The sequence below is a fragment of the Megascapheus bottae genome, chromosome 6, assembly GCF_031878675.1.
Source record: "Megascapheus bottae isolate mThoBot1 chromosome 6, mThoBot2.hap1, whole genome shotgun sequence".
NCBI classification, from domain to species: domain Eukaryota; kingdom Metazoa; phylum Chordata; class Mammalia; order Rodentia; family Geomyidae; genus Megascapheus; species Megascapheus bottae.
In genome coordinates, this window is record NC_143514.1 from 53,809,254 (window position 1) to 53,867,924 (window position 58,671).

The window sequence follows — 58,671 nt, forward strand, 5'->3', positions numbered from 1 at the left end:
ATTAATTATTTAAGTATGCCTAATCTAAGAGATGCTACTGATTAAAAAATAAAATTGGACTGGGAATGTGTAGTGGTAGGGTGCCTGCCTAGCATGCACAAAGCCCCAAGTTCAATTCCTGGGTACCCCAGAAAAAAGCTGGAAGTGGTGCTATGGCTCAGGTGACAAAGAGCTAGCCTTGAGAAAAATCCAACGACAGTGCCCAGGCCTTGAGTTCAAGCCCCAGGACTGGCAAAAATAAATAAATGAAATTACATTTAATGTCACTAAAATTTGGTTCTTCAGGCACAATGGCCACTTTTTAAAGGTCCAACAGTCACATGTGTCTAGTAATGCACAAGCACAACTTGTCCATCACAAGTTCTGTTAAAGGAGTATTATACAAATGCTTGTATTTAAGCTACTGTGATTTGACAGAAAAAAACATGGCTTTCAAAGCATTTGTGGGTAGCACTGGGTGATGTACAAGGTCTTAAGGGAAAAAGTTGATTTGTAATAGGGTACTGTTTTATGTCCTTTTCATTTGGGGATTGATAGGCCCTCAGCATGTATCTCTAGCCCCAGCTGCATCAGTGGAATACCCTCTACTCAGACCTGAACTACATCCTACCCTTCACAAAGAAGAAAGCACTCTTCCCAGCCTACCTGCTGTTTTCATTGACCAGCTGCATATGCAGAGTCCTGCTCCTAGCCCCTGGGAAACAGACAGGTGCCATTTCTCCCTCTCCCTTGGGAGAGGTGGCCTTGTCAGCCTCAGCTGGCAATAAACTCCTTTTCTTGTGCATAACTGTGTCCCTGTGGTCTTCTGGGATGAGTGGTTTTCATTGGTGTGGTGACTCGGATCTAGGCTCCCTGGTGGATTTTGCTCTACCCTTTGGGGAATCTGAGCTGTCCCAGGACCTAGCCCCAGGCCCTTAAGACTGCAAAATTGACTTCTTTCTGACCACCTTTTTCCCATCCAACAGACCAATTCACCCTTCTTCCCTGGTGAGTGACCATTTACAGTAAGCCAGGGGCTCAGAGTCCATTTTCTGTAAGTCCACTGGGCCAGAACAGAGAGAAGAATCTTGGTGCCAAGTTCCAATCCTTAACCCAGGGCCTGGGCCACTGGGCCAGAATAGGCCAAGGCACTAGCATTTGTGGATGACAACCCCTCTTGCTGCCTGTCCCCTCCATGTTAGCTGGCCAGAGTCCTTCTGGGATCGCCCATGGTATCTCTAGCGTCAGCTCCATTAGTCACTCACCTTGGGTGGTGCACAATCTAAAATTCCTTTGGACACAACCTAAAACTGCTCAAATTTGAGCCGGATTTTAAGCCTCATAAACTTACATGCTATGCAATCAAATTTGGCCCCCCCATAGTCACTGGACAGTAACTCCATGTGTCCCCTTCATGGGACCTCTGATATATTACAGGACTTACATAATTTCTATGAGTTCTCAGCATACGGAAAAACTTGTCTTTAGTCATTTTTTTGGTCATTTAATAAAAAAGTTTAGGAGTACAATATATCTTGATCAGCCATCACCCCTTTCAACAATCACTCATCCTTTACCCCCTTCCCTCATTCTTAATTTCTTTTTTCTTTCCTTTTTTTTTTTTTTTTTTTTTTTTTGTGGGTCATAAGGCTTGAACTTGGCCTGGGCGCTGTCCCTGAGCTCTTCAGCTCAAGGCTATAGCCCTAACCCTGGGCCTGGGCATTGTCCCTGAGCTCTTTAGCACAAGGCTACCACCATACCCTGGAACCAAGCCCCACTTCCCATTTTCTGGAGGTTAATTGGAGATAAGAGTTTCAGGTCCTTTTGTGCCTGGGCTGGCTTTGAATGTTGATCCTCAAATCTCAGCCTTCTGAGTAGCTAGGATTATAAGTGTGAGCCACCATGCCCAGCTTCATTCTTCTTAATTTCATAGAATATATATTGGATTCTTTTTTTTTTTTTTTTTTTTTTTTTGCCAGTCCTGGGCTTGAGCTCAGTGCCTGAGCACTGTCCTTGGACTTTCTCAAGGCTAGAGCTCTATCACTTGAGCCTCAGCACCACTTCCGGCTTTTTTCTATGTATGTGGTACCGAGGAATCGAACCCGGGTCTTCATGCATGATAGGCAAGCACTTTAACCAGTAGGCCAAACTCCCCGGCCCTATATTGGATTCTTATCTGCATTTTCCTCTTGTCTTCATTTACCTACCCCTTCCCCTTGACCCCACTCCACCCCTTCAAATACCTACTTCCTAAAGCACACAGGCTGCATGCTTTGTATTCAGGCCTTTGTAACTACCTAGTACATTGTAATCTATTTCCTGAAGGGACCCTTAACCCATTGTACAACTTGATACCTAATGGAGTTACTAAAATTAAGGTTTCTACTACTCACATTTGCCTCATTATTACTGAAAGGCTGTAATGATTCTGAGAGCATTAGTTAAGGGAAACATAGTCTTTGAAAATCTGGGGTGCCAAGTCTTTCAAGAGAAGACAGGCTTACCTTCCTGGGAGTCATTTCCATACTGTAGAAACCAGCCAGATCAGTGAAAAGACAGTGTTTTAAATTAATCTTAAGCCTTTTCTTGTCAGGATAATGGTGTATGAACTCAAATTAGCAAATAGTTTTGAAGGTACCAGTGTGTGATAAATATCTAGAAAGAGTTTTCCATAAGTTGACATATTTGCAATCCTTCTTAAGTAAATATTCCTTTAAAGCAAAGCTGTGATTATTTGTTTTTTTTTTTTAAAGTAGTAGTATAATACAACTCAGAAGTATAATTGAAAGGGGGAAAGTTGGGTGTTTGGAGAAACCTAGTACAGTAAATAAGGAAGAGAGTAGGTAAAAAGAGAAATAACTGATTCCAACTTCCTTGTTCCTGGTGGTAACAATAGATCTTTAATCTTTATAGGCCATCTGTCAGTACACATGATCAGGGTTTATAACACTGAACATTTACCTGATATATGCATGAAAAACCTGTTAGGTTCTGGACAGTTCAGTATCTACACAGGTACTGAAAGAAGGGTAAGAAAAAAAATAACAATTGGCATATATTGTCTTTATTTGGGCTACCGCCACAGAATATCATAAACTGAGTAACTTTTAAACAAGAGAAACTTATTTCTCACAGTTCTGGAAATAGTGAAATTGAAGATCAGTGTGCTAACAGACTTAGTATCCAGTTTGGGCCTGCTTCCCACCTCACAAACAGCTATCTTCTTATGACTTCATATGGTTAAAGGGCAAAGAGGAAGTGGGGCTGTGGCTCAAGTGGTAGAGTGCTAGCCTTGGGCTGAAATGCTCAAGGACAGCACCCAGGCCCAGAGTTCAAGCCCCATGACAGACAAAAACAAAACAAAACAAAGGGCAAAGAGCCGTGTGTGTGTGTGTGTGTGTGTGTGTGTGTGTGTGTGTGTGTGTGTGTGTGTGTGTGTGTGTGTGTCTTTTATAAGGGCACTGTCCCATACTCGTGTGTGTGTGTGTGTGTGTGTGTGTGTGTGTGTGTGTGTGTGTGTGTGTGTCTTTTATAAGGGCACTGTCCCATACTCTACCCTCACAGTCTAATCAGTTCCCAAAAGCTCTACCTCCTATCATCACTTTGGGGGTAAAGACATCAACATAAGAATTTGAGCAGGACCGTCTATAGCAGATGAAATATAAACTTAAAGATAAATTTATAACTTTGTGCAGCAAATTAATGAAATAAAACTATGCTTTGCATTTTATTTACTTTTTATTTTTATGAAGTTCTAGGGATGGAACCCAGGGCTTCACTCATGTTAGACATGAGCTGTACACTGAGTTAAAATCCCAGTTCAAATTCATACATTTTAAAAATATGACATATTCAAAATGGTTTTCTAGGAAACAAATTAACCATAGCAATTCTACAGTATCTTGAAATGATGTGCAAATATATGTACACACAGATCAAAGAATAGCATGGTATATATTCACTCTGTATAAGCTGGCCTGCAGTCTAACAGTAAAGTCATATTTGCTTTGGATAATTACCTTAGTTCCTACCCTATAAAATTGTACCTTCCTTGTTCTGTTCTTGTTATGTCCTTTCAATTTCCCGTACTGTCTAAACCAAAACTATATATAATGGATTCTTTATATAGCATCTGTAAATTTCACTAAACATATGCTTTTTCTAAACATTTACCAAATCAGTTTTCTTAATTTCTTGGAATGTAAGGCATTCAATGCTCCTTTGTTAATAATGTCAATTGTCAGTACACCTAGAATAGTAATAGTGTTGGGGCACACTCTAATCAACTCTAATAATCATACATTAACTTTTATGATAATGTACAATATGCAATGAGGAAAATCAATTTTAGACAGAGTAAATGGCATAATTAGGGAAAGTCCTAAAATACTTGTTGTATTTGAAGAAAATAAATATATGGATCCATATTTTTTTTCAGTTGCCTCTTAGCTCTCCAAAATATAAAATCAAGTTGGTCTAATCTGAAAATGAAACCAATAATCATGATTTTATTCTGGTCAAAGGGTTTATGCATAGAATTAGAGGCATATCCTGATTGGAGTCAAGTGTTAATGAAATGCTTAATTGAAGGATGCTGGGGTTTGAACTGTCCTTAGCGTCTTTTTGCTCAAGGATAGAGATCTACCACTTGAGCCAAAGCTCCATTTCTTGCTTTTTTCTTATTGGAGATAAGATTCTCACAGACTTTCCTGCCCAGGCTAGATTTGAAACTGATCCTCAGATCTCAGCCTCCTGAATAACCAGGATCACAGGTGTGAGTCACCAGTGTCTGGCTAGATTTCTTTACTACTTACTTATTTATGGTGGAGATGAATACCATTGACATATATTTCTAGCCTTCCAGAATAGCTTCAGATTTACTGGAAAGTTAAAATTAGACAGGAAACTGAAGCAAAAGAACTGCAAATTTCAGGCCACCATGGGTTTTGTAGTGAGATCCTGTCTCAAACAGCCAATAAAAACAAAAATTGAGAACTTAATATAGAGCCTATACAATGTCCTCTATTTTAAAAAAACATTAATATGTCTACTTTTTACAGTTAATAACCCAATTTTAGTTAATGAACTAGTTGTACAGTATTAACTTGAGTCTTTTGTTAAATAGGAATAATAACTACTTGTATATTTGCCTGTTGAGTATGAGTTATAAAAGGTGGTCCTGAGTCCTCAGTCCTACATTCACCAGGTAGTAGGTGCATTACTTCTCATACATTGATACCTTTTCTCATGTTTTTTCCCTATATCCTTCCCCCAACCCCCTCCCAATCATCTTGTTTCCCCCCTTCCCTTTCCTATTTTAAATAAACAAATAAATGTATGTACAATATACAGGTAACAAAGTCAGATACAGTAACAATATGAAATTAACTAAAGGGCAACAAAAGAGAAGAGAAATAACATAGTACATTAAGAACAACAATCACACAAGATAAAGTTCTTGTTTCTGTATCCTAGAGTTCCTTTCATTATCTACAATTAACCACTAGAAAACAGGAAGTGGTGCTGTGCCTCAAGGGGTAGGGCAGTAGCCTTGAGCTGAAGAGCTCAGGGACAATGCCCAGGCCCAGAGTTCAAGTCCCACCACTGACAAAAAAAAGGCAAAAACAAAATCAATGTTAGCTATGATCATACCAATATTAATACAAATGTTATGCACACAAAATACCAATAAGTACACTGTAAGTATAAGATACTCAAGTATAGAGCTGGGTGCTGGTGGTTCATGCCTGAAATCCTAGCTACTTAGGAGGTTAATATCTGAAAATCAGGGTTTTAAGCCAGCCTGGGTATGAAAGTCTGGGAGACTTTTTAACCAATTAACTTGGTTGAGTGCTAACCTTGAGCACAAAAAAGCTCAAGGACAGGGCCCAAGTTCTGAGTTCAAGCCCCAAAACCAACACATACACATACACATACACATACACACACACACACACACACACACACACACACACACACACACACACACAAAGTATATATAAGTGCAGTTTATAAATGTAAGTCACATTTCTTTCCTTAGAACATAGTCTCACTCAGAAATGAAAATAATCATTTCATTTTATATTTACTTTTGGTGCCAGCTTTGGGGCTTGCACTCAGGACCTCATGCTCTCATTTGCCTTTTTCCACTCAAGTTGTGCTAACCACATGAGCACAACTCTACCTCCAGCAAGATAAGAGTCTTGTATTTATCTTCTTGGGTTGGCTTAAAACATGGATCCTCAGATCTCAGCCTCCTGAGTAGCTAGGGTTACAGATGTAAGACACCAGCAACACTCCCCTATCCCCTGCAAGCGGGAGAGAATTTTTCTTTTTTGAGAGAAGAGATTTTTGTGCTTTTTCTTTTATTTTCTTTTTGTTATGGAAACTTCCAACTTGGTAAGTAGGCACATTGCCACTTGGGCCGAAAGTTTGGCCTAGTGGTAGAGTGCTTGCCTAGCATGCATGAAGGCCTTGGTTTGATTCCTCGGTACCACACACATAGAAAAAAGCCAGAAATGGTGCTGAGGCTCAAGTGGTAGAGCTCTACACTTGAGAAAGTCCAAGGACAAGCCCAGGACTAGCAAAAGAAAAATCCTGGATATCCACAGAAACACACTGGAAAATGTTCAGCATCTAATGTTCTTGCTGGAAAGGTTAACTGAACAACTACAAAAAACCCTCTGCTACCCTCCCAGAGGTATTTTTTTATTGTTGTTCTTAATGTACTATGTTATTTCTCATCTCTTTTGTTGTCTCTTGATTATTTCATATTGTTACACTCTCTTACCTTGTTATCTGATATACTGCATATATGTTTATTTGAAATAGGATAGGGAAGAGGAAAACAAGTTGAGGGGAGAGGGTGGGAGCAGGGAAATGGGGACAAAAACATGAGAAGGGGTAGTAATGTTTGTTAAGTAATGCATCTTCTGTCTGGCGAATATAATGTAGACCTTCTATTAATTACAATAAAAATGCTAGGCAGGCACTCTACCAGTAGGCCAGGGCCTGCACTGTTAATTTTTTGTTTACTTGTTTATTTTGTACCAGTCCAGGGGCTGCATCTCCGGGCCTGAGCGCTGTGCAGCTTTTTGGTGCTTCATGGGAGATAATGATCTTACCAAGTCTCCTGCTCAGACTGTCATCGGCCCACAATCCTGTGAGATCCCAGCTTCTTGAGTGGCCCACTGGCGCCCTGGCGGAACTGCTAATGGTATTTGATTCAGTATAACCGGGCAGAGTCGAGGGAAAGAAAGAGCGAGAGGCACCACTGACTTGATGAGCAGGCGTGGGGGGGGGAAACGGCTGCGAAGCGTGGTCCAAACGCCAGCTCTGGTGTCCGGGAAGCGCCAGTGCAGCCCGCACTTCCGCCTTCCACTCCCAATCTCGCCTACCTGCCTTTGTAGGGCGCGGGCGCGCGCGCGCGCAAAGCCCGCCCTACCCCGGAACTTAACCGTCGACGCCAGGAAGGTTTTAAATCCTCGGAACACGGATTGAGGAACGCCTCGCCTCTCCTAAGAACCTTGGGATTGGTCGAGGGCGGAACCTATGCGGATCTCTGATTGGCTGTCATGCTAGCACGCCGTGGCGACTCGACGAGACGTCTTTAGCCCCGCCCTTGCATCCTGACTGGCGGGGATTCCAACCACTCGGGAGAGGCGGCGCGTCCTTCGGTTTCACGAGCCCGTGTTTGCCGCCTTGGTTCCCGCGACCCCAACGTCTCAAGAGGTGGGGCCCGGAGCCCCCGAGGTGCTCCTTGGAGCCGTCCTCTGTTTTGATCCAACAAACACACCCGATATGGGCGAGGTAATGGTGAGTAGGACTTGTGTGGGACCGGAGGAAGGACGGCGGGTAAGATGTTGAGGGCCCTGTAGAGGTCTGGCGGAGGACCAGAAGGAGGGCCAGTGGCAGGCATTAAGCGGACCCCACATTGCTTGGGCATTATATGCATCGAGTTATATGAAAGAGGTCAGCCGTCGGTCCCGTTCGGTGGAAATCCGGGGACGACATCCTGAATCGCCTCTCGGGGCCTGGCGTCGGGTTTTGAGGTTGGGGGAGGGGGCGTCTTCTGAGAGGCGGATCGCTGTCCTCGAGTCTGGGTTGAAGGTGGCACGGAGGAACGGGAAACCTTGGGGTTGGGCGGGGAAGGAGGCTGGCCACCGAAGGGGCCAGCCTGTGCTACCTGGAACTCGGGAGGACTGCAAGTAGTCCCCTTTGGCGTGAGAAGACAGGGGAGATGGGGCATGCTAAGGTGGGATCCCATCGTACAGGTCTCTCGACTCTGGATGTCGAGAGTAACCCGACCCGATTTGTGCAGCGCCCCTGGGGAACCTTTCAGTGACTCCTGTGAGGGCTTTGCTGAAGGCAGCTGAGGTGGGGAAGAGAATTGCGAACTCTTGTGTGTCTTCCTGAGTTCTGTGCGTGCTGATTTCTTGTGTTTTAACTTCACAGGACTGCGTCTTTAACTGTTTAATAGTATTTCTACTTTGATTTACAACTGTGTTAGATTTCTTGGGGGTGGGGTGAATTCAGATACATTTGTAATTATCCAGTTTGCTCAATTTGGATACCTCGTCTTTTGTATAACTGTATTTTAACATGCGTGTGTGTGTGTGTGTGTGTGTGTGTGTGTGTGTGTGTGTGTGTGTAGAGAGAGAGAGAGGGAGAGGAAGAGTGTTGTTTCAGCCTTGCCTGGGGATATATTTCAACACACTGATGTTAAGGTAAAATCATAAGGTATGTACTCCAATTTGCTGAACATCAAACATTAGCCTACCATTAAAAAAAATCTGTGCATTTCTTAACTAATAGAGATATATTGAAAATTTTCACTGCCTGAAACAACTATTAACATTAGTTTTTAGGAAGAATAACTCTAAAGTGTGAAAATGATCAGCACTACAAGCATTTAATTTTATTAACTGCAACCTCTTGTCACATCTCGGATATAACTTAATTTTGCCTGTAATTTTGTTAATATGTGGTTAAATCTTGTTTTGTCATTAGTAATATTTTCTTATTTTTCTAGGATATTCAGGATCTAAATTGAATACATCATTCACCAAATATCATGCAACCTGTATATCCTCTTGGGAGAGCCCAGATGAAAACCAGGTATAGAATTATTTTTCCTCCAGTACTAGTTTTCCTGTGTCACCCAAGTTGGACTCAAACTTGTAGATTCAAGTGATCCTCTCACCTCAGCCCCAAATGGTTAGGACTGGCACATAACATCATAAGCAGCATAGAAATATTTTTTTTATAAGGTTGGGAGTGTAGCCTAGCAGTAGAGTGCTTGCCTAGCATGCATGAAGCCCTGGGTTCAATTCCTAGGTATCACATACACAGAAAAAACTGGAAGTGGTGCTGTGGCTCAAGTGGTAGAGCACTAGCCTTGAAAAAACCCAAGGATAGTACCCAGGCCCTGAGTTCAAGCCCCCGGACTGGCAAAAAAAAATAAAAAAACATATACATATATATACACTTAACGTAAATATAAATTTTATATGTGTATAAAATTTTGTTAAACACCTCTTGTTTTAACTTTGCAAAGGTAGTTTGGAAGAGAGGAAAGAATATAGTCTTCAGAATCAGGAAAATATTGCTCAATATACCAGTTCTTCCATATATAAGGTGTGGGGCCCTAATCAACTTAATAACTAAGCTTCGGTTCCTCTTGTAAAACAGAAATGGAAATCTCAATTTTACAGGTTATTGTGAAGGGTTAAATAAGATTATTAAGCCAAAGAATCTTCTTACACTAGTAAGTACTTGGTAAATATTAGTTCCATTTCTTCACTTATTTTAATTGCATAGATATTTTTTTTTAATCAGTGGGTAATAGTGCCTGTAGTCCTGAGACTAAAAGCAACATAAATGTTTATTTGCATCCAAAAAGATTGCAAAAGTAACTGGATCCCTTCTTTCGAAGCATTGATTCATTAGTGGTAATCAGTTCACTCCAAGTATACCAAAAGTCCCTATTATGTAGAATAAGAAGGAGGAGTTTGCCACCTGTCTCCTGATTTACTCAGTCTGTTATTACTTTGGGGATCAAGCAGACTGGCTTGTGTTATTCGATTCTTTGGATCATGTATTTCCCTTAGGGAAAGATAGTTAACCCTGATATGTGAGTTTTGTTGTTTTTTTTTTTAAACTAGAATTACACTCAGGGGTCTTAGTATTTTCTCTATATTATCTGTCTTCTTTTGCACCAGATGTTCTTGAAGACAATGAGAAACATGACCCAACAAGGCTATCATGTTTCTGTTGCTTTAATTTTGTTCCTTCTGTTGTACTCCACTGCCACCTCTTCTTAAAATTTATTTATATATATTTTTTTGGTAGTAGAAATTAAGCCTAGAGCCTCTTGCATGTTAGGCAAGTGCTCTACCACTCGAGGTATGCTCCCAACTTTGTTTTGATTTTTAAAGACAGGATCTTGATATATAGCTCAAGCTGGTTTGGAACTGGAGATCTTCCTAGCTCTACCTCCTGAATGCTGAGATTACAGGTGTGCCTCATCTCACCTGTGCTACCTGTTATTTGAAAATTTGTCATCTTCTGTCCTTTGGGAAGTATAGTTGTGTAACAAAATCAGCATATTCTCTTTGAAGTGTATTGTCAGATTGATTAGTTAGGATTAGAGCCATAAACTACTGCAGTTAGGTTTTGATTAATGTGTACATATGCAACAATCAAATCCCAGTGTTTAGTATATCTACTTCCTCAAAACAAATACTATTTATTTTCAGCAAGAACATTCAGAATCCTCCCCTCACTACTACTATACTGCTGTTGACTAGCCACTCTACTGTGCTATATAACACCAATATTTATTCTAACGATTTTGTACTCATTGATTAGTCTCCATCATCCTTCTCGCTCTACCCTGCCTTGCCTCTGATAACCATTGGTCATTGTACTTCTTTGAGATCAGCTTTTCAGATTTCACAGACAAGTAAGATATTTGGCTCTTTGTCTGGCTTATTTTACTTAAAATAATGTACTATATATCCTCCATATTGTAACAAATGACAGCACTTTATTCTGTGAAATTTTCTTTACAGCTCTATTGTGTATAAATTTTCTTTCTCTAAGGATTATACATAGGTTAATTGCATATCTAGGCTGTTGTGCATAGTACTGCAGTGAGAATGGAATGCAGCGTTTTCTGATATTTTATTTTCATTTCAGAATAATGTGATACTTCAAGGAACTCCATGCTGTTTCCTATACCTCCATGCTGTTTCCATATCTATGGCAACATTTGTTCATCTTTATCTGGTTCAAGTCTTTTACCTTAAAAAAAAAAAAAAAACTCCTGGGCTCAAGCATCCACTTACCTCACCTTTCTAAGTAAATGAGACTACAGGTGCATACCACCTGGCCTGACAAAGATAATTATGTCATACAAAATTTCCACCAAGTTTTCTTTTCCGTGTGCTTTAATTTTAAACTTGCTTTTAAAGGTTTCCTTCAAGCAAGATGGTACCTTTCCACTTTCCTCCATCGAAGTTAGCCCTTTGGAACCCAATGCCAACTGGAGATTTTGTCTACTTACATCTTAATCACTACAGGTAGAAAAACTTTTGTTTACAAATTATACGAGTATAAACATCATTCATAAAGGGTTGGTTAAGGCAAAGTTGAGTACTAGGGACCAATTAATCTGATCTGTAATCTTCAAATCTGAAATCTGATATGTTCTAAAATTCAAATATGCTTGATGCCAACATTATGGCACCAGTGAGAATGAAGATGTACAACACAGTTGTATAAGATTACCCTCAGGCTGTATGTATGAAACATAAATTTGTTTCATATTTAGATTTGGATCGCATAATATCACAAAATCTGAAACACTTTTGGTCTCAAGTATTTCAGATAAGAGATACTCAATCTATGTTCATATTTGTTTACTTTTCCTCTTAAAGCTCCCTTAGACAAAACAAGAAATCTCAATTTCATGAGAAAATTCTGAATCTCTAAAATTCTGATCATTGCTACATTCAAAAGAGTAAATTGTAATAAAAAATTTCTCATACTTATGTAGAACATTGGGAGGGAAGCTCCAGCTGATTTTTTTTTTTTTTTTTGTAGGGCCGGGGAGCTGGTATGGGCTTGAGCTCTGGACCTGGGCATTGTCCCTGAGTTCTTTTGCTCAAGGGTAGTGCTCTCCCACTTTGAGCTGTAGCTCTCCTTTCAGTTTTTGAGTGGGTAATTGGAGATAAGAGTCTCACACGAACTTTTTCTGCCTAGCCGGCTTTGACCCAAGATCTTCATGTCTCAGCCTCCTGTATAGCTAGGATTACAAGGGTGAGCAATCAACACCCAGCTATCTAACTGATTTTTTTTGGGGGGGGGTCAGTCCTTGGGCTCTGTCTTTGGACACTTTTTGCTCGAGGCTAGTGCTCTACCACTTGAGCCACAAGTGCCACTTCTGGCCTTTTCTGTGTGTGTAGTACTGAGGAATTGAACCCAGGGACTTCATGCACCTTAGGCAAGCACTCTACCATTATGCATAACTCCCAGCCCTATCTAACTGATTTTTGAGATTAGAATAGAAGGAATATGAAATATTTGGGTCTTAGACACAGAAGAGAGATATTTAAGACTTATGCAAAAATAGATCCATTGTGATTTTGTGTATGAAGACTTGTTAAAAGTATTCTAAGGAGGATAAATGTAGTAGGGAAAACCTAGAGACAGTTAAGTATGACATGGCGTATAGCTATGTGAAGTTTATAAATAATGTGTGACTATATGGCTCTCTTACAATCAGACTTTTTTTTTTTGAGGTACCGTATCATTTGTCAATTCATGTGTTGGTTCCTAACATTGGACAAGTGTCAGGAGGACAGGTGCCGGTTGGGATGAGCTATTGCTGTTCTTGTTTCCAGGTGGCCTTCTTTATTCCTTGCCTTTGACTTTGGGATTTTCTGACAATGATCTTTTTGCACCCTCTAGAAGTTATATGCTGTATTCTTAAGTGGCATTTCATAACATGTTCACTTTTTAGAAAATTCAATTTACAACATTCATAAAAGACTAATGTTATTTTTCAGAAATCCAAAACTTATGGTGACTGAAAAGATCATCCGACTTGCTTATCGTCATGCTAAGCAGAATAAAAAAGTTACAACATGCTTTTTACTTGGTTCTTTAACAGTGGATGAAGGTAGTATACTTAAAAAATTACTTCTGCGATTATGATAGAATGCTTGTTTACTGATTCAGCCAGCTTATTGTGTTTTGTGCTGATTTTCTTTGTTACATACCAAGAATATGAAAATGAGTAAATCTACCCATCACAAACTTCACAGTTTAGTGAGGTGGAAGAATATAGAAGCAAACTGGGTTTTTTTGGTTTGCTTTTGTTCAGTTTTGGTTCTGAGTATTGAACCCAGAGTTGTTCTTGCTAGGTAAACCCTCTGTTCATTGAGTTACATACCTACCTCCAAACCACTATTCAAAGTATAAGATTATATAGAGCTGGGAGCATGGCCTAATAGTAGAGTGCTTGCCTTACATGAAGCCCTGACTTCCACATACACAGAAAAAGCTGAAAGTGTCACTGGGCCTTAAGTAGTAGAGCATTATCCTTGAGAAAGCCAAGGACAGTGCCAAGGCCTCCAGTTCAAGTCCCAGGACTGGCAAAAAAAAAAAAAAAAAAAAGATTTTATAATATACTGGTGTACTGTTGGTATGAACAAAGGGCTTTGCTAAAATGTTGTCTTGCCTTGTTTTTAATTAGCATGCTAAATAGTTGTTATTCTTATTCTTCAGATGAAGAAGGTGTGACGTTGGCAGTAGATCGCTTTGATCCTGGGCGAGAAATACCTGAATGCTTAGAAAGAACCCCTACTACTTCTCTTCCTGGGGACTTTTTGATCATCTGCAAAGTTCATACTCAAGGACTTTGTTCAAGAGAAATAGTTCACAATGCAGATGACTTCAGTTCAGCATTTAAGGTGAAAACTCATTGGTAACTATATTCTTAAACCAACAGAAGAATCATACATATTTCAGAGATACATTTATTTATTTATTTATTTATTTATTTATTTATTTATTTATTTTGCCAGTCCTGGGCTTGATCTCGGGCCCTGAGCACTGTCCTTGGATTTTCTCAAGGCTAGAGCTCTACCACTTGAGCCTCAGCACTACCTCCGGCCTTTTTCCATTTTTTTCCATGTATGTGGTACTGAGAAATCGAACCTGGGTCTTCATGCATGCAAGGCAAGCACTCTACCACTAGACCAAACTCCAGGCCCACCTGGTGATTTTTTAATTGAATTATTGTGGATCCCAAATCCAATATATTGATTTCTGAGGGCAGAGATCCTAGCAGGTAGTATGAGTAGCATTACAGAAAAAGAAGCCATGCGACTAAGGCAGGAACGTTCAAGAAATACTCAGGGTAACTATAAGGGTATGGAATTGTGTTAAGTCAAGCTGGAATATTATTTTGCCCAGACTACTAAAAAAAAAAACCCACAAAAAAACCTTGAGTATTAGGCTAAGGAATTTGAACTTTGTTTTAGGCACCTTGTAGCCTTTTAGTGTTTCTTTCAGTCCAGGGAATGGAATACAGCCTCATTACCAAGCAGGCAAGTACTCTGCCTCAGGCTAGGTAGTCCCCTGTGGTTTGGTTTTGAGACTCAGCTTCCCAGTATAACCCAGGGCTGCTCATTATAAGCTTAAAGTCTCTGCCTCCAGAGTGCTCTAACAAAGGTGTGAACCTCCTTTCTGGGCTCTTTGTTCTGAAAAGAGAAAATACTATCAAATATTTATCAGAAATAGTTAATCTTGTAGGGCAGGCTGTCTGAAGTTTAGAGGGTAGTTATCTAGGCCCGTGCAATAGTGAGATATGTGTTAAAGAGGATGTGTTAGCCTATTGTAGAATGGTGGCACTAAAACTAGAAATGAGAATATGAATGTGAGTAAATACTTGGTAATTTGCTGTAGCAAAGAAATAAAAAAAGAAGAGTTCTGAGATTCTCCGAGGCTGATTCAGAAATTATGTCCATTTGTTTTCTTTTTTCTTTTTTCTTTTTCTTTTTTTTGATCATGGGGCTTGAGTTCTGGGCCTAGGCGCTGTCCCTGAGCTCTTCAGCTCAAGGCTAGTACTTTACTACTTGATTCACAGTGCTCCTTTACATCCATTTTTTTTCTCATGCAGTTAGTATTTATAAGGGGTAACTACCTGGATACTGGTGGCTTTACAGCCACTTGGGAGGCTGCAATCAGGAGGATTATAATTCCAGGCCAGCCTAGGCCTACACATGACACCTTTTCTCAACCAGTAGCTGGGCATAGTGACATGTACCTGTTATCCTAGATACATGTGAGGCTGAGATTTGAGAGGATCATGGTTTTGGGCCAGCCCAAGCAGAAAAGCTCACAAGATTTCATCTCAAGGGAAGAAGTCCTCACAGCTATGACAAACACATATTTTAGGAAGGCTAAAATAGATTGCAGATCACAACCCAGTCTTTTGATCCAGACCAAACCTGAAACTATCTAAAAAATAACCAGTACTGGAAGTGGTGCTGTGGTTCAAATAGTAGAGCGCTAGCATTGAGTTGAAGAGAGCTCAGGGACAGCTCTCGGGCCCATAGTTCAAGTCCCACAACCGACCTAAATAAATAAATAATAACCAGTACTAAAAAGGACTGGAGGGGCCAGGAGTTTAGCCTAGTGATAGAGTGCTTGTCTAACATGCACAAAGACCCAGATTTGATTCCTCAATATACATAAAAAAGCTGGAAGTAGTGCTGTGGCTCACATGGTAGTGCTGTAGCCTTGAGAGAGCTCAAGGACAATGCTGAGGCCCTGATTTCAAGCCCCTGGACTGACAAATAGATAAAGATAGGGACACATTTCAAACCTAAAATAATTGTATAATATTGATTCCTCAGGCTCTACAACACCATGTGTGTAGCAAAGATTCCTTGGACTGTGGTAAGCTGTTTTCTCTCAGAGCTCAAATCACTTCCAGAGAAAGTTTGGACAATGTGGAGTTTGACTTGCATTGGGCAGCAGTAACTCCAGCAAACAAGTTTAAATGCACACCCGTGAAGCCCATTCCCATTATTCCAACAGCTCTGGCAAGAAACCTGAGTAGTAATCTGAATATTTCTCAAGTTCAAGGGACCTATAAATATGGGTAAGTTGATTCCATTAGTGTATTTTTGGAATATCCATGTAATAGGAGATAATTAGGTAACTAGTTCATATGTCAGATCTGGTGATTTGATTAATAATTAGGGAAAGTTAAAATGGTTTTGCTGGGCACCAGTGGCTCACACTTGTTTTCCTAGATACTCAAGTGGTTGAGATCTGAGAATTGTGGTTCAAAGCCAGCCCTGGCATGAAAGTCCATGTAGTGAAACTCATCTCTAGAAAACCAGAAGTAGCACTGTGGCTCAAAGTGGTAGAGTGCTAGCCTTGAGCTGAGGAGCTCAGGGATAGTGGTCAAGTACAGAATTCAAGCCCCACAACCAACCAGAGAAGTGAATCTAGTGTCTCACATGAGAACACACCCTACCACTGAACCACAATCCAGCTGAATATAGTGATTTCAGAATATAGAGTTTTCTTTCAAAAAAGAAATTGGTGGTAAAATTACTCAAATTGATGTATTTGTATAGGCCATCTTTTCTTTTTTTTCTTTTTTATCTTCAGTGTGACTAATTGAACCTAAGAGAACCTGGATGTTTCATGTATAATATTCAGAGAAAGGAAATAATTAAAAGTTTTGATTCTCTTACATAACAACTTGCCAGCTACTTGAGGGTAGTTTGCTTACATAGCTAGAGCAGGATTCTCTCCAGCTTGCTATCCCTTAGTTCCTTAGAAAATGTTGTGAAAATACATGCTTTCTAGTTCTCAAAATCTACTTTATCAATTATCTTTTGAACAATGTAAGCACCCTGTGCTTTAAAGTTTGACCAGAGGTAGCTCTGGGCATTTATTACCTTTCTGGCTTCCTGTTAGGTCTCAAGAGTCCTGTCAAATGTTTGCCAAGATACACACAACTTCCTGTCTTACCCTTCAAAAGAGGATGGGAAAAAGAAAAGACTTTCTGCCTATAGTAGCAATCCCAGAATCTGACCAGGGTGGTACTTGTTGGTTACAGTAACACAGTAAAAGTAATTTTATATTCCATAATAAGGAAATGCTCAGAGGCCTGATATTCAAAAAAATATTTGAAATAAAGTTAATTCTTTAGGAATAATGAAGTGCTTTTTAACTGGGGGGGTAGGGGGGTGGTTCATGGGGCTCGAACTCAGCCTGGGCACTATCCCTGAGCTGAAGCTACCACCCTATCCCTGTGCCTGGGCATTGTCCCTGAGTTCTTCAGCTCAAGGCTACCATCCTACCCTTGAGCCAAGCGCCACTACCCCTTTTCTAGAGGTTAATTGGAAATAAGAGTCTCAGGTCCTTTAGTGCCTGAGCTGGCTTTGAACCTTGATCCTCAGATCTCAGCCTCCTTAGTAGCTAGGATTACAAACGTGAGCTACTGTGCCCAGCTAGTTTTTTGATATTCTTAAAACCCACTGTCAATTTTTTTTTTTTTTTTGCCAGTCCTGGGCTTGAGCTCAGGGCTTGAGCACTGTCCTTGGACTTTCTCAAGGCTAGAGCTCTACCCCTTGAGCCTCAGCACCACTTCTGGCTTTTTGCTATGTATGTGGGGTACCAAGGAATCGAACCCGGGTCTTTGTGCATGCTAGGCAAGCACTCTACCACTCGGCCAAACTCCCGGCCCCCCCCCACTGTCAATTATTATAACAAAGTATAAGTATAGTATATTGTCCTTTTTGGAAAAGTAAATGTTGGGTTTTCTTATTATACCCTTTGGAACAGTTGGAGGAATATGGCACATAAATGCTTATTCTAACTTAGGCACTTTCAGTGTGAACTCTTGGCAAATTACCTAGATGATAAATTACTTCCAGGAGTAAGAAATTCAGTTTTCCTTGTGTATCCGCCTTGGTTCTGATATTGCCTACTTTAATGTTTATGCTTTGAGTTGAAGTAAGTTGTAAGTAAAATTTAAAAATAAAACTTTTTTTTTTTTTTTTACCAGTCCTGGGCTTGAGCTCAGGGCCTGAGCACTGTCCTTGGACTTTTCTCAAGGCTAGAGCTCTACCACTTGAGCCTCAGCACCACTTCTGGCTTTTTTTTAAGTATGTGGTACCAAGGAATCGAACCCGGGTCTTTGTGCATGCTAGGCAAGCACTTTAACCACTAGGCCAAACTCCCGGCCCCTAAAAATAAAACTTTTTAAAAAAATGTATCTCCAGTGACCACTTCGATAGGTCAAGGAAGTGGCCCTCTGGTTCAAAGTGGTAGAGTGCTAGCCTTGAGCAAAATTGCTCGATGACAGTACCCATGCCCTGAATTCAAGTCCTATGACTGACAAAAACAAACTAAACACACACACACACACACACACACACACACACAAAGTAGAACCTATAAATAGGTAGGTAGAATTTTAAGATATTAAATCTCTTTAACTTTAATCTTTTCTTACTTGAGTCATCTATTAGAGTTAAGTGCTTTGAACTGTTTTTTGTGTTTACATGTGTCTGTGAGACTGTTTCTTTGAATCATATCCCCTACCTAAATTATACTCTATGATGAAGATCACATCTTAAAGGTCAACAAAAGTACATAGCTAAAATTGTTTTTACATAAATGTCTTCTGTTTAGGTATCTTACCATGGATGAAACACGAAAATTGTTACTTTTACTGGAATCTGATCCCAAGGTTTATTCTCTACCATTAGTGGGAATGTAAGTACTATACTGTACTATTTATGAAAGCCTTTTTAGCCAAATGTGTAAGATAAGTATGAGTTGTTGAATGAATATTTAGATCATCTTATAAAATCACAGAAGCCAGTGATTTATGCTCTTTCTTTTTTTTTTTTTCATTTTTTTATTGTAATTAGTAAAAGGGTTACATGATATTTGCCAGATAGAAGGTGCATTAATTCACGTACATTGATAGCCTTTCACATGTCTTGGTACCCATTTCCCTCCCCCCATCTTTTTTTTCTTTCTCTTCCTTTCTTTTTCTCTTTCTTCCCTCCTTTTTTTTTTGTTTTGTTTTGTTTTGTGCCAGACCTGGGTGCTAAAACTAAGTTTCTACTCAAGTCTAGTTCTCTACCACTTTTCTACAAATCTACTTCCAGCTCTTTGTTGGTTAATTTTGGAGATAAGAGTTTTACAAACTTTCTTTCCCTAGGTGGTGAATGGAGTTGCTCAGATCTCAACCTCCTGAGTAGCTAGGATAATAGGTGTGCGCCACCAGCACAGTCCTGGGAACTGAACTCAGGGCCTGAGCACTGACTGTCCTTGGGCTTTCTTCAAGGCTAGTGCCACAACACCACTTCCAGCTTTTATATGTATGTGATACCAAGGAATCAAAACTGGGTCTTCCAGTAGGCCACACTCACGGCCCCAGCCTCCCTGCATCTTGTCTTACATGATACATTGAAGAATTCAGTGGTCAAAATAACGCTACTTAAAATGTGCTTTCAGGCCATCTTGCAGATATTTCCATTAGCTTTCTCTTTAGTTAGTGGTTAATGACATCTAGACATATTCAGAAATTTATATTATGCAGTCTTTATTGAGTGTTTCCTATGTGCAAACATTATTTCTAGGTGTTGTGTTTTGCTTAAAGCCCCTTCTGAAGGAACTTACAGTCAACAGGCTTAACGCTCTACCACTTGAGCCACAGCACCACTTGCAGCTGGTTCAGTTCTGACCCAGGAATCAAACCTGGGTCTTCATGCATGCTTTGCAAGCACTCTACCACTAGGCCAAACTCCCAGCCCTGTGTGTATTATTTTTGAGGAAAGGTCTCAAACTCTTCCTGCCTGAGCTTCCAGTGCTCAGATTATAAGTGTATGCTGCCATATCCAACTTTACCATTGATTTTAATTTCCTTTTTTTTCTTTTAGTTGGCTGTCTGGAATTATACACATCTATAGTCCTCAGGTATGGGCTTGCTGTTTGAGATACGTGTTTAATTCTTCTATTCAAGAAAGGCAAGTGACCTTATTTTATTATGTAGTATTTTATTTTTATCTTTCCTCATTTATCTTATATTAGTTTCACTTAAAATGTATATAATATTTTATTTATTTATTTGCCATGTTGAGAGATGATATAAAAAGCTTTAACACATGTGAGACAAGCACTCTACCACTAAGTTGCATCCCTAGGCCCTAAATCACTTTTTCTGTCTTACTTAGAAAGGACTTTCCCATTCTAGGAATACTACTGAAATGAAGTATCTTTTGTACATTTTTGTACTTTTTTTTGTTGTTGGTCTTGGGGCTTGAACTCTGGGCCTGGGCACTGCCCCTGAGCTCTTCAGTCTAAGGCTGCCACCCTACCTCTGGGCGTGGGTGTTGTCCCTGAGCTCTTCAGCTCAAGGCTACCACCTTAACCCTTGAGCCACAGCCCCACTTCCAGTTTTCTAGTGGTTAATTGGAGATAACTATCACGGATTGGCTTTGAACGGCTTTGAACCAGATAGGCTTTGAACCGTGATCCTTAGATCTTAGTCTCCTGAGTAGCTAGGATTAAATACCTTTTTTTTTTTTTTTTTTTTAGTATTGGTATTGAAGCTTGAACGCAGAGTCTTCTGTCTTGTTCAGTTTTGTTTTTGTTTTTCTGCTCATGGCTAGTGCTCTACAATTTAAATCATATCTCTAATTCATCATTTTGCTGGTTAATTGGAAATAGAATCTCTTGTACTTTTCTGCCCAGGTTGGCTTCCAACCATGATCCTTAGATCTCAGCCTCCTTCATTTCTAGGGTTATAGACATGAGCCACTGATGCCAGCTTGTTTTTTTTTTTTCCTTTTGGGGTATAGTTTTCATGTAGAACCCAGGCTGGCCTGGAGTTTGGCCTCAAACTCAAGATCTTCCTGCCTCAGTTCCTGAGTGCTAGAATTAAAGAAATATGCCACCATGCCAGTGCTATAGCTGGCTAACTGTAGCTAACTACATGACTATAATTCCAGCATTTGGGAGACAGAGTATTGAAACTTTGAGATAGCTTTGACTACTTAGATAGTTCTAAGCCAGCCTAGGTTAGTTAGCAATATCCTATCCCAAGAAACAAACACAGAATGATTAAATGTTCCAGGAGCCAACGGCTCATACCTGTCATCCTAGTTCTAACCACAAGAAAACCAGAAGTGGAGCTGTGGCTCAAAAGTGGTAGAATACTAGCCTTGAGCACAGCTTTGGGACAGCACCTAGGCCTTCAGTACATGCTCCAGGGCCTATTAAAAAAAAAAAAAAAAAGTTAAATGTTAGTTATAAAACCAAAACAAGTTAAATGTAATTGATTTTTTGCTATGACTTAGTATAATTAAGTTTTATTACAAATATTGATCTGGTTATGTTAGTATTGATAGTAAATGTTTGGCAAAATGAATTTTGAAGCACTCTCTGATTCTGTGTTCAATCTGAAGCATGAGACAATATATGTTGTGTTGATACTGGGTGAAATGTTTTGAAACGGGGAGCTCTTGGTATGTTGTTCAAGTGAGTCTTCAACTTCTTAGTAAATGATCCTCTACCTCAGCCTCCCATGTAGCTGTGACTACAGGTGTGTGCTACCATGCCCTAATTCTGGAAGGACACGCACTAAATTTTTCACTTTCCATTTTATACATTTCTATTGTGCTTGATGCTTTTATAAGGAATAACATCAATATCTATTACATAGTGAAATACATTTTTTAAATTGAAAAGGAAACCTAAATTTGCTTTCCAGTTTTCTTCCAAAAGTTATACCGTTTACTTGATCTATCATCTAAATTTGGAGACTTACATAGGAGTTATTTTAGTATAATCTTGTTATCTTCATCAAGTTTTAAAGATTTAACATTTAAGCACATTTTTATGCAGGGTTTTTTCAGAATCTGGACATTTCATCATAGTTCTCTATTCTTTGACACATAAGGAACCTGAGTTTTATGAATGCCTCCCATGTGATGGCAGGACCTCTGATCTTCAGTTTCACTTACTAACCAGCAAGGAAACATTACGTGTTTTCAATGTAAGTGATCTAAGTATCCAATATGTTATGACTATTATGGGTTATATTTTGACTGTTCAAATTCATTGTCCTTTATCCTTCAAATATTAATATGAACTATTAGGATTTACTTATTTACAGTGTTTTTGAATAGTAGATTTACTCACTTAATGGCTTTTTTTTTTTGCCAGTCCTGGGTCATGGGCTTGAGCTCAGGGCCTGAGCACTATCCTTGGGCTTGCTCAAGGCTAGAGCTCTACCACTTGAACCACAGCACCGCTTCCAGCTTTTTTATATGTATGTGGTACTGAGGAATCAACCCTGGGTCTTCGTGCATGATAGGCAAGCACTCTACCTCTTTGCTAAATTCTCGGCCCCACTTATGGCTAATTTTTGTTTAGTAAATCTTAGGCCATAGATCTGTGAAAACAAAAGTTATCACAGAATAACTTATCCATGTTAGTCTAAAATCTTTGAAGAATTATATACAGTTTATAGTTGTATGAATTTGTGCTCTTTTTCCTGACTAACTATATTATCTTTTTGAATAGTAGATAAAGTTTTTCACGCTTCAGAGTCAGTATTTATACAATATAATTCACAGAATCAAAATACGCTAGTAAAATATATAAAATTGCATCTATATATAATGACCACAGAAAAAGTACATCTTTGAAACTAAAAGTATCTAAGTTTAAAGACAACATTTTTTTTTACTTGGGGGAATCTTACTGCCTTTCACTTCTGCCTCAGCCTAGTGCAGCTGGGAGTATTAGTGTGTGTGCTCTCCTTTCCAGCTTAAAAATCACCTTTTTTTTTTTTTTGCCTGGTATAGGGCTTGCACTCAGGGCCTGGGCACTGTCCCTGACTTTTTCTGCTCAAGGCTGGTGCGGTGCCACTACACTTACTCAAGCTCTGCTTTCAGCTTTTCAGTGGTTTATTGGAGGTAAGAGTCTCAAGGACTTGCTTGGAACCAAGATCATCAGATCTCAGCCTCCTAAGTAGCTAAGATTACAGATGTGAGCCCCTGGTATCCAACTTTTTTTTAGGGGGGAGGGTGGTCCTGGGGCTTGAAATTAGGCCCTGAGCCTCTTTGTGCTCATGGCTACTGTTCTGCCACTTGAGCCACAGCACCACTTCAAGTTTTTGAGTGATCAGTTGCAGATAGGAGTCTCACAGGGACTGTCCCAACTGGCTTCAAAACGCAATCCTCAGATCTCAGCCTCCTGAGTAGGTAGGATTATGGGTAAGAACTACCAGTGTCTGGCTAAGAGTTATTTTTAAAAGAAAATTATAGTATATTTTAGATGTTATACCAATAAGAAAAATATACCTTTTATTTTATTACAAAAACTGTCTGCCTCTAAAAAAGCATGTGTTTCTACTCAGATCTTACATTTTTCTTGAGTTCCTTTATTATATCTGTTCATGAATAAAATTTTAATTATATTATACTTATTTATATTTTGAGACATAATTTATCATTTCATTCTTTTTTTATTGTATTTTATTGTTGGGGTAATGTATAGGGGGGTTAGTTACATTCGTAGGTAATGGGTGCACTACTTCTTGAACCTTGATACCCCTTTCTCATTGCGCCTGGCTTCTACATAGCTTTTGAGTTATTGTGATCCTCTGTTAGGAGAATACTAGATTTGTACTAATTATTACAAATGAGGAAAACCATGGAGTCTATGTTCCTTTGGGACTGGCTTACTTCACTTAATATGGTTTTTTTCAAGTCTTTCTATTTCTTTACAAATGGGGCAATGTGATTCTTTTTAATGGCACCATTGTGCCATTCTTTACAAATGGGGCAATGTGATTCTTTTTAATGGCACCACATCTTCTTAATCCATTCATCTATTGAGGAGCATCTGGGTTGGTTCCATACCTTAGCTATGGTAACTAATGTTGCATTGAACATTGTTGTGCTAGTAGCTTTAGTATGGCCTTGTTTCTGGACATTTGGGTAAATGCCAAGGAATGAGATTGCTGGGTCATAGGGGAGCTCTATGTTTAGTCTTTTGAGCATCTGTTGTTATAGAGTACTTGATCATGGCCATTCTAACTGGAGTAAGGTGGAATCTCAAAGTTGTTTTGATTTGCTTTTCTTTTATGGCCAGAGATGTCAAGCATTTCTTTATGTGACTGTATGCCATTTTTATTTCCTCTTCAGAAAAGTCTCTTTTTTTTTTTTTTTTTTTTTTTTTTGCCAGTTCTGGGCTTAAGCTCAGGGCCTGAGCACTGTCCTTGGATTTTTCTCAAGGCTAGAGCTCTACCACTTGAGCCTCAGCACCACTTCCGGCTTTTTCTAAGTATGTGGTACCAAGGAATCGAATCCAGGTCTTTGTGCATGCTAGGCAAGCACTCTACCACTAGGCCAAACTCTCGGCCCCATAGAAGTCTCTTTTTAATATCATTTCACTTTAGATGGTGTCTTCAATTCATACTTGTTAAATTGATTGAATCCTTAGTTACTAAGTTACATAATTCAGGTGATTATTTTTTTACTTGCAATTCAGAAGTGCCTTCTCCTCATGCTTCAGAGCTCCTTTTTATCTAAAAATAGTTTCTTAGTGTTTTAATTTACATCATGTCTCAAAATATGACTTACTTCATTGCAGAATGTTGAACTTTCTGACAGAAATCCAATCCATTTTGAACTGAGTACTGAAAGCCAAGATATAGAAACAGAGTTTTTCAACAAGATTTCCAAGGATCTTTCCATTAAGAGGTAGGTAAATAAATAAATAAATAAATAGATTACTCTTCATTGTCATATCTTACTTTTTTTTTTTTTTGCCAGTCCTGGGCTTGAGCTCAGGGCCTGAGCACTGTCCTTGGACTTTCTCAGAGCTAGAGCTCTACCACTTAGCCTCAGCACCACTTCCAGCTTTTTTTTTTATATATATATTTTTTTATTGTAATTAATAAAAGGGTTACATGATATTTGCCAGATAGAAGGTGCATTAATTCACATACATTGATACCCTTTCACATGTCTTGGTACCCATTACCCTCCCCTCCACCCACCCCCCACCCCCCGTTCCAGCTTTTTTTTCTATGCATGTGATACGGAGGAATCAAACCCATGTCTTCGTGCATGCTAGGCAAGCACTCTACCAGCAGGCCAAACTTCCAACCCATATCTTACTTTTAAATGCAATCATTAAGTAATGGAATAGCTAACTATTTCCGATATGTTTATAATCTATGACCCTACGTGCCTTTGCTTTTTTTTTTTTTCTTCCCAGTTCTGGGGCTTGAACTCAGGGCCCAGGCACTATCCTTGAGCATTTTCAAGACTATAGCATTCTATCACTTGAGCCACAGCACCACTTCTGGCTTCTTCTGTTTATGTAGTACTGAGGAATTGAACCCAGGGCTTCGTTCATGCTAGGCAACCACTTTACCGCTAGGCCATGTTCCCAGCCCCGCCTTTGCTTTAAATGAATGTTTTTGTATTCACTAGGATGTTGAATGGCAATTTTAATGAAACAGCATCTCTAATATGGTGTTGGTGTCAATTGATTTATTGTGCAAAAAAACCAAAAGGTATTAGTCAAGTAATTACCTAGTTTAAAGAAGTACCTTTCTTGCCAGGGTCTGGTGGCTCATGCCTATAATTCTAGGTACTACAGTGGCTGAGATCTGAGGATGGCTGTTCAAATCCTCCCTCCCCCCCCACCTCCCATCCCCACCCCCTGCACCCTTGCAGGTAGTCCATGAGACTCTTATCCCCAGTTAGTTACAGTGGAGCTGTGGCTCGCTGGTAGAGTACTAGCTCTGAGCCCAAAACTCAACAATAGCTCCTAGACCCTGAGTTCAAGCCCCTAGGATAGCACAAAAGAAAAAGAAAGAAAAGAAAAACAAGTACTTTTTTTTTTTTGGTTTGTTTAGTTCTTTTTGTTCTTTCCTTTCTTAGAGTTTTAATCATAGGCCTGTAAGATAAACCACTATTTAAAAAAAACAAAACAAAACTAATTTACCTAAAAAAGAATGAATTTGTTTAGAAACTTTTAAATGACATACAATTGGAGAATCTTAAATAAGGTCTTATGACTTCGGGGTCATTATATTCTACCTTTGTGGTAAAGAAGATACTCTATTACTGAAGCTTCTTCAGAGAAACAGAAATAGAATTATATGTAGAGTCATGTTTATTTTAAGGAATTGGCTTCTGTAAATTTGGGAGATTTGGCAATAGGATTATATGTAGAGTCATATTTATTTTAAGGAATTGCCTTCTGTAAATTTGGAAGATTTGGCAAGTCCAAAATTTGTTGGGTAGGCTAGCAGTCTGGAGACTCAAGGAAAGGTTATATTTTGAGAATAAAGGCCATCTGCTTTGAAGATTCCCTGTCCCTTCACTGAAGTTGCTAGTTTTCTTTTAAGATGTTTTGCTCATTTAGATGACAATCCAATATTACCCATATTGTGAAGAATACAGTTTTATTCAGTTTCCTGATTTAAATGTTAGTCTCATAAAAAATTATTTCCACAGTAGAGTGCTTGCCTAGCATGCACAAAGACCCAGATCTGATTCCTTGGAACCACATACACAGAAATAGCCAGAAGTGGTGCTGTGGCTCAAGTGGTAGAACTTTAGCCTTGAGAAAGCCCAAGGACAGTGCCCAGGCCCAGAGTTCAAGCCTCATGATCCACCGAAACATATATATATGTGTAATGATTGACTAATTGTCTGGGTACTGTGTTCTAGTCCTAGTATGTATAACCTGTTCATTCTACTGGGTTATAGAAACCAATTTCAGTCAATTCAAAGCTTTTTTTTTTTTTTTACCCTTTTCTGCTAGGGTTTTCTGCTAGAGGACTAACAATATTCCAGAACTGATGAAAAGAATGATATAATTCTTATCCATCTGCTGACATGCTGTTTATGTCTTTCAAAAGTTTGTTCAGATTACTACTGTCATCCCTATTCACATCGTTGACTTTCTGTATCATGGCCATGCTGTACTGAGCACATGAGATACTGTTTGGTATTCTCTCTGTCCATCTTAGAGCTTGTAGGACTGATGTAGACCTAATCCATCTGATTCAATACACCATGCAAACCTTCTCACTGCTTCTGTACTACCTACACAAGAAGACCTTTGTGTCCCTAGAGGGAACCAAGATTTGGTCTGTAGATCTCCTCTGCTGTCAAAGATTTAAACCTGCTTTGAAAGTTTCTTATTGTTCTAGAAGGACAACTTCTAGGAGGAATTTAACTGTGAATGAAATGGGATGCTTTATTAGAACCTCATTAATTCTAAGTTTTCTTAGTCTCCTGGTTTATCTTTTCCTTATAGCTTACTGTTGAGACTTTATCTAGTCTAGAATGCACGGAAACATCATACATATGGAATTGTAGATTTAAGAAATCTTAAACTCTTAATTTCAGCATTGTGTGTGTGTGTGTGTGTGTGTGTGTGTGTGTGTGTGTGTTAAACCCCAGGACTGTGTTCATTATCCCTGAGCTTTTTTTTGCTCGAGGCTAGTGCTCTACCACTTGAGCCACAGCTACATTTCCTAATTTCAGGTTTTGACAGTTACATGACACTTAACATTTTTCTTTTTTGCAGTATTGGGGATTGATCCTGGGTCTTTCATTTGTTATACAAGTACTGTTATATTGAGTTGCATCTCCAGCTCTGTCAAAAATTTTCAGCTGCAGCCTATCATCTGTGATACAGTGACTATTACTAATTAAATAGAAATGATACCTTTATGGCTCAAAGTATTTTCCTACCACACATATAAGTATGTAGGAAAGTATAATTCTTTAGTGGTTTTCCTTGTTTCACACAGTCAGTATTTAATACAGTACATTTAATATAGTGACTATACATCACCACATTATAAAACTTTTTATAGTAAGTACCAAGTCTTATTCTATATTCCTCAATGTGGTCAACCAGTAGGTTCTTAGTGGCTGTTGATTTATTTTAACATTAAAGTTTAAACTTACTATGATCAGACAAAAGATAGTAGTTAGGTAAGGATGAGTTGGTGTAGATTAGCTTTCCTGATTAACTTATATTGACCTAAAAAATAATCTGTGGTTGTTAAGTGCTAAGTTAGATATTTAAGCAATACTGCTTAAAGGACTTTATTCAGTTTCAAAAAGGAAGAATGAAAATGAAATTGTTGAAGGTTTGAGTTTTGTTTTAGAAATAAGAGCCTTGTCATATACTCCAGGCTGGCTTTGCTGATTCAGTCTCTTGGGTGCTGGGACTATAGATGTGAATGAATGACGATGTCCAGCTTAAACATTTTTCTTTGCTTCTACTCTTCAGGTCTTCTCAAATGTTAGCTCCTGGGCAAATACCAATAAATGATCATGACTCTGGTGTTGAAGATGAAGATTTTTCTCCAAGACCAATTCCTAGTCCTCATCCAGTGAGTCAGAAGGTATCACTAAATGTATAATGAATTACTTTTGTGGTTAGAGAGATGAAAGTATCTTCATGTTAAAGCAGTAATACTACTAAAACTTATTTAAATGTCATTCTAGCTATTTGAGTCTATAGACAAAGGCATATTCCTCACAGGTACATAAAATTATCACTAAATGTAACATATATACATATCAATTCACATATGTATTATATTCATAACAAACATATAATTATTATTTCTAGTGAAAACTAAGGCATAGATTTAATTACCTGTCCAAGATCACATAACTAGAGAGTAATAAACCTAAGATTTTATTTTATTTTTTTTTCAGTTTCAGAAAAGTGTAATTTTATAGTCACTGTTTATTTCATGAAAACTGAAGTTATGCTGAGGGCTGAGCAGCACTAGAATTGTAAAAATAATCATAATCATAATGTTTGTGTCTGGACATCTCTTTTGGGAACTGGAAGGGTGGTATTGTACCTGCTGTACTAGCTCCAGTTCTAGGTCTCCTGGCTCACTCAACATGCCTCCCTACCTTTAAAAAAAAAAAAAAAGTGCAACACTCAGTGCATTTCCTAGTCCCATTCTCCCAAGTATGAGAGTGGGAACAGGAGTAGAGGAGGGAGAAGGGAAAAAGTAGGAATTGATACTGAATTATTTGACTTTGTCTTATAGTGCCCTTTGCCCACGCCAGAAGCAAGAGGGCTTCAACATACTTGAGCACAGGGTCCACTCCCCCTGCCCCTTTGCAGAGGGAGTGCATTATATATTATAGTCAGCAGCTTCTACTCCATCCGCTGTAGGGGACCCATCACAGATGGGAGCGATTTCAGGCTGACCTTAATCCTCTGTTACTTCCTTGAAGAGTTTGACAAAGGGAAAAAAGGAAAGAACCATATCAGGCAGCAGTTGCAAGCCATGAATGGAGGAAAGGCAGAGAGGAACAGCACCAGAGGCCAGGAGAGAGTGGAAAGGGCCACAGCTTTAATTTTCAAAATACACTTTAGAGTCCCACCTTCCACACAGCTTCCTTACTCACAGCCCTTTGTAAACCTAAGATTTTAATTTGTGAAGTTTGATTTTAGAATCTTTTATCTATACTATCACCAATGCTGCCTGACATTGATTTTTATTACTATTTTTCCGAGAAAACATCCACTTGTATTCAGATGTGAGTTACTAATAACCACTGTTGTGTTTTTTTTCAATTACTGCAAACTAGTGGGTTTTTTTAAGAATTGTTGTTTACCTTAACTAAACTAGTTATCTTTTTAGAAGAAAAATGGAGGGTTGAGTATGGTGGTACACGCTTCTAATTCCACTTACTCAGGAGATGAAGATCCAAGAGGATCTGGGCAAAGTTAAGACCTCAACCAGCAAACCAGATGTGTGTGTTTACGATCCCAGTTGCCCATGAGTAGGTAGAAAGATTGAGGCCAGAGGCTGGTCCTGGGTAAAAATAGGAGATCATGTTCAAAAATTAACTAAAGCAGAGCCAAAAAAAGTTAGGGTGGGACCAGGAGTTTGGCCTAGTGGTAGAGTGCTTGCCTAGCATGCACGAAGACCCGGGTTTGATTCCTCGGTACCACATACATAGAAAAAAGCTGGAAGTGGTGCTGAGGCTCAAGTGGTAGAGCTCTAGCCTTGAGAAAGTCCAAGGACAGTGCTCAGTCCCTGAGCTCAAGCCCAGGACTGGCAAAAAAAAAAAAGTTAGGGCATGATTCACATGATGAAGTACATTAGACCCTGAGTTCAAACCCTAGCATTGCCAAGGAAAAGGAATAGGAAGCCAGGGGCCAGTGTCTCCTGCCTGTATTCCTAGCTACAGCTACTAAGGAGACTGAGCCTGGGTAGAAAAGTCTATGAGACTTATCTCCAATTAACCACCACTAAAAAATGAAAGCAGCACTAACCTTGAACATAAAAACTCAGGGAAAGTATCCAGGTCCTGAGTTCAAGCCCCAAGACCAGCAAACACACACAAAAAAAGATGTTTAAAAATTACTATGGGGCCAGGAGTGTGGCCTAGTGTGATAGAGAACTTGCCTAGCATGCATGAAGACCCAGCTTGGATTCCTTAGTACCACATACATAGAAAAAGCTGAAGGTGGTGCTGAAGTTCAAGTGGTAGAAATCTAGCCTCGAGAAAGCCCAAGGACAGTGCTCAGGCCCTGAGTTCAAGCCCCAGGATTAGCAAATAAATAAGTAAGTAAATAAAATGGGGCCAGGCGTATGGCCTCGTGGTAGAGTTCTTGCCTAACATGCTTGAAGCACTGGGATCGATTCCTCAGTACCACATACACAGAAAAAGCCAGAAGTGGTGCTGTGGCTCAAGTGGTAGAGCACTAGCCTTGAGAAAGCCCAAGGGCAGTACCCAGGCCCTGAGTTCTAGCCCCAGGACTGTCAAAAAAAAAAAAAAGAAAAAAAATACAAAAATTAATATGATGGTGAAATGAGTTCATCACGGGGAATGTTTTGTTTACTATTCTATTCCCTTTAGTGCTGTCAGAGGAAATGACTAAGTAATTTCACTTAGTGAAAACATTCTAAATCATTTATTGGAGAATCCCTTGTTATTTAAAATTCATAAACATTTAGAGCTAGCTAGATCTGTTGAAATATTCTGCATATAATAATGTTTTTGCAGATTAAGGGTAAACATAAAATAGTTTCCTGGGCTGGGAATGTGGCTTAGTAGTAGAGTGCTTGCCTAGCATTCATAAAGACCCAGGTTCAATTTCTTTCAGTACCACATGAAAAGAAAAAGGCAGAAGTGGTACTATGGCTCAAGTGATAGAGTGCTAGTCTTGAGAAAGCCCAAGAAAAGGGCCCAGTCACTGAGTTCAAGCCCCAGGACTAGCAAAAAAAAAAAAAAAAAACACAAAAAATAGTTTTCTAGATTGTATTCTGTGATCTAAATGTTAGTGTTCCATTGAAGGAGTCCCACACACACACTTTTTTTTTTGAGAAGGAAGGAGTCAACAGGTATTAGAACAAATGATTAGGAAATGGGAAAGGAAGTACTGAGATACAGAAAAATTAATCAGGAAATAAAACACCCTCGGTTGGGATTATCAAAGCCCATGGAGACTTTAGTCTTTTGCAGAGATCAGGGAAAGGACAGCTAGATACACACTTTCCCACCCACTCACCCTCCCTCCCTGTAAATTCAAGGTTTTTCACAAAGATTTGGTTTAGGAGTCAGGCTCAATATTAAACAAATCTGGGAAATTATAAGATTTGGGATGTTTGGTTTGTTTGTTTTTTCTGGTACTGGATTTTGAGTTTATTGCTTTTTTGTGTGCTCAGCTAGTGCTCTCCTACTTAAACCAGTCTACAACCTGCAGTTTTTCTGGTTGTTTTGGAGATAGAGTTGCATGGATTCTTCTGCCCCATTTGGTTACAAACCATGATCTTCTAGATCTCAGCCTCTCAAGTACCTAGGACTAATAATGAATAATTTTTAATAAAATAGAGTGGGAAATACCTAAGGAAAGTAAAGCATGTATGTTTCTCTTAATATTTCCTCTTTTCTCCCTTTGTAGATTTCTAAGATCCAACCATCAGTTCCTGAACTTTCTCTTGTGCTGGATGGCAATTACAAAGAGTCAAATCACCTGTCTAATCCATTGAAAATGGCAAATACTGAAAATCTTCCTTTGTTGATGAACCACACTGAACACTTAAAGCCATTGCAACCTGAGCCTTATGATGAGAAACACATCCCAGAAGTTGAAGCTGGGGAGCCTTCCTTGAAAGGGATTCCCAGTCAGTTAAACCAGGGTACTGCTTCTTTGGGACACTGCCAAGTAAGACAGTCATCTCCCTGTATGAAAGGGAACCCTCATTTTAGGAACAGCAGTACCAAACCATGTTCTCTCAGTGTGCCACCTTCTGATACAGCTGAGAAACTTCAAGCAGCTTCTGCTGGGAATACTCAAAAAGAAGACTATCCTGGAAGACTGTCCACACTTAATTCTAGGCAGTCTTCTCTTGCCCCACAGTCCCACCCACACAATTTTGTGTTCTCACCTCCTAATTCAGGAAGACCAATGGAACTTCAGATGCCTTCTCCCTCCCTACCATCTTTCTATCCCACAAGTGTTTGTAGTTGCTGTCAGCATCATGGTCACATTCAGTACAGTACAATCAATTCTTGGCAAGGAATAAATACAGCAGGCTCTATTCAAGACCTCCAGTCTGCAGCCCTTCAAAAGCATGCTCTATTTCACCCAAGTGGGGATCCAGCTCTGTACCATAATGTGGTCTATCCTTCAAGTAGTCCCATCACCTCTCGGCCTCAGGGAAGCATGGGCATTTGTTGTTCTCACAACACTATAGAGCCGTCTCCTGTGGCAGGACCTCCACATGCAGACTCATGTAACCCACAGCCTTGTCCAGTATGCATGCATACACCCAAGACTGGGCCAGATAATGGAATGATGGGACTATCTCCAGACGCGTATCGTTTTGTCACAGAGCAAGACAGACAGCTGAGACTACTTCAAGCTCAGGTTTGCCTGGAACTTTCTGTTTTGTCAAATGCTTAGAACTGATGTGATTTTTTTAAAGGTGGAAACTTTAAGTGATTATATTTCATAAAATTGCAGAATGTTAGGGCTAAAAAGACATTAGAAACTGAATTCTGGTTCTTCTTGTTTTACCAATAAATAAAATGAGTTCAGAGAATAATTTAGCATTAGAGGTCTGACTAGAAAACCAGATCTCTCTATCTGTACAAAGCCTAACCTGTAAAATCATAGCATTTTTTTGCATATATAATTTGCTAAACCTTGATAAATGTCAGCAAATGCTAACATTTCTCTAGTTTGCAAACCCTTTAGTATGAATACCAACCCTTGGCCCACCGCACCTTAAATAATCCAGAACCTCTCCGTGTGGCTAGTAAACTTTTTCATTTGCTTGATTCTGAAATGTCCTCTTCCTTTGAGGCTTTTAGTATCTTAACTATGTCTTTCTTGGGCATTTTTGTCTGTATAAATTAGTCTTATTTTTGTTTTCTTTCCTCAGCATCTTTCCTCTGTCTAGTATCCCAAACCAGTGGAAATAATTTGAAAGGTATTCTTTTATTTTTTTCCATGATCCTCTGACTGTACAAATGTATGTGCAATATGCATAAATAGCACATCTAATTCATCTTTAATATTCTCCTTCACTATCACGTTATTATGTTCTACATGATATTGAAGCTTACAATGATTAACTTATCCAAAATGTAACAAAGTAGGATTTAGATTTAAATTTTCTTTTTTTTTTTTTTTTTTTTTTTTTTGCCAGTCCTGGGCTTGAGCTCAGGGACCGAGCACTGTCCTTGAACTTTCTCAAGGCTAGAGCTCCACCACTTGAACCTCAGCACCACTTCCAGCTTTTTTTCTATGTTTGTGGTACCGAGGAATTGAACCCGGATTTTCATGCATGCTAGGCAAGCACTCTACCACTAGGCCAAACTCCCGGCCCCACTTTTTTTTTTTTTTTTGTGGGTCATAGGGGTTGAACTTGGCCTGGGTGCTGTCCCTGAGCTCTTTGGCTCAAGGTTACTGCCCTACCCTTGAGCCAAGTCCCACTTCCCATTTTCTCGAGGTTAAATGAACATAAGAGTCTCAGGTTCTTTTATGCCCAGGCTGGCTTTGAACCTTGATCCTCAGATCTCAGCCTCCTGAGTAGCTAGGATTACAGGCGTGAGCCATCATGCCTGGCTAGACTTACATGTTCATACCACCAAAATCTGTGCTACAAAATAAATACATGTCATATTGATTTGATGTACATTTCTGTTAACGATAATATATTGGTAATACATTAAAATAAATGAGAATAGTTAAGTGCATAAATAGGAAAAAGAAAATAGTTTATAAATAGGAAAAAGAAAATCACTGTACATAAAAAAGAGTGGCTTTAGAATGCATCCAGAAGAAATGAAAAGAGAAGTCCACCCAAAACCTTATATTGTCCATAGCAACATTTTTCATATGAGCCCAAACATAGTTGTCAGTCAGCTGATAAATGGATAAACACAATATGATATATCCATACAGTGGAATTTTTAGCCATTAGAAGTATAGATAAATCCATGACATAGTTAAACCTTTAAAGATGTTAGGCTGATTGAAAAGCCTAGCCACATGGTTCTGTTAAAATATCCAGAATAGCAAAAACATAAGTTGCTGCCAGGTCCTGGAGAGGATAATGAGGAATGACTGTTTCATGGGTAATATGTCTTTGAAGTTTGATGAAAGTATTATTTGTGATGGTAGTTGCAAACTTTGTGAACATAATAACTACTGAATTAGAGATGGATATGTAAATTACATCTCAATTTTAAAAGGAGGGTGGGAGGCATTTGAGGTTTGAACCTAAGTTTTGCTACTGTTCTGTTAGTTATGCATGTGACCTGAACAAGTATCTTTAAGCACCTTTTGTTTTCTTTTTTTTTTTTTGCCAGTCCTGGGCTTGAGCTCAGGGCTTGAGCACTGTCCTTGGACTTTCTCAAGGCTAGAGCTCTACCACTTGAGCCTCAGCACCACTTCTGGCTTTTTTCTATGTATGTGGTACTGAGGAATTGAACCCGGGTCTTCATGCATGCTAGGCAAGCACTTTAACCACTAGGCCAAACTCCTGGCCCCACCTTTTGTTTTCTTATCTTTGTAATGGCAATACACTCTTCATGGTATTGTTATTTAAAAAAATTCATAAAAGCTCGTGGAAGTTGGGCACCGGTGGCTCACACCTATAAATCCTAGATACTCCGGAGGCTGAGATCTGAGGATCGAAGTTTGAAGCCAGCCTGAACAGAAAAGTCCCCATGAGACTCTTAGCTCCAATTAACCACTCAAAAACCAGAAGTGGAGCTGTGACTCAAAGTGGTAGAGCTCTAGCCTTGAGCAAAGCTCAGGGACAGCACCCAGATCTGGAGCCCCATGACCAACAAACAAACAAAAAATATCTTGTCATACAGTGTCTTACAGATAGGAAAAAACTCGGTAATTATTAGCTATTATCTAGTTTAAGCATAGCCCTAATGTGGGCAGTTCCAATTAATCTTTGTAAGAAGAATCTGTAGTGTTCAGCCTTTGGTACCCAGAGTCTAAGGTTACTCCATTCTTATTTGATTTATAGGGGAAGTAGAAATGTCAGTTTAAAGTATTAGCATTTATACTTTTCTACATAAATGAAAATTTTTATGCTTCACTTTTTAATTTATATTTGGCTTTAAATGCTTCTTAATAACTATTGATAATGGCTCCCTACACTGAAGTTTTATGGTGTAACCTAATTGTAATTTGAGTAAATAGCTAGAAGTGAGTTCTTTATAACTCATCATCTTGTAATTTGTTGTTAAACTCAGCCATCAGTTTTGCTGACCACTTCATTGTTAAAGTATGTTTTTGATTGATACAGATTCAGCGCTTATTGGAAGCACAATCTCTGAAGCCTGGCTCTTCTAAGACAGCCACTGTTGAAAATGCAAGACAAGTTGAATTGGTATCCATGGAAACACCATCTGACTCTCCTGGCTTACACTTGAGAAAAAGTGTAAGCATTGCTGTTAGCACAGGTAACTTCATTTTTTTTCTTTTTATTGTGGCTCATAGGGCTTGAACTAGGCCTGAGTGCTGTCCCTGAGCTCTTCAGCTCAAGGCTACAAGTAACTTTTTAAAAAATTCATTGGTAGACAAAAACAATGAATCCAAAACAGATGATAACAGTATGACTAGATATAGATATAGATATAGATGTATATTTCTTCTGCTGGTCCTGGAGCTTGAACTCTGGGCCTGAGTACTGTCCCTTCTCCTTTTGTTCAAGGCTACCATTCTACTACTTGAGCCACATCTCCACTTCTGGCTTTTTCTGTGATTAATTGGAGATAAGAGTCTCAGAGACTTTCCTATCCAGACTGGCTTTGAACTGGGATCCTCAGATCTCAGCCTCCTGAGTAGCTAGGATTACAGGCATAAGCTTCTAGCATAAACTGTAATTATTTTATTTTATTTTATTTTTGGTGCAGGTCCTGGGGCTTTAACAGAGGGCTTGGGTGCTGTCCCTGAGGTTCTTTTGCTCAAGGCAAAAGCTCTACTTCCTTGCAGAGCCACAGCTCTACTTCCTTGCAGTTTTTTTCTTTATGAAATAAAATAGTACCTGAAAGCAAATACAAAACTGTATCATATGATACATTGTTGGGCTTTATTACTTTTCTAGGTTGAACACAGTTCTAATAAGACATATGTCTGTGGTTTAAGGGACAGGTTTCATCTATGTATTGTTAGTGATTCTGACCTTGAAAGGAATTAAGGGATGTTAAGACAGGTTAGGTACAGTCTCACTTAGAAGACACAAAGCTCTTAGCTGTCGCTATGGTAGGGATAAGAATGGAAAGGAAGGCGGGCCAACTGTGGTTCACACCTATAATCCCAGCTACTCAGAAGACTTAGATGGGGGATCTTGGTTCAAGGCCAGCCCAGGAAAAGCCCTGCAAAACAAATTAAAAGCAAAAGAACTGGGGGCATCATTGAAGTAAGTGGTAGAATGTTGCCTGGCAAGTGAAGGCACTGAGTTCAGTCCCAGTACCACCAAAAAAAGGAGGCAGCAGAGAGTAGAGGTGAGGAAGGAAAAAGAGAGAAAAATTTGGGTAATATACAGATGAATATTTCATTTGTAAATGTTTTTTCTTGAGTCTGGCTTCACTGCTTTACATTTTAAAATGTGACCAACAGAGAAGAAGAGAGAAGAGGAAAGGAGAAGAATTAGGAGGAAAAGAATTAGGAGGAAAAATCATGTAGAAAGCCATGTAGAACACTGATAAGATTTGATAACTAATTGGATGATGCAGTTGAAGAATGAGGACTGAAAATTACTCTGAACACAGTGTAATCGCCTAGATTGGATCCTGAAACTGAAAAAGGACATTAGTTGAAAAATTAATGAAATCCAAATAAAGCTTGATGTTTAGTTTGATAGTATTGCAGCAATGCTAGCTTAGTTTTGGTAAATGCATATTGGTAATGTAAGATGCTAACAAAAAGAGAAATTAGGTTAAGGTACACAAGAACTTTATTCTTTATTGTAAATGTAAAATCACTCCAAAATTAAATTAAGACTAATGCTAATGGCATTAAAAACAAGTTAGAGAAGTACAGAACAGACTATGGAAATTAATTAAAAAATCTAGAGACTGGGCTACTTTGGAAAGTGTAGTTATTCTTAAAGTCATAAGAATAGGAGTGTGAGTGGATTGATAAAAAGAAAAAAAACTGGCAGAAATAACAGATGATGATTTGAAGCCACAGAATAAACTTGGTTTTTTGTCTGAGAACAGGAATTAAACTTAAATTCAGTACCAGATACTTTTCCTCATTGGCTAGAGAATAAGCATTTCAGAGAGAAAATTAGAAACAGAAATTCCTGTTGGTTTTGAACCTGCTTATTTTCCAAGCTATCATATTGAGGGGAACAACAAGGGAGAGATGCAGATTTAAGTCATGGATACTATTTGGTATTAGTGAAAATTCTTTGACTCTAAATAACAAACTACATTGAGCTAATATAGGGCCAAGAGTGGAGCAAGAAATTAGGTTAGTAGGGCTGGGAGTTTGGCCTAGTGGTAGAGTGCATGCTTAGCATGCACGAAGACCGGGGTTAGATTCCTCGGTACCATATACATTGAAAAAAGCTGGAAGTAGTGCTGTGGCTCAAATGGTAGAGCTCTGATCTTGAGAAAACCCAAGGACAGTGCTCAGGCCCTGAGCTCAAGCCCAGGACTGGCAAAGAAAGAGGGGGGGGGGGGAGGGAGGGAATAAATTAGGTTAGTAGTAGGATTCTACTTGGCTTTTTCACAAAGTTCTATCTGCAATCTGGTTTCACTGCTTTATATTTTGAAATGTGACTGACCTAGAGTTTGTATGTTAGATTACCACTGGTTCAGTGTAAGGGTGCTGAAGAACATAGAGAATTGTATCTGTTGGAGTCCCACTTTTGGGTTGCAGAGGTAACAGTTCTTAGGGAAACTGTGGGGGGCGGGTGAAGAGGGAGAGAGAGAGAGAGGGAGATTTGGAAAGGTAATATTTCAGGAACTTGGGGATATTGTAAGCTAAGTAAGCATACCAGAAAGTGAAGTCTTTTTTTATTGTTCCATTAAAAAAATTTAAATTTTATGTTTACTGTATTAAACTTTCTCATACATGTCTATCACTAGACTGTAGGCTTTTGGGATATAGATACTGCCTTACATACTGAAGCATAATGTCTGCTGAATCAATGACAAAGTCATTCATGTTTGAATGACATTCTGAAATTGAAGACAAGGTTTCAAACAAACACAGAGTTCATGCATTTGAAAACTTCATATATTGACATTCAGAGTTGATTATATAAAAATCATTTTTTGTTTGTTCAGGTCTCTTTTGATGCTAGGATCTGGGCTTGAGCTATAGCTCTTTCTTGGCTTTATTGGTAGTCTGGCATTCTGTTGGGTATTTGTAGATAGTGTCTTTTGGATTTTACTGCTGGGGCCAGCTTTAAAACTCAATCCTCCAGGTCTTACCTTCCTGAATAGCTAAGATTACAGGCATAATGCAGCAGCATACCACTAAGAATTAATAGTTATTTGAAGTAATAACTATCAGAGAAGTACATCAATTCTACTTTTTTTTTTTTTTTTTTTTGTGGGTCATGGGCTTGATCTCTGCCTAGGTGCTATCCCTGAGCTCTTCAGCTTAAGGCTACTGCCCTACCCCTGGGCCTGGGCATTGTCCCTGAGCTCTTCAGCTCAAAGCTACTGCCCTACCTTTGAGCCGAGCCCCACTTCCCATTTTCTAGAGGTTAATTGGAGATAAGAGTCTCAGGTTCTTTTGTGCCCTGACTGGCTTTGAACCAAGATCCTCAGATCTCAGCCTCCTGACTAGCTAGGATTACAGACGTGACGGTGCCCCCAGCTCAACTCTACATATTCTTGTCTGTGTGTGTATGTGTACATGTGTCTTTGTGTCCTTCTCTGTGTCTGTGTCTGTGTGTGTGTATGTGTGTCAGGAATAGTAGGCAAGACCAATATAACTTTTCAAATTTGTCTTTTAAGAAAAAATAATGAATGCAAAGTTGAATCTTGCTTTCATTAATTTTTAAAAATAAAGTCATAAAGGGCAGGTGTGGTTAAAAACCACACGCCTATAATCTCAGCATTCAGGAGCCTGAGGCAGGAAGTTTGAGGATTTGAGACATAGGATTCTGTCCCAAGGACAGGAATGAAGAAAATAAAAAAGAAATAAAAGAAACTTAAAAAAACTTAACCATATCTTTAAGCAATTATGTTACAGTAGTATTTCCCAAAGTATAGAATACAGATAACTCATGGTTCAAAAAAGAATTTGAGGTAATATACAGATGAATAGTTCATGTTTTGTGTGGTTTTGTTTCTTATGAGTGCTAGGGAAGGTATAATTAGTATATCAAATGTATGATTTCACAAAGAAAGGATAAGACAGGGTAAAAATAAAAGGAATTAATGAAAAAATGTGAGCAACTAACATATGAAAAAGGTCTGTAAATATGTACAAGTGGTCCATAAAGTTTGGAAATCATTTCTTTTTAAGTTGTGTGTATGTGTGTGCTGGCACTGGGGCTTGAACTCAGGGTCTTGGCTCTGTCCCTGAGATGCTTTTCCTCAAAGATTGCACTTACCATTTGAGCCACAGCTCTGCTTTTGACGTTTTTGGTAATTTGGTGAAGACAAGATTCGCACAGACTTTCCTACCCCAGGATGGCTTTGAATTTCTATTCTCAGATCTCAGGCTTCTGAGTAGCTAGAGTTACAGATGTGAGCCACTGGGTGCCCAGCTGAGACATTTCATTTTTTTTTCTTCTTTTTGAGACATTTCATTTTTAAATACTTGTCTGATATACTTGGTGCATCTCTAATATAGTACTTTTAATGTAGCCTTTTAAGGTAAAAACCAGAGAACCTAGGGATTTATTACTTGACATATTTTTTCCTAGTCCTTCATTTTGGGGTCTTGCTGTATAGCTTAGACTGGCATTGAAATCCACATACAGCCCAAGCTAGCCTTGAACTCTCATTCCTCCTGTCTCAGCTTCATGAATGCTAGAATTCAAGTGTGTATCACCATACCAGGCCATCAGAACCTTAATATGCAAATCAAAGACTCCTCTTAAGGTAGCAGGACTCAGAATGAACTCTTTCTCTCTCTGCCTCAGGTTTTCTATCTTTCACCTTTCTGAGGAAATACAATTTGAAAACAGTTAGAAGTAATTGTGTTAAAATAGAATAGCTGTTGAGAGCTGGTGTTAGTAGTTTCTGTGTTTCTTAGGTTCATAGGTAAGTGTTTGTTTCAGTGTGTGTTATTTAATTTCCAGGTGCTAGCTTATTTTGGAATACAGCAGATGATGGTCAAGAGCCTGACTCTGAGCTGAAGCAAGATGACACCAAGATTTCCAGTGAGGATATGAACTTTTCTGTTGATATTAATAATGAAGGCACAAGTCTTCCAGGTAGTTCATCTTCATTAAAAGCAGTTGACATTCCCAGTTTTGAAGACAGCAATGTTGCCATGGAAGAACTTAATCAGCCACTGTCTGAATCCAAGTAAGATGTCTTTGAGTCTTTTCTTTTTAGCATTTTGTTTTTAGTTGACAGATAATTATTTATACTTATGAAATAGAATGTAATTTTTATATGGGTATATTTATTTGTAGAATGATTAAATCAAGCTCATCGACAAATGTAGCACTTCACAATTGATCATTTTTTGAGGTCAAGACATTTAAAATCCATTCTTTGGGCATGATGACTCATGTCTGTAATCCTAGCTCACTGGAGGCTGAGATCTGAGTATTGCTGTTTATTGTTAGCCTAGGCAAGAAAGCCTATGAGACTTATCTCCAATTAGCCACCAACCATGGCACCAAAAACAAAACAACAAAATACAGTATAAAATAGTTAGATATAATCAAAGAAGAGTTACAATTACAAAAAAATCATCCTGTGTCTATACAAGGAAATCCTATGTAATGATTAAAGTTTGTTTTTGGCTGGCCCAGTAGCTCAGACCTGTAATCCTGGGTACATAGGAGGCAGGAATCAGAAGGATCCACAGTTCTAGACCAACTTGCATAAGTTAGCAAGACCTTTGTTGTTTAACAAGCTGGGTGTAATGGTATAAGGATATGCTCACACATATCTCTGGTTGCATCTTAAGTGAGAGGTTGTGGGTAGGAGAAGCAAAATCCAAACTAGGCCAGTCAAAAACACATTACCCAAAATCTAAAGCAAGAAAGGGCTTCACAAGCCTGAGAATCTGCATCCAAATCCAGTACTGTATCAAAAATCAACACCAACAAAGTAAGTATAGTTACTATTCATATAAAAGTATATTTAGTAAAATGAGAAGATACTTAGGATATAATATTAGATTTATAAAGCAGCTTCTAAAATGATACAATCAGAAGAAAAATTCTTCATAATGTTAGCAGTGGGCCAGGTGCAGTGGTTCACGCAGTAGTCCTAGCTACTCAGGAGGCTGAGATCTGTGGATCAAGATTCAAAGCCAGCCCAGGCACCAAAGGACCTGAGATTCTTTTTTTTGGAATAAAACAGTTTTATTCCACACCTAGCATCAAGAATCATACTGACAGGTCAGGGCCATCTCTAAGATGTGAGTGAGAGAGCTACCCTGCCTAATCTTACAGGCTACTTTTATAGGCCACCAGTCATATAGGACCTGAGATTCTTATCTCCAATTAACCTTTAGAAAACAGGAAATGGGGCTTGGCTCAAGGGTAGGGCAGTAGCCTTGAGCCGAAGAGCTCAGGGACAATGCCCAGGTCCAGGGGTGCGGTAGTAACCTTGAGCAGGGACAGCACTCAAGCCAAGTTCAAACGCAATGATCCATTAAAAAAAATGAAAGAAAATAGAAAATGTTAGCAGTGTGTCTCCTTAGATAGTAAATTGTGACTTCTATTTTCTTCAAGTTTGGTGTTACTTCATCCAGATTAGTTACCTACACTTGTGACTCAGTGTTTTTATATGTCAAATGGGAATACTATTATATAATATCAATCATGACATTTTTCTTGATACAGATTATGTAAGATGAAACAATATTTGGCCCATAATAACACTTCTACTAATACTTAATATTACTTTTCTCTAACTTTTTTCCTTTTTGAAAAGGGGTAGCTTTGAATTCTCAATCCTCCTCAGCCTCCTGACAATTCAGAATTATTGATATGTTACCACTCTGGCTTGGAAATTGCATTTCTTACCCCTACCCCGCTCTCTCTAATCCTTTCTCCCGCTTCTTGCTTGCTCTCTTCCTTGCTTGTTTTTGCTTCATTGCTTGTCTTTTTGTTTGTATAGTGTGTTGTGGGACTTGAACTCAGGGCCTGGGTGCTGTCCCTGAGCTCTCTTTTGTTCAAGGTTAGCACTCTACCACTTTCAGCAACAGCTACAGCTTCCAGTTTTCTGGGGTAAGATGAGAATCTCATGGATTTTCCTTCCTGGGCTGGCATTGAACCATGATCCTCAGACCTTGGCCTTCTGAGCAGCTAGGATACAGATGTGTCATCCTTCTCACTGTCTCCCCCACCCTCATTCTGCTGGTACCTGCCCCCAACATAGCCTGTTTACTTCTTTATGATTCTCCTTTTTTGTTTTTGCTATTTTTTTTTTTTTTTTTGCCAGTCTTGGGTTTGAGCTCAGGGTCTGAGCACTGACCTTGGACTTTCTCAAGGCTAGAGCTCTATCACTTGAGCCTCAGCACCACTTCTGGCTTTTTTTTTTTCTATATATGTGGTACCAAGGAATTGAACCTGGGTCTTCGTGCATGCTAGGCAAATACTCTACCATTAGGCCAAACTCCCAGCCCTTTTTTTTGCTTTCTTAAAACATATATTAATTGTACAAAGGGGTTTCTACTGTAGCCAAAGATTACTGTTATAACAAGAGATTTGGTTTGTTTGCATTGCTAGGGATCAAACCCTAGTACTTGTACATACTAGGCAAGTGCTTTACCCAGCCTCAAGAAATAGCATTTTTTCAAAGCACATTATGTCAGGTATGAAAACACAAATTAGTATTTGCTAATAAAAATGTTTAAAAGGAAATACTTTCCCTAGTTATTTTTAAATATGTATTTAAAAAAATTTAACTAATACTCATTGTATAAAATTGAAAGGAGTACATCAAAGGATAAAGAAGAAAAGAAATACCACTAAGTGTAGAACATGGTTATAAATAGCATCTTCTGAACTTGTTTGATAAGGATCTTTATTTTAAAATTTGAGGTGAACAAATAGCATATTTTAAGTTTTTAGATACTCTAAATGTTCTCATTGCATCAGATTTAGAAAAAATAAACAGATTGTTCCTCAACCTTTAAAAATATTTTTCTTAGGGCTGGGAGTTTGGCCTAGTGGTAGAGTACTTGCCTAGCATGCACAAAGACCTGGGTTCGATTCCTCAGTACCACATACATAGTGCTGTGGCTCAAGTGGCAGAGTGCTAGCTTTGAGGAAAAAGCCCAAGGACGGTGCTCAGGCCCCGAGTTCAAGCCCCAGGACTGGCAAAAAAAAAAAAAAACTTATTAAAACATATAAAAACAATATAACTTAGCTGACCCACACCTGTAATCCTAGCTAATCAGGAGGAATGAAGTTCAAAGATAGCTGAGGTAGGAAAGTCCATGACATCCTTATCTCCAACTAACTGCCTAACAAACCAGAAGTAGAGCTGTGGTTCACAGTGGTAGAGCACCATCCTTGAGCAAAAAGCTCAGGGACGATGCCCAGCCCCTGAGTTCAAATCCCACACCCTACAAAAAAACTGTTTATATGCAGCCTACCAAATGATATATTTATATACATCACTTAAGAACTGAAAATAACCAGGAAACTGACATCTGTTGAGGTGAGGTGGAGTCAAGCGGAGGAAGGGTGAGTCTAATGGAACAAGGAAGGGTAGGTAAAAACAATCATAATAGTCAATATTCATATATGAAAATGAAACTGGGAAACGAGAGGTTTGTGGGGCTGGGAGAGTTGAAGAAGAATGATAGAAGGCATGACACTGATCAGATGCATTAGACTCATAAACAGTTATGTTGAACTGAAACCTCTTTGTACAGCTACTTAGATGTAATTAAAAAACAAAAGACCTGAACTGTAAACCATATGCTGCTTGAGTCTTAACCCTTTCTTTGAAAGTTACACTTGAAAGATAGGTTAAAAATACACAGTTAACTAATATTCACCTTATAACTTCTTTTAAGCAGCTCTACTTCAGAGGTGAGCAAAGAACCTGATGTGCCTGTGTTCTTCCCAAATGCGTTGCTGGCAGAGAGTGTGAGCATGTGCTTACACACTGGGCCGGCAGAGGGTGCCAGTGACAACCCTGCAGCTGCAACATCCGGGAGACCGAAAAGTGAGCAAGTGATGCATCCCTTCTCTCCTCAGCTGACAGATAACCAGAAAACTTACCAAGACTTGTTGGTAAGAATTGCAGAGCATTTCATCTTTTGTGAAATGTTATTTAATATACAGATACAAATTAGATTTTCCCTAAATTTAACTTGGTTGGAAAGTTGAGATAAGAAGATTTTTGAACTAGTTAACAGGATATCATTTATTTCCTTTAGGTGCTCATAATCTGTGTTAACTTAGGTTCAGTCTTTTACTGTATACATGCATGCCAGTCATCAGGCACTCTGCTGGAATAAACCAGCTTTATTTTTAGAATATAAATGCTGGTATCACATCAAATTTAGTCTGACATTTATACAGAGAAGCAAGCAACAGTTTGTATAAAATGTTAAAATTGGAAAGTAGTAAAATATTTGTGGTATTATTTAATTTTTTTACTTCAAGTATGCAGGTATTTATTAAATATTTAATCTTAGAAAAAGGACTAAGTAGATAAGGTAAAGATGAGTATATAGTCTCTGGGTGTGATACCAGGAGGTAGAGGAGGAGGGAGATAATAATAGCACAAGGAAGGAACAGCCATCATTTGACAGGTGAAGTGTATAACACAAAGGGAACCAAGAAGGAATTCTGTGCATAATGTTCTGCGCTACCCATGTATTATATACCGAGCCCCAATTGTCTATTAATGGACCTTCAGGTCAGATAGTCTATGAGCTATTTCAGACCGTACTAAGCAAACGAATTATTCCATTATTCTAGAATGAATACTTGTATCTGGCCTTGGAAAACTTAGAAAAGGCTGGGGTTTGAAGGTTGAAATGATGCAGATTGTCACTTCTGTCCAAATTGTTGGAACACTGGGCTTTCCTGCCCATATTGATTAAACATCCTTTAGAGTAAGGTCCTATCTATTCAGTAGTGTACCCCTATTTATTATTTGCCTGCTAGATCCTAGACCGGGGTTAGTCCTATAGGCTCACTGAGTGAAATACACACTAATCTCAGCAACATATAACTCTCACAGGTCATTCTGGTTTTTAGAAAATGAACCAAAAAAAAAAAAAGGGTCTAATCCTGAGACTAATATGAAGGTCTATTTTTTTTTTATTTTTTTGCCAGTCCTGGGCCTTGAACTCAGGGCCTGGGCACTGTCCTTGGACTTTCTCAAGGCTAGAGCTCTACCACTTGAGCCACAGCACCATTTCTGGCTTTTTTCTATGTATGTGGTTCCGAGGAATCAAACCTAGGTCTTTGTGCATGCTAGGCAAGCACTCTACCACTAGGCTAAACTCCTGACCCTGAAGGTCTAATTTTTAACTAACATTTAGTGATTGAAATCATAATTTAAAACTTTAGTTTTTAGCCCAGCACTGGTGGCTCACTTCTGTAATCCTAACTATTCAGGAAGCTGAGATCTGAGGATCAAAACCAGCAAGAAACTCTTAATAAACTACTCAGAAAATGCTGGAAATATTGCTGTGACTCAAGAGGTAGAGCTCTAGCTTGAGCACAGAGAAGCTCAGGGACAGTGTCCAAGTCTTGAGTTCAAGACCCAGAACTGACTGGCAAAAATAAGCTTTTGTTTTAAAGAACTTTTATTGTTAAAGAATTTAGCCTAAATCCTTGCAAATATTTGGAATATTATTCAAATGATTCTAAATATATTGATGTTTGTAGGAGTTCTATTTTGTTTGGGTTTTTTTTGGGGGGGGTGCACTTTTTTGTCTTTTTTTGAGATAGGGTCTTGTCTCACTATATAGCCCTGACTACCCTTGAATTAACAATTCTCCTACCTCACTCAAGATCTGAGATTACACATGTCTACCACTGTTCCTATTGAAATTTGTTGTTTATTTGTTTTGGTAGCAGGATTTAGACTCAAGGCCTCAAAAATGCTCAGCTACCTTATTCTATCAGCTGGCCTCCTGCCATTTGAGCCATGCCTCCAGCCTGACTTTGTTGTTGGTGGTGGTGGTTGTGGGGCTTGAACTCTGGGCCTTGGTGTTGTCCTTCAGCTCTTCAGCTCAAGGCTACCAGCCTACCCCTTGAGCCACAACACCACTTCCAGTTTTCTAGAGGTTAATTGGAGATAAGAGTCTCATCAGGTCCTTTTGTGCCTGGGCTGGCTTTGAACCTAGCTGGCTTTGAACTTAGATCCTCAGATCTCAGCCTCCTGAGTATCTAGGATTACAGGCTTGAGCCACCTCGCCCACAGCCTGGCTTTTTGATGGTTATTTTGGAGATGGAATTTTGAGGATTTTTTTTGGCTTGAATTGACCTCAAACTGATCCTTTGAAAGAAGAAAAAAAACTTGTAAATATATTCTGTGCAATTGAGAAGATAATACCTCTTTGCCTTCTCCAGGCCTTCCTTATGATATATATATATATATTTTGTTGTTGTTGTTGTTGTTTGTTTGTTTGTTTGTTTGTTTGTTTGTTTGCCGGTCCTGGGCTTGAGCTCAGGGCCTGAGCCCTTTCCTTGGACTTTCTCAAGGCTAACACTCTACCACTTGAGCCTCAGCACCATTTCCAGCTTTTGTCTATGTATGTGGTACCAAGGAATCGAACCCAGGTCTTCGTGCATGCTAGGCAAGCACTTTAACCACTAGGCCAAACTCCCCGCCCATCCTTATGATATATTATGTAGCCATTTATCCTAAGATTGATAATGATTTTTAAACATGTCTTTTTCTCAGGGTCAAGTGAACCATTTACTAAGCAACTCCTCCAAAGAAAATGAACAGCCATCTTCTAAAGCAGTGGTTATCAGCCATGAATGTACCAAAACTCAAAATGTTTGTCATACAAAGAAAAACAATCACAATTCAGGATTGGTAGACAAAGATTGTGTTCTTAATGCAACTCTTAAACAACTAAGAAGCCTGGGAGTAAAAATCGATTCTCCCACTAAAGTGAAGAAAAATGCACATAAAGTGGACCATGCCAGGTAATGTTAAATTTTGCTTTAGAAAATGAATACAAGCCAGGCACCTGTGACTCATACCTGTAATCCTAGCTACTCGGGTGGCTGACCTAGTCATGGTTCAAAGCCAGCCTTAGCAGGAAAGTTCATGAGCCTCATACCGCCAATTAACTACTGGAGAAAAGGAAGTGGTATTGTGATTCAAAGTGGTAGAGCAGTAGTCTTGAACAAAAGATCTCAGAGACAGCCCAGACCCTGAATTCAAGCCCCACAACTGACACCCTCCCACCCCCCCCCGACCCCCACTGCCCCAAAAGGTGAATAGATTTAAATTGTAGAAAGCTCCTGAGAAAAGTTTGTACTTCAGATTATTTGATTATCATTTATATAGGGCCTAGTGTATATGGGATGAATAGAAGATCATCTTCACGTTTTAAATTCTTTTAGTTAAGATAGGTTACTTCTAGCCAGGCGAGGTGGCTGTAATCCTAGCTGTTCAGGAGGCTGAAATCTGAGGATCTAGATTCAAAGCCAGCCCAGGCACAAAAGGACCTGAGACTCTTTATTACAAGTAACCATCAAAAAAGTGGAAGTGGGGCTGTGGCTCAGTGGGTATGGTGGGTAGCCTTGAGCTGAAATGCTCAGGGACAGCACCCAGGCCCAAAGTTTAAGCCTCAGGACTAACCAAAAAAAAAAAGTTATTTCTAGTTGATTGATATTGTTTTATTATACCCTTTTAATAAGAAAGAAAAGGCTTGGCATGGTATTAGCATGAGTACAAACCAGCTACTTAGGAGGCAGAAATCAGGTGAATCAGTTTCAGGCTAGCCTGGACAAAAAGTTTGCCAGATGCTAGCTCAACAAAGAAACACAGCTGTATTCTAGCTACTCAAGACAGCATAAGTTGGCAGATTTCACTTTGGGATTATCCCTGGCAAAAATGAAAGACCCTTTCCAAAAGAAAAGTAATAAAAGCAAAATCTGCTCAAGAGGCAAATCACCTGCCTAGCAAGGTTGAGACCCCCAAAATAATATAAAAAATAATGTCTACATAAATTGGGAATATCTGAAATAGTCCCCAAGTCTTAAGTACCAAGAAGGCTAAAGAAATTACTTACAGCATTATTGAGCACTTTTAGATTGTTTGGTATCGGGAGATATTAATGGTTGGAAATTGCTTCTTCCAAAATTCAGATGCTTGTAAGAATAAAGATAATGGCTATGTATTAGACTTCTCATAGAGCTTTGGATATAGTCTGTGGCTAGCACATGTAAAATAGTTCAGGCCCTTCCTGATATGATATAAAAAATCATAGAATATTCTTTGACTAGAATATATAGTGTTGCCACCACAAATAGTCACAAAGACTCTGATAGCAAAACACAAGATGCTGAATACAGTACAGTACATAAGTGGTTACAAAACCCTGGTGAGGGGCAGATGTGGGCTGAATTTCTGCTGGCCACTCTTTAATTTTGGAGAAATGATTAAAATATATTCCTCAGTTTCCTTAATGTAGCATAATAATTGTACCCACTTCTTTTATTCAGTAAATATATACCAAATACATGCCTACTGTGTGGCAGGCACTGAAGATAATTGAGTGGGAAAAGGCAGATAAAAGTCCTTTCTTGTTGGCTCTTAGGAGGGAAATAGACATGTGCACTGGACATATAGATAGCAATCAATGCTAAGGAAAATTAAGGGGAAGGGAATGGAAAGTGTTGAAGAGAAGAATAAGGAGGCTGTAAACTGAAGTGATGGAGACAATAAGATCAAAATAGATGGGCCATACTTCCTTGAGAAAGCTTACTGTAAGGAAGGAAGAAGTACACCAGTGCATGTATATAGCTTTAGCAGAGTGACCAGAACATGTAAGGCTTCAATGAGAACTGGCAGCTGTTGTCGTTGTCATTGTAGACATGACATAAAGGAAAAGATAAATCAGCCAACAGTGATGAAAGTGTGTGTGTGTGTGCACGTGTGTGTACGTACGTACGTACGTACGTGTGGGTACACGTACACGCACGCGTGTGCATGCCTGCCCATATCCAGAGATTGATTGGTGTTTTTCATGATTACAAATGAAATCTCTTCAACTATGAACAATGACTTTGGTTAATTGGTTGGGTGGCTGAACACAGTCTTTTTTTTTTTTTTCATATAATATCTTCCCTTCCACCCTTCCATTCTTAAATCTTCCTTCATTCTTTTTTTTTTTTTTGCCGGTCCTGGGCTTGAGCTAAGGGCCTGATCATTGTCCTTGGGTTTTCTCAAGGCTAGAGCTCTCCCACTTGAGCCACAGCACCACTTCTGGCTTTTTTCTATGTATGTGGTACCGAGGAATCAAACCCTGGTCTTTGTGCTTGATAAGCAAACACTCTACCACTAGGCCAAACTCCTGGCCCCCTCTTCCTTCTTTCTTAAATCTTTTCTTCAATGACAATGTCTAGGTAGGAGGTACAGCTCAAAACAAGATGTAGCTACCTGTCCAGGCTGGTCTGGAGTTCAGAATCTTCCTGAGCCTAGACTCCAGGTGCTGGGAGAATAGCTATGACATTTTCTGAGCAATTTACCAGTGCTTATACTCTTGGATCATCAGATGTGTTTGGTGATTGATTTTACTTTTATATTTTACTTTACATTGAATATCATGCTGTCTCAGGATTAATAATTGAAAGTTAAGTGACATAGTATATTAAATGCCTTAGAGTTGGAAGATTGTATTTGTTCTTAAACTATATATATATATATATATGCAAATAAGTTTGTATTTCACTTTCAATCTGTGAATCATAGATTGCCTTCTACAGTATTCTATTTATTCCTTGAATTTACATCTGCATCATCAAGACTTTAATATCTGAGTACTCAGATAAGGAGCACAATGAGCTTACAGTTGAAACCCTTTGTTAATTCACAAAATGAAACCTATTTAGAATGAAACTCTTATTACTCAGAATAAAAGATGATTTACTAATTTGTGTCTTTCAGTGTGCTGGCATGCATCAGCCCAGAAGCAGTGATCTCTGGATTAAACTACATGTCATTTGCTAATGTTGGCATGAGCGGGGCAAGCCCCACTGGAGTGGATTTGAGCATGGAGGCAAATGCTATAGCACTAAAATATTTAAATGAAAACCAGCTCTCACAACTGTCTCTTACTCAATCAAACCAAAACAACTGTGATTCATCTTTTAGCTTTCTACATGTTAATGCAGACAGAAGCACTGTGGGCCTTAGCTTAATTTCACCAAACAACATGTCATTCGCAACAAAAAAATACATGAAGCGATATGGACTGATACAAAGCAGTGACAATAGTGAAGATGAAGAGGATTCTACCAACCACACAGACAGCAAGCTCGACCATTTATCACATCAGAACCCTGCATCCTTACCTACACGACTTGGTTGTCAGAAAGACCCTCCAAGGAATGCCCATGAAATACCTAATTTTTATGACTGTGAATCTGAGGACACACACACAGTGTTGAGAAATATTACAAATGAAGTTGTGCGGCCAAAAGGAATACCGCATTTAAATGGAAACCCAGCTTTCTTACTAAAGAACCTTAAACTAAGCCCTGCTGTGAACCTGCGATCTGGAAAAGCAGAGTTTACCCAACATCCTGAGAAAGAAAATGAAAAGGAAGGTCTTGTTTTTCCTGAAAGCTTGCAACCCTCTGAAACTTTGAAGCAAATGAGTAGCATAAACTCAGTAGGCACCATTTTAGATGTAAAGCGTCTTAGGCAGTTGCCAAAATTATTTTAAATCTCTAACTCCCCCCCCCTACTGATGAGATTGAATGTTTCCATACTTGAAAACAAAGCCTTTGTAGTTTGGGAATCCCTAATCATTGTACGAGTCCATCTGTTCTTGGCAGTAGTCAACTACAAATTGCTGAACAAGTGACTTGATGATAGGATGACTGGCTTGTAGGAAAACCAAGTTCTTGTTCAAGTAGGGCTTTTCAGCATCACTGAAGCCTTGAAAAAGCCCTCAAGATTAGTTATTTAAGTACATGAAGGTAAACAGATGCTACTCAGCTCTAAGTCTGAAGTATTATTTTATGCTGTGTGTTGTAAGAAGTCCATTTTCCTAGTTTCTCGTGTCTCTATCTTCCCAGTACCAGTAACAACACCAGGTTATCATGATCTCAGCTGAATTAGCAAAACCAACTCTTCTTGAGTATAAAGAGAAAGTTATCTTTTAAAATAACTTGAGACCTTTATGGGAGTGTTTCCTCTTAATTAAGATGCATATTGTTAAGCTCTGTGGAAATAAAAATTTTCAATCTGGTGTGTTGATGTTAATCTAACATCTTGAACCTTTAGCACTAGCTGTCACAGATTAAGAAAATAATTGAATTCAAGTATCTTTTGTAAACTTGTTTTTCAAATGTCTTATTTTTTTAAAAATAGAACAGAAATAAAAGTGTCTGTATATACTTGTATTCTTTTCTCTGCTATGGTTTATCCTTCCTTTTTTTTAGCTGCCACAAAGATTCAAAACAAAACAGATTTCATATGCTGATGATTAAACCCAAGGCCTTATGCATACTAAATAAGTGCCCTACCACTGAGCTACCACTGGCCTTGAGTTCACTACATAGCTCAGGCTGACTCCAAACTTAAGATCCTCCTTCCACTGCCTTTGGAATGTGGGGATTACACATGCATGCACTGTTATACTTGGTTCAGGTGTGCTCTTTACCCAGTGCTTTCCAGTGAGAATATCTCACATAATCATAGTAATTTTCAACCAAGAAATTGACAGTGAACACTAATTACTTCCAAGCATCTTGCAGAGGGCTAGAAATCGAATCCAGGGCTTTGTACATTTACAATGGAAAAATCCTCAGCTCATAAGTTTTCACACACATTCATTTACTTTTTGGTATAAGCATCTGAAATTTTACCACCCTACAGTCACTCAACTACTATCCTTTTTCCTCACATTTGTGTCATTTTGACATGCCCATATCAGTGTACCTTGATCAGATACCTCCCCTGTCATGCTCATCTCTACTGAAACCAGCCCCAATTACCTGTTTTCAAACTTATGCATGAAGTATTTTGACCATATATGACCTTAACTCTCTCCATTTGCCCTCAGTTCCTCTAGTTCCCATATCCTTCACAGAACCTGTATAACTTACTTATTGTTTTTAGCATATGCTAATTGTTCAAAAGTTTTACACATTTATTTAGAGTACTTTAATCAGATTGACCCCCCCTCACTCTCCTTATCCCCACTGCCCCTATTACTCAATAGCTTTCAATTCGTTATATTTTGTTACCTTGGCTTAGAGATATACTGTATTTTATTATTGCTCATGCATCCTGAAGGAGCCACTCCCTTGCCCCCTAGATCATATTTAAGGGTTTACTTCAACCACTACTTGGTAACAAGCATATTCTCTTAAGGACTCCAGGAAACTAGAACCAATTCTGTACATGCACTAGGCATTGTTAGTAAGGGCAGAACTTTTTCTAACCCCTGAAGTGATGTGAGTAGTCTTTATGCCTGCTGGCTGACTTGTAGAGTGTTGCACACTTCTCACAAAGTGCTTTCCCACGTATTCATACATTCCTCACAATAAACCCCTACTAAAATACTTAGCGTATGTTCCTCTTTACAAGTAATGAAACATACAAAGTATCCTTGAGCTTAACTTACTGTAAACTAGTGTATTAGCAATGTGTCCCTCTACAATCCCTGTCCCAGCAGCCGCCACTCCTTCCCTCCTCCTGCCTTTGCTCCCCCACCTCAGCACCTTTTTTTTTTTTTTGCCAATGCTAGGCACTGTCCCTAAGTCTCTCTATGCTCGAGGCTAGCACTCTACCACCTGAGCCACAGCACCACTTCTGACTTTTTCTGTGTATGTGGTACCAAAGAATTAAACCCAGGGCTTTGTGCATACTAGGCAAGCACTCTACAACTAGGCTAGGCCATGCTCCTGGGTCCTCAGCACTACTCTTCTTATACCTTGTTATTCAACAGTTAAATCGTGTTAATAGGGCTAGGCCCTGAACCAGATGCTGGACTTAAGATGAGGAAAATAATCGTGCTTTCTAGAAACTCAACCTAAAGTTGGAAAAATAATAGCAATACAGTCATGTAAGATATGGGAATATAAGAGGAACTGGGGAAGAAGTTATTTTGAGCATGTTCTAGAAGCATGGTAACTTTTTTCCTGAGTCTTTAGAAACAATAGGACAGAGAAGGGGTTAGGATATATTACTGATTGAAGGAACAACACTGAAAGCATGGAGATCTGAGTAGGTATGATTCTGCAGGTGTAGGGACAAGAGAGCAGGGAACCAATAGGAAAAATATGCTAGTGGAAAGGAGTATTAAATCAGGAATTAGGAGTACATAACTACTGGGTTTCTGTAACTGTCCCAAATTCTGATACTGGACAAGTCACCAGCTTTAGTTTTCTAATGTTGGGGGTGAAGAATTACTCCTGGTATGACTGTGATGTGCTGTGATTGTGTTAAAAATGTTAAAAAAAAAAAAATAGGGCATGAGCAAAGGCTTGAAAGTCCACAAGGAAAAAGGATTTCCAGCAGGAGACAGCACTGGAGTCAGGCTATGAAAGATTTTGAGTTTTTCACAGGCATAAGTGGGGAAAAGTTTTCCTTCCTTTTTATAATGTCTTGCATACTTAGCATACTGGAGGAGGGAAAAGGGAATTCCATTTCCTCCATCATAATGTTGAGGAATCCTGTCTGTCTCTCCACTCTGAATTGTACATTCTCCATGCTTAAAAATACAAAATTTCATTATTATTAAGATGTTAGGGGCCGGGAGTTTGGCCTAGTGGTTAAAGTGCTTGCCTAGCATGCATGAAGACCCGGGTTCGATTCCTCGGTACCCCACATACATAGCAAAAAGCCAGAAGTGGTGCTGAGGCTCAAGTGGTAGAGCTCTAGCCTTGAGAAAGTTCAAGGACAGTGCTCAAGCCCTGAGCTCAAGCCCAGGACTGGCAAAAAAAAAAAAAAAAGATGTTATACGGAGGGATTATCATTTCATAAGTCAGGTAATGAGTACATTTCTTTTTGGTTTTTGGACCTTACCCCTTCCTTCACTCTAGTTTCCCTCTTCTGCTATATTACATAATTCATTGTCCACATAATGTATAGCAAATAGCATGATTTGATTTATTCACCCTTCCCCTCTCCCTTTCTGTGTGCCCTCTTTGTTACCCCCCTCCCAAAAGACCCAAAAGCAAAAACACCAGCAACAACAACAAAAATCCCATGTTTCCATTTCTTGAACTTTTCCCATTTTTAAGGAGCTCGGATCAATAGAAGAAAAACACAAAACCCACAAGAGTACTGGAGGGCATGAAGACCAGAGGGATGCTCTCCATCACCCCATCACCCCCTCCCTTTCCCCTAGCAGGAACTGCCTGGGTTATAGAGAACATCCTCACAGGAAATCCTGCTTTTCCACTTCCTGGTTGGAGGCTGAAATCCAGGAAAAGGATGGATTTGGTGAGAGCTCTGTTGTCTTGCCTCTACATGGGAGGTCTGGGGCCAGGAGGGCCAGGGGTGCTAATTAAAAACGTCATGGAAAAGATGACATCAGGTATCTAAGGGTATCAGAGCTACAGGGCCCTTAGATATCACTCGGTGCTCATTGTATAAGGTTCTGTTCCACTTGGTGCAGAGATGGGACTGCAGCTGTAGCCTCCCGCCTCCCAGAGCATGCCATCTGCTAGGAGATTTGACTTGGAAAGTGAGGAACCAAAGATTTAAACCCAGGACCTCTCTGGTCTCTCAGCCATTCTACAAAGGGAACAAAAAAAAAAAATCAATAAAGCTTCCTGTCTATGTTCCTATTATTTCCATTGCCTCTAAACTCTCTACCAGTTCAAAGGTGAGTATACCCTTCAAAAGTTAGCTTACATGCTCCCATCCCCCCACATCCTCTCCCCAACCTGCAGGAATCCGGAATCCTCAAGTGCAAGTGGTATTTTCCTATTTTGAAATGCCATTGCACTCTCTCTGATCTTTTTGTCCTCATAGAGAATTAAAAAAAAAAAAAAGCCAGGCACCAGTGGCTCACACCTATGATCGCAGTTATTCAGGAGTCTGTGCTCTGAGTATCTTAGTTCAAGGCCAGGCCAGGTATGAAAACCCATGAGACTCCTGTCCCTAATTAACCAGCAAAAAGAGGTGTGGTCCAAATGGTAAAATGGTAGCCTTGAGCAAAAATGCTCAGGGATACCACCCAAGCCCTGAGTTCAAGTTCCACTACTGACATGCCTACCTACTTTCCTTTCTACCAACCTACCTACCAGCCCAATACACGCATACATACATACATACATTCATACATACATACATACATACATGCATGCATATCCACACCGAATTCATTATAACCAGCTTATAAATTGGTTTTGTGTTACCTGGATAGGAGCTCCTCAAGGTCAGGGACTATGTACAGTCCTTTTATCCAGTGAAAAATCACATGGAAAATATCTGCACATTCCCACTATGTTGGGGGTCTCATGCTAGACTTTGGGGATCACAGTGAAGAACAAGAAGGCATGACTAGACCCTACTATTGTAGATAGGCCTTTTTTTTTTTTGCCAGTCCTAGTGCTTGGGCACTGTCCTTGTGTTTTCCTCAAGGTTAGCGTTTTACCACTGGAGCCACAGCACCACTTCCAGCCTTTTTTTCTACATATGTGGTACCAAGGAATTGAACCTGGGTCTTTGTGCATATTAGGCAAGCACTGTACCACTAGGCCAAACTCCTAGCCCTGTAAATGGGCCTTTATACACACTCAGACATCTCACAGAATCATATTCATCTAACATTGATCAAAGTCCTGCTTGCTATCTCATTTAGACCACACAGCAGTCTTTCATGGTAAATGGAGAAACCGCTAGCTTCATATACAGATACATAGATTTCATAGTTACAGAGAGCTGAGACAAACACTTATGAAAGTGAGTGCCCCTGTTCTGATTCAGGACAGTGAAAGGAAGATGATGTTGAGAAGGTGATGGGATTATTGCCAGAGGTCTTTTTAAAAAGAACAGAAACTATCTCCTATGGGGGCTTGCTGCATCTAGGATCATAGGAAAAAGCACTAGTATGTGCATTTTCTCATTTAATTCCATAACTCATGAACAGTAAGTTAGTCTTTGTTGAACACATGACTTCTTAACTCATTACAGCTCAAAGAGGTAAATACTAATTTTATCCTCCATTTTACAGAAGAGAAAATAGAAACAGGGAAGGTTGGAGGTCTCACACCTGTTAATCGAGTCCAAGGCCCTGAGAAAATAGATACAGGGCTATTAAGTAATTTGTCCTAAGGACACCCAACCAATGTAAGGAACCAGGATATAAACCCCGGACATTTGGCTCCAAAGGCCAGAATCTTAACCTGAGTTTCATGTCAAGATTATTCTTTGATGCAATGGAGACTCAGGAGCTGATGTGCCCAAGAATTTGAACGCAGGCCATCTGGCTTCGGAACCCATGTCCACTGTTCCTTCTTGTTCCTGGAAGGTAGAGGGCAAAGATAGTCATGAACTCAAATTCCTTACCAGTCCCTTTCCAGGGCCCAGGGTTCTGCAGGGGGCCTGGATCTGTACAGCTGCACTAAGGATCTGTCAACAAATACTTGCAACTCAGAACAAATAGTCCCAGGAAAGGGGAGACAAAGAGATAAAATATCACCTACTTAAATTGACATTTTGATGCTCAACAGTAATCCCTATAAAACATTTTTTTAAATTCCTGCAGGAAGTATAAACAGTGATCACTTTCCTTGGACAGATGAGGAAAATGGAATTAAGAAGTGGAGAGAACCCTACCTAGATTCCTCCAACTGGTGGAGAGGCAGGAATAGGAGCAGGGGTGGGGGAGCACCTGTCTATTGCCCAGAAGCACCATAGCCTGAAGCCAGACTGCACTAAGCGTGAAATGTGGCTCTACCACTTCCTTGCTGGGCATTCTCTGGAAGTTACCTGTCTGTGCTGGCTACAGAATGGAGGTCCTAGAGCTTCCTACCTCATTGGCTTGCTAGTAGAGATGATACAAAAAGCTTAGGGTGGCACTGGGCACCTAAACACCACAATATAAATTGTAGTCCATCTATCTGACTGCAATGGAATCTCTTCAGAGGACGAAGTCCTCTCACCCAGAGTCAGGACCTAGGTAGACAGAAACACTTTTGGAAGAACTCTTAACACCTGAGCTTTGGAGTGTTGGGGAGACCCCAGGCTGCCATGGTGGTGGTGATTTGGTGGTGAAGGGCGAGGCCTCAAGCCAAAGCCTAGCCAGGCTCTTCTGTCCTCCGGCTTTCTCCACCAAGCTCCAGCCTTACCAGTCTGGGTCCCAGCCCTCCCTTCCCCTGCCGCCACTCCACCCCCCCCCCCCACTCCCCGACGCGCTGGGTTTCCTGCCCGACCTTCGGAGGCTCCAGTTGGGGGACGGTGGAGGAGGGGTGGCATTTCCTGGCCAGGCCGCGTCACTGGCCCTCGGACGCTAGGACAGCTCGATGACCGACAGGCACCAGATGCTATTTCGGGCGGCGCCCCGCTTAGCGCACAGTTTCCGTTTTTCCACTGTCGGAAACAGGGGAGGGAGAGAGTGTAGACGTCAGGAGCCCCCAGCCCCAGGAGGGCGCGCAGGGGCGAGGCGCGGCTGCCAGACAGTCGGGGGGTGCACTCCGGGCGGGGGGGGGCGGGGAAGGGACCGCCACCGTCGTCCGGGAAGCCCTGGGTACAATAGAGTCTATCAAAACCTTTGCACCTGTCCTTCACCAAGGCCCCCCGGGGGGGAGGGCGG

General features: G+C 39.6%; 1 protein-coding gene across 9 annotated transcripts; it reads left to right on the top strand.

The window, feature by feature from the left end:
* Nucleotides 1–7,676: 7,676 nt before the first annotated feature.
* Stil (STIL centriolar assembly protein) lies at nt 7,677–52,260 on the top strand. 9 transcript variants are annotated; one of them, XM_090334895.1, is made up of 18 exons: nt 9,010–9,096; nt 9,693–9,745; nt 11,179–11,340; nt 11,454–11,561; nt 13,050–13,162; nt 13,771–13,955; nt 15,906–16,153; nt 18,706–18,789; nt 19,965–20,051; nt 21,931–22,081; nt 24,688–24,797; nt 28,363–28,477; nt 32,014–32,982; nt 35,888–36,044; nt 40,856–41,084; nt 44,767–44,986; nt 47,619–47,869; nt 50,841–52,259. In XM_090334895.1, exons 3-18 carry the CDS (start codon nt 11,225–11,227, stop codon nt 51,619–51,621), a joined length of 3,924 nt encoding a protein of 1,307 aa, XP_090191021.1. In that variant the 5' UTR covers nt 9,010–9,096; nt 9,693–9,745; nt 11,179–11,224; the 3' UTR covers nt 51,622–52,259. The 9 variants fall into 9 exon arrangements, with proteins under 9 accessions (XP_090191024.1, XP_090191026.1, XP_090191025.1 ...); XM_090334898.1 differs by lacking the exons at nt 9,693–9,745; nt 11,179–11,340 and adding an exon at nt 7,677–7,794 and having other exon boundaries at nt 9,011–9,096; nt 50,841–52,260; XM_090334900.1 differs by lacking the exons at nt 9,693–9,745; nt 11,179–11,340 and adding an exon at nt 7,677–7,794 and having other exon boundaries at nt 9,011–9,096; nt 44,770–44,986; nt 50,841–52,260.
* Nucleotides 52,261–58,671: the final 6,411 nt, after the last annotated feature.

Bases quoted from the DNA above. Each gene is read 5' to 3' on its own strand.
- Stil (XM_090334894.1), top strand. From the start codon at position 11,225: ATGCTGTTTCCATATCTATGGCAACATTTGTTCATCTTTATCTGGTTC. The intron at 28,478-32,013 runs GTATCACTAAAT...CTCCCTTTGTAG, and splicing joins CTCATCCAGTGAGTCAGAAG to ATTTCTAAGATCCAACCATC. The intron at 32,983-35,887 runs GTTTGCCTGGAA...TGATTGATACAG, and splicing joins TGAGACTACTTCAAGCTCAG to ATTCAGCGCTTATTGGAAGC.